Genomic DNA, 70,997 nt, shown 5'->3' with positions numbered 1-70,997 from the left:
CCTTTACTGCAATATTGGAGCACCTCACAATGTTTACTGTATTTATCCTCCCAACATCAGTGGGCAGTAGGGCTATTAATCACATTTTGCAGTTGAGTCACAGAGACTAAGTGACTGGCCCAAAGTCACACAGGGATTCTGTAGCAGGGCAAGGACTTGAACTGAGGTTCCATGAGGCCCCAAACTCACTAGCGTTCGTATGTCTGAGGGGAGCAGATATCGCCTGCTGGGGTGCTGGTTGTGCCGTGTGGACACCTGTCCCTTTGGGGATATACCGAGACCCACCAACCTCATTTCGCATAGGCCACTAAACCTGTAGAGTCAAACTGAGTTGCAATTCCCTGATGGGCCAGGAGGTGGCACAGAAAGAAACTGAAGCTGTTCGGTAACGAGACTGTTAGAGCAAAGTCTGACGTGGCTGTTAAAAGTGTCACAGAGGAAACCTGTGGAACCGACCCCAGCTCTCCCAAGTCAGCCACACCCTGACCACTGGACCACCCTTCCTCTCCTTAGGCCTCCTCATGGCTGCCCATCGGCCTGCCCATAATTAGCCATTTTCTTGTGAGCACCGTGAAATCAGTGGGTCTGAGATCGGAGGCAAGCGAGTAGCTTTGTGGATCAGCTCGAGGAGGATGTTGCCAGCATAGTGGGCTGCGTGGGAGGTGGTGGTGGTAAGAGACCTGTGGGAGAAGCAGACCGTTGAGGGATCAAGGTGCGCACAGTCAGGGTTAGTGATGTCCCCATTCAACCTCCCGTTCTCGTTGCACCCCTGAAGTGTATCTGATCCACGGGAGAGGGAGAGACACAGGGGCATGAAGGAAAGAGTTAAAGGAGTGTAACAGACTAGCCATCTCCTATGCTGATGTTTAGATGTAAGACTATTGGGCCTGATTCTCAGTTACTCCATTCCTGCCCTTGGGGCAGGAGCATGTGGGAGGTTGCGTGTTAAGGTGCCTTGAATCATGGACTCAGGACTGGGAGGGACCTCCGGAGGTCATCAAGTCCAGTCCCCTGCACTCCTGGCAGGACTAAGAATGATCTGAACCATCCCTGACAGGGGTTTGTCTAACATTCTCTTAAAAAATCTCCAATGACAGAGATTCCACAACCTCCCTAGGCAATTTATTCCAGTGTTTAACCACCCCAACAGGAAGTTTTTCCTAATGTCCAACATAACCGCCCTTGCTGCAATTTAAGCCCATTGCTTCTTGTCCCATCCTCAGAGGTTAAGGAGAACAATTTTTCCTCCCTCCTTGTAACAACCTTTTATGTACTTGAAAACTGTTCTCATGTCCCCTCTCAGTCTTCTCTTCTCCAGACTAAACAAACCCAATTTTTTCAATTTTCCCGCACAGGTCATGTTTTCTAGACCTTTATTTACTTTTGTTGCTCTTCTCTGGACTCTGTCCAATTTGTCCACATGTTTCCTGAAACATGGTGCCCAGAACTGGACACAATACTCCAGTTGAGGCCTAATCAGCGCAGAGTAGAGCTGAAGAATTACTCCTGCTTCGCTTACGACACTCCTGCTAATACATCCCCAAACTGCACTCAACTTCTTCTGGGCCTGCCCAGTCCTGATGTAAGTCAGAGCAATCCTGCAGCTGCTCTAACTTACACTCCACTACCCTGGGAAGCAGAACTTAGCCACAGTGCATTGAGCTCTGGCTACGGCACAGTTCACTCCCTTCACCGGAGGCTAGTGCAGGACTCTTGTGCTGGCTCCACACAGGCTGGGGAGGCCCCCTGTGTTGGGGAAGGATTCTCAGGGGGGCTGTTTCCATCGTCTTTTAGGCTTCGTTACGTGGCATATACAGCAGAAAGATTTTTACAGTGGAAATTCTGACGCCCTCAATTGCAGCAGTGCCCAGCGTAAAACAGCTACAGTTTTGGAAAATCTGCAATGCCTCCTTGTTTTTCGTCCAAACAGACATGCCTCCAGGCGCTTTGGATGGCAAAGATTCGGAATTTCCCTGTTTTTTCGCTCCCTTTTGTTTAGCCATCTTCATTTCATTGGCTCCCATTAGTAACGCCTAGCGAGGGCATGGCAGATGATGGGCGGGACAGTAGGTCATGGGCCGGCTGTGGTTATGCTGCATTCAGATCCTAATTGTGATTTCCAATGTCCATGCTGCAGCAGGCTGTGTGTTTTTCTGGTGGTGCCTTTCCACCTCTCCAACACCAGTGTAAAGAGTTTGCCGAGCTCCTAACTGTGAGAAAATCAAAATCTTTCTCTTTCCAGCAAAACCAAGAAAAAGAACAGTGAGCCGTAGCTGCTCCTTTGCTAAGGAAATTTGGACTCAGGAGCAGGGTTGGTAAACAACCTGCCCCCAGCTAAGAAAACAACAGCTCAGCCATGCTATCAGGGCGCTGACTGATTTGTAACACCAGGGCTGCTTTTGACCTTTGCAACTCACAAGTTGCAGATCACGATTTGAATTACTATAGCAACACAGACACATAGGGAGAGACAATTCCTGTCCCAAAGAGCTCACAGTCTGAGACAAAGGGCAGGAGGGGAAATGAAGGGCCAGATCCTGAAAGGTACTTACATGCCAAACTCCCATTGAAATCAGTGGGGGTCTGGCACTTAAATACCTTTGTGGATCTGGGTTCAAGTGGCTCACCCAAGGCCACAGGAGAAGCATAGCTAAGATTTTTTTTCAATGCCAAGTCCAGAGCCTTAGCAATCAGATCTCCAAGGAGTGGGTATGGGGCATCCAGGCCAATTTAGGAGGAGAAAATATTTGTCACGAGACAATGAGATAAATGGGGATTTCATTGGAAAGATTTATTTCCAGCGATGCAATAGTGCAAAGCTGTCAGGCTTGGCTGCTCTCTGCTCCTACATAGGGTTGCCAACCCCCAGGATTGGCCTGGAGTCTCCTGGAATCGCCATCGATCTCCCAATGACTACTGAAAGCAATCCAGGAAATTTTAATAGGATATTTTAAGAAAAGGACAGTATGTCATGTTGGGGGGGGGGAAATCTCCTGGAATAGCTTCTGTCAGAGTGGGTAACCCTACTCCTAAAGCACCCGACATTAGTCTAAACTCTGCCCCTTCATCTTTAATGGGAACAGCATTAGAACAATACTGAGGGTATGTCTACACTACAGTGGCACAGCTGTGCCACTTTAACGCTGTAGTGTAGACGCGTCTTACATTGCCGCAAGGGGTTTTTCCATCAGTGGAGGTAATCCATCTCTCTGGGAGGTAGTAGTCTTCTGTTGACCTACGTGCATCTACAGTAGGGGTTAGCTCAACTTAACTAGGTCGCACAGGGAAATTTTTCACAGCCCAGTGATGTAGCTAGGTTGTCCTAAGTTTTAGATGTAGACGAGGCCTGAGTGCTTTCGACAACATGGTCTGTAGTTTTTTGAATGCCTTCTAGTGGCAGTTCTCATTACAGTGCTGCTCAGTACAAGAAATGCCTTGTAGATACCATTATTCAGAATGCCTCGTGGGAAGCTGGAAGAGTCTGTGGTTGGAGAATGGAAAGTAGAGCATAGCGGAGTGTTAACAGCAAGCTTTAAAGCTGTGTCTTTCCTTATTTAAAAACATCCTAATGTGACTGTATGGACGCGGCACACCTGCACAAGGCGCACATGCAAGCAAGGAAGGAAGGACTTTGCTTTTACGCCCGGCATTCTGTAGCTAAAGATGATTGAGTCTTTATTATAGATTCTTTCTACATCTTTCAAGTATAATTATATACTGGCTTATAACTGGCTTGTTAAAGCCAAACAAATTCAAATGAGGAATAAGGTGCAAAATTGATTAATCACTGGGACAAACTCCCAAGGGAAGTGGTGGATTCTCCGTCTCTTAATGTCTTCAGATCAAGTCTGGGTGTCTTTCGGAAAGAGATGTTTAGCCAAACACAAGTTATTGCTTTCAGTACAGAAGTTCTCTGGCCTGTTCCACAAGGGGTCAGACCAGATGATCTAATGGTCCCTTCTGCCCTTAAAGTCTATGGATCTTTTATGTAGGTACAAGGTTCTCTGCTAGAGTACACGTACATTATTAGTTTCATATAGGTACAGATGTAATTTACTGCCTAATGCATTCATGATAACGATTGTGCATTTCTGTGATATCAGAGTATGTGATTGTAGTGGGGCGCCTGCCCCACTCAAGGAGAGCAGGGGTTAAAAGCAGCCCTTGGAGAGGGCTGTGGCTGGGACCAATTAGAAAAGGGATTAAGAGCAGTTGAGGAAGGCTGGCTGGCTAGCTGGCTCCAGGTGTGGCTAGCTCAATCAGGGCACAGCTGGCCCTGATAAAAGGGCAGTGAGACAGGCAACAGAGTGTTTCTCCCCAGCCTTGGAGTGGGAAGGACCTGGCTGCCTGGGAGCCCAGGGTACTGAAGCAGGGTAGTGTTAGGGGAGGGCAAGGGGAGCTGGGGAGCGTCAGCCTGGCAGTTCCCCAGGCTGAGGCCTTGTTAAGGCCTAGGGAGGTACTGGGGCTGCAGAGGTGGAACCCGGGGATAGGCAGAGGCTGCTGGTCCAACCCCCTTGCCAGTGATGAGTGGCCATTACAGACTGCAGTCTGTCCCAGAGAAATGGGGCTAGATGATGACTGGCAGTAGCCACTGAGGCAAAGTAGACAGGGGTTGGGGATTCCCCTGGGAGGGGAGACCCAGAGTGTGGGGGCACTGCTGTGGGCAGAACCCTAAGGTAAAGGGCACTGGGGTCTGGGAGGGACCCTGGCCAGCAGGAGGTGCTCTGAGTGCTGGAATTGAGCTAATTCCCGGATGACTAGCAGGAGGCGCCACGGCGGTGAGTGCTCAACCTTGCTACAGTGATTTAACAAGAACAGGGCGTGAGTCATCTCCGTCTGGCAGCAGCTATGCAAATAAAAGGTTTTTTTTTAAGCCACTTTCCATACCAGAATGATTTTTTTTTTTTAAACCATTCATTATACACCTCTCCCTCCACAAAACAGACTGAACATTCACTGCACAATCTTAGCTCTTGCCTACACTGGAAAAGGTTTGCCAATGTATCCAAACTCATCAAGCTAGACCATCAAACCCTCTGAGTGGAGACAGCTTATGCAGGCAAAAACAGTTTGTTTCCTGCTGTATCTTATACCAGGTCCCTGAACAAAATTAGCTGGGCTGCCAAAAGTCATGGTTTGACAGAATAACTGTCTACGCTAGGGATGTTGGCAGGACAGCTGTGTCATTTGGGCTTTGATTTTTTTTTTTTTTTTCACAAAATTGTCGGAAAACTTTTAAGTGTAGACCAGACCTTAGTAATTTTGGCTGCTGGTGAAATGTGTTGCTATTTGTGTATTAATTCTGAGCAGTGCTCTAAGTGACACTGTTTTAGTTTGGCACTGAACAGCCAGTTCTTTTAGAGATTCTTTACTGTAGGCCCCCGAATTTAGGCTGAATACATAGGTGCTGTGCTGGAAGTAGGAGTGCAGTGCGTGCTGCAGCACCCCCTCACTTGAAGTGGTTTCCATTACATACAGGGTTTACAGTTTGGTTCAATGGCTCTCAGCAACCCCACTATAAAATGGTTCCAGCATCGCTGGTTGAATAAGACAAAGAATAGCCCTCATTTTGTTTTAACTTCTATTCTGAACACAGAAGTTCTATTTTCTATTTATTAAACAATGTGGTGAAAACACACAAAGTCATCAAAATCTTCCCCTTTAGTGCTAGAAACAGAAATGCAGCAGCTTCTGGCTAGCCAGAAAGTGAAACTGACTAGAAACAGAAAGTGAAACTAAGTAGCCTCCTTCCATTGTCCAATGTGCAAAAAAAGTGTAAACAGCGTTGGTGGTGAAAAGTCAATAGCATTTTAAAAATTCGTAACCATCCATATGTCATTTGCAAGAGAGAGGGGTGTGTACAGCTAGATTACATCACATGCACTATATATCATTTGAGCACAATTATAGACACACGTGAAATAGCATGTAAAGAAACAGAATCCACAGAAAGGTACACACTGTATAAAGATTTTTCTAAGTGTAATATAACATTGGCGACCCATTACCTTCACACATGTCTGGATTTTATTGACCTCTGGACATTCCTTACCTACCCCAAAGGATCTTTCAATAGCTCCCATCTTCTGCCCCGTGGTGCGACACTTTCATTACCCTAGGCAGTCTGGCTGGGGCTGTGACTTGCTTGCTCTCCCTGACTCCTTGCTGTGTTTGCTGCTACAGAAGCTTCATAAATACTTCAGAAATGTGACAGCATTGGGTTTCAGGCACTCCCAGTAATGAGAACAAAATGATCCCTCACAGATGAAATTATAGCCCAGGTCATCAAGAAAATATTTCCACAGTTGTCTTTCAACAGCGTGATGAAAACTGTGCTGGGCACAGAGCACGTGGCTCAGCGGGAGAGGCACCCTTTCAAACCAGATTCTCACTAGCCAATGGGTATCTTAACGGATTGGTCAGTAAGAGGCGCTATCATATTATATCCCCCACCAAGGACCTGACCCTTCATTCCAAACACAGCCATGTTTACTTCCACCGTGCCTGGGAATAACTGTTTGCTGGATTGGGCTTTAAGGCCTGGATCCTGGGAGGTGCTGAGAGCCCCCCACTCCCACTGATCTCAACAGGAGCGGAAGGTGCTCACTGCCTTGCAGGATTGGTGTGTGTGTGTCAGAATTATTGCAGTACTTGCTCAGTTGAATTAAAGGTGGTTTAGCACAAGGCATACACATCACTTAAGTCTCACTTAGATGATCGAAACAAGACTTAAGGGTACCTGAGCCCTGGGTTTGCCCTCCGCGTGGGGCATATTTCACCCTTAGGCCCTAATCATGCAGCCACTTATGTACGTGCTTCATTTTAAGTTAGCAATCTCAGATGGGCTAGTCGCCCAGGTACAAGCCCGTGCTGCCATGTCTTGACTACTATAGTGACCCGTGCATTAGAGAAAAAATAATTTTAAAACAATAAAGCAAACAATTACTTGCATATTTACTCTCATCTAATTCAGAACTGGGAAAAGTTTTTTCACACCTGTGATTAGACTGTGGAACTCTCTGCAACAGGAAGTCATTGGGGCTAAACCCTTCACAGGATTCAGCAAGGGATTGGACATTTATATGGATAACAAGAACAGCCAGAGTTACAATTTATGCTGACATACATTTTGGAGGAGATATTACACTTCATGTTTCATGCCTTAAGAATGTGGTCTACTGAAAACTAGGGTAAAATTACAAGCTATCACTAACCCATAAGGGTTTTCCTGGGTTTGGTGACATGCTAACGGGCTCAATAGAGAAGCGGAAGATCAGAGTCTGTCTGCAGCCAGGTAGCTTCCTTAGAGTAAGGCGGGTTGAGTTGTTGCTCTTGGTTTTTTGGGTCCTTGTGTGTTATCATTCTGAAATCTAAGATGTAAGGAATGTTACGTTGCAACCTTCCAGCAAGAGGAGTTCTTTATGTGTTTCTTTAACTTCTGTGTGCATCTGCCGGGGTGGCCAACCTGTGGCTCCGGAGCCTCATGCAGCTCTTCAGAAGTTAATATGCAGTTCCTTGTCTAGGCACTGACTCCGGGGCTGGAGCTTCAGGCTCCAACTTTCCAATGGGCCGGGGGGGTGCTTGCTGCTCAACCCCTGGCTCTGCTCCCACTCCACCCCTTCCCGCCCCCTCCCCTGAGGCTGCCATGCCCTTGCTCCTCCCCCGCAGAGCCTCCTGCACACCACGAAACAGCTGATTGGGAGGTGTGAGGAGGGAGGGGGTGGTGCTGATCGGCGGGGCTGCTGGAGGGCAGGAGGCGCTGGGAGCGTGGGGGGAGGGAAGTAGGGAGCTGATGGGGGGTTGCTGACGTATTACTGTGGCTCTTTTGCAATGTACATTGGTAAATTGTGGCTCCTTCTCAGGCTCAGGTTGGCCACCCCTGGCATATGCCATGAACGTAACAAAGACAATCTCTAGCCACTAGGGATCAGGAAATTTCTTGCACCTTTCCGTGAAGCAGCTGGTTCTGGCCACTGTCAGAGACAGGCTGCTGGGCGAGATGAGTCTGGCGACTCTAGAATACAGTGTTTCATTTCCCCCTTTGCCATGTGGTAACTTTATCAAAGTGGAGGGAGTCTGAACAAGTTACAGAGTGGTGAAAAAAAAGTTTGTGAGGGGCAGGGGTGTATGGGGAAAACCCTTGACATCCGTCGTTCTGTGGCACTGTGTAGCTGAAAAAGGAAAAGGGGGGAGGGGGACAAAAATTCCCATTTTGAACACTTTTTGGAAACTCAAATGAAATTTGCCATCAAAAATGTCCTTTTCCAGTGAAAAAAATCATTTTTGATTAAATCCATTTTTCAGTGGGACTTTTTTTGGGGGCGGTAAAAACATGTTGACCATTTCTAGTTTATCAGGGGGGAAAACGGGGACATGGTGCTTATGGGAATAAGAATGGCAGCTGGAGTGACAACAGCTAGGATGAAAATGACAAGGCAGTCTCATGCTCCAGGCCATAATTTGATCTCTAGCTGAGCTGCCAGGAAGAAATGCCCTTTGTCCCACACACCCCAGTCATGGGACATCATTTTTAAAGTTTTGCACCAGGAGCCGTGGGAAAGGTGGCTTTAGCACCAGCTTCGGAACAGATTCCCATGAGCCTCCTCTTTCCTGATCCAGATGCAAAAAGGATTTAGGGGCCGATGGCTGCGAGGTGAGGAGCCCCTTTGTTGAGAGCACTGAGACCCTTCCCAGAGGGGATCAGAACCCTTGCAAGACCAAGTCCTATCTAGGCAAGGCCATTTTTATCACATCCATTTGGGAGAAGTCTCCAGTGTAATCCAGGGTCAAGCCAGGTCCCCAATGAGGGATCTGATTATATGAACTCTGCTAGATAAGCGGATTACATAAACCTTACTGGATAAGCAGAAGCAAAGGTCACTTTATCAACAGGGACAAACACCCTCTTGAGTGGCTGGGAAATTGTCACTTGCTCCTCAGAAGCATTCAGAGCATGGGTAAAGCCAACTCTAGGGGAGCTGAGCTCGCTGTTCATTGTGCTGGCATGGGCAGAACAAGAACAGCTCCCCAGCTTTCTCTGCTCTGACTTGCCATGTTTAATCGAGCACCATTCAGAGAGCAGAAAAAAGCAGCGGCAAGAAAATCCCAGGATTATTCGGAAGCACTTGGAGGCCGCACCCAAGATTGGAGCTCCATTGTGTCACGCACTGGCATATCCTCATGGTGAGAGGTGAGACAGGGCCTGCCCCAAAGAGTTTATAGCCTGAATGGACAAAGGAGAGGAAGAGAACCAGAAGTGCCTTGCTCAAGGTCACACAGCAGAGCTGGGATTAGAATCCAGGCCTCCCAAATTGGTGCTTTAACCACTGGACCACAGCAGATTAAACAGCCACAGCCGATCCTGATGCCCTATGTAGGAACTGCCGCATCAGATCAGACCAATTGCCCACCTCAGCCTGTGTCCTACCTCCAACAATGGCCAGTACCAGCTGCTTCATAGGAAGGTGCAAGAATCCTCCTACAATGGACAATTACTGGGCCTAATCTAGCACTCACTGATGTCCATACAAAGACTCCCATTGACCTGAATGGGCACTGGATCTGGCCCAGAGAGACTGAGCCCTAAATATCTTGGTCCTGGTCCTGCATCCCTTGAAGTCAACGGGGGTTTTGGTGTGGACTTTTCTGGAGCAGGGCTGGCTCCATTATGTAGAGAGGTAAGGACATCACACCAGAACAGATGATAGGTCTGTCTGATCTGATGATATGACAATACCCAATGTTTTGGAGGAAGGCAAACAAAACCTGAATGAGGCACCTAACCAGCTGGGCAAGTCTTTACTTTGGTGAGAGGGATATTTTCATGGCCATGACTGGAAATCAGCATGGGTCTGCTTGTCACCTTGAGAGCACCTAGAAAGGACCCTCTGTGCATGGATCTCCCCTCTTCTCTGGGGAAGAGAGGTCAGCCACCTGCAAGGCACTCTCCCACTGTCCCTGGGTCCCACTCAGCCTCTGCACATGGGAAGTGTTGGAGGGAAGGTGGAGAAAGGCAGAGGGAAGGTGAGGGGGAGTTGATGCTTCAGTGCCCCAGGCTACTGGCAGTATATCTGCGGAAAATGTAAATGCCACCTGAATGAGGTACCAGGGCATTGGTGTATGCAGAAAGCCTTGAAGCCATGCTGTCTGTGAGCTGGAAAGATCATAAGCCCTGGAGCTGATGCACTGCATAGACAGGTCTGGCCTTCTGGGATCTGCAGGTTTGTGCGTCTGATTGCATGTGTCTGGGTGCCTATGTTCTTGCACATCACTGCAAAGACCTGTGTTTGCTGCGAGTGTCTCATCCCTCTCGCACTTGCCTTCTTTTGTGTCTCAAAGATTTTAATCTTCCTGTGGGGGTGAATACCTGCTTAAGGACTTTTCCGGGTCAGGCCAGAGGGCTGAGCACTTTGCAGGGTTGAGGCCCTAGCCCGTACAGTGCTTTGGGAGTGCAGAAGACGCTGCAGAAATGGAAGGGTTATTTCTTTTGTAGTAACCAAAGGCGGAGTTAAAAATAACCTCCCGCACAAAAGCCCAGGGGGAGCCAGTTTCCCCTCCTCCCCCTGCCCCAGGCTCACATAATTTATGTTAAAAGAAAAGGAGTACTTGTGGCACCTTAGAGACTAACCAATTTATTTGAGCATCAGCTTTCGTGAGCTACAGCTCACTTCATTGGATGCATGCTCAAATAAATTGGTTAGTCTCTAAGGTGCCACAAGTCCTCCTTTTCTTTTTGTGAATACAGACTAACACGGCTGTTACTCTGAAACCTATAATTTATGTTAATGATTTATGGGGAGCTTATTGCCAAGGCAGCTAAGGGTTTATTTACAAAATTAAAAACACCCCTCCATCACGGAAGGTCTCCCCCCCCCCATGCTGCCTCCCTCAAACGCATCATTGCAGCAGCTACCACCAGCAATAGTAGTGGCCTCGCTGTCAGGGGAAAAACCTGACACAAGAACGAAGACAAATCCCTCCAAAGCTAAACCAAAGAAATGTGCCTGAGCAGATGACAAACTCAGGCACCAGCAGCCGCCTCACCAAGGGCTGAGAACTCCCATGCTGGAGCCCTCCACTGAGAGCAGCCTGCTACCACTGCTGGGGTGGGTGCAAAGGTTGTCACATGAATCCTTGCCTGGGACGGCTCGGTCCCTAGTTGGTGTCTGTGTGTGTGCGTGTGCGTGCACTGAGCCCCACATTGTCGGAGGGGAAGCACTCGAAGCGGGGGAAGGAAGGGCCTGGCCCCAGGTGTGCGGGAAGCACACCATGGGGGGGAAGGGCCCGGCCACAGGTGTGGGGGAAACACACCATGGGAGGGAAGGGCCAGGCCCCGGGTGTGGGGGAAACACACCATGGGGGGGAAGGGCCCAGCCCCAGGTGTGGGGGGAAGCACACCATGGGGGGGGGGGAAGGGCCCGGTCCCAGGTGTGGGGGAAGCACACCATGGGGGGGGGGAAGGGCCCGGCCCCAGGTGTGGGGGAAGCACACCATGGGGGGGGAAGGGCCCGGCCCCAGGTGTGGGGGAAGCACACCATGGGGGGGGAAGGGCCCGGCCCCAGGTGTGGGGGAAGCACGCCATGGGGGGGAAGGGCCCGGCCCCGGGTGTGGGGGAAGCACGCCATGGGGGGGAAGGGCCGGCCCCGGGTGTGGGGGAAGCACGCCATGGGGGGGAAGGGCCGGCCCCGGGTGTGGGGGGAAGCACATGATCCACAGGTGGGGGCCGTGAAGAGCGCAACCCCGGGTGGAAGGGGGGGGCTCAGCCCCAGCCTTGCGCACAGGACCCCCCCACCCCCGAGGGGGAGGGTAAAACCCGGCTCCTGGCCCTTTAAACCCTGCCTTACGCCATCCAAGTGACGTCACCCAACACACACCCTCACAACAAACGCGCCCTTTAAGTCTTTCCCAGCAGAACGCCCCTCTCTGGCCACGCCCCCGTATGTAAGAGGGGGCGGAGCGTGCGGAGACAGCCTAACCTATGCTCCAGGTGGCCGCGCCCCTTTCCCCTCTTTGCCCAATGGGGAAGGGTCAGAGAGCGGCTCCTGTCCCCGCTGCCCGCCCTCCCTCTGATGCTGAGCGGGCAAGCTCAGTTGCGCCGCAACGGGGCGGGTTTTCCTGCCCCGCCATCTTGGAGGTGGCGGTGGGACTGAGCGAGCGGGCTGGGGGGGGCGGTCCCGGGCCCATGGCAGCCGCCGCCGCCGCCGCCAACCCGGGTGAGTGCAGGGCCCGCCCGCGCGTGGCAAGGGGGCCGGGGACTCTACGGGGGCCGGGGCAGGGGGATGAGAGAGGGGCCTGGCGGAGGGGGGGGTGACTGATGAGGGACCTAATGGACAAGTCTTGGGAGAGGAGTGGAAGGGGTGACCGGGGGAGCTTGGGGGGGGGGGGGAAGGGGTGACCGGGGGGGGAAGGGGCGGGCTGGGTGCCAGGGATGTTTGTGCTGAACTCAAGGTAGTGGAGTTTAGAAACTCTAGGTCTGAGGTTTGGGGTGGGTCTCCCCTCATATTTAAACTTGTGGGGGGAAGGCTTAACTGGGGCCTTTAATGGGGAATACATGAGGTGGGGCTGAACCTACTACTCTTCCCCCCCCCCCCGTGCCGCCCCCTTCCCCCCCCCCATGAATCCTCCCCTATATTTTCCTTCTGCACTTCAGTTTTGTGCACTGGGTTGGGTTGCTGGCTAGCATGTGCCAAAGCATACCCCGCTTCCCTTCAAGGTCCACATGTGCATACAGCCCAAGCTGTATGCTCCTATGTCTCTCTTTACTCTTTATTTGTAAAATGATTGCTGGTTGGCGTGCTGTAGGTGCACTCCAGAGAATTCTAATTTTTTATTTGTGGTTTTTTTAACGGCTAATATTGGGGTGTTATTTCCAGATCTTTTATTTTGTATGTTGACTTGTTTTTGCCCTGGCAAGGCACAAAATCTACTGTTGCTAATTGCTCATAATGTAAGGACTTTGTAATTCATAGCAATAAAAACAATATCCCATTTCATCATTTCTAAACTGATTGGCAAAACTAACAGCACACAAGAGCGTGAGTGGAGTGTGTACTCTGCTTCTAGCTTTCTCTCTTTGTAAACCCTGATTTACAACAGGAGCTCTTTTTGCCTGGGTGTAGGGGGAAATCTGGTACTTCTGATACTTGCCGATTTAAAATGGAATCTTTCACACCTCATTGTAGATTTCTGGCTAAAATCTTCTCTCATTTGTATTGTTGTATATCTGCCATAATTCCTTGATGTCAGTGAAGTTATTGTTGATTTACAGTGTTGTAACTGAGATCAGAATTTTGGCCTCTGCTTGTGTTCCTTTGTGGTGTGTTCTGTATATTCTCATTTGTGGCTTGAGGCTGATTAGGGGTCTTGGGTTGAGAGAGTTCAGGTTCATTAGTACTGTTCCATAGAATTTTGAAGGATGAAATTTTCATTCTAACTAAACATAATTTGCATATAGTAACCTTTTGTGGCTTTCAAGATCAAGAAAGCATCTTTAGCTTGTGGTGAGCTTGAGGCGAGGGCGCAACACTGACGTCTAGAAATACGTGGTTGTGGTTTCACATATAAAGAACTGAAATTTTACAACAACCTTAAGCTAGAGTTGCCCATAATTGAGTCATTGATGCTTGTGTTGCCATTCAGTCAGAATATGGCAACTGAGATTGAAATTGAGACCCCGATCATGCAAATACTTACATATGTGCTTAACTAATCAATGAGACTCCTCAAAGTAGTAAAAAGTTAAGCATGTACATGTTTGCAGGGTTGGGGCCTTATTAAAGATATTGTTCCTTTCTTGTCTGCTTGGACTATTGTTGTATTTTAGTGTTGAATTTTGTTTTCTCTTGCAATTTCATGAGCAAAAGAGGTGTAGTTAAATCCACGGCAATAATTGCTTGGTGCAGTAAAGCTAGAGAAAAAACATTTTGTAAACCAGACTTTGTAGCACAATAACATTTGTTTGAACTACAAAGGAAATACTCAAATGAGTGTTTTGTATTGTTCACACATGACACAATGTTTATGCAACTTCATCCTGCTGAGTTGCATGATATTTAGCATTATAGAGGCACTCTTTAAACATTGCTAAATTCACATGTCAGGAGCAAGTTTTCCATCTGTGGTTAATGTTTATAACTGCATGGCTGCAGTGTGACAAGCAGAGCAATAATAGCTTGGTTCTCTAAACAGGAAAAATTATTTACTCTCTGCGTAAGCATTCATTGTATACACAAGGATAATGTTTGTAAGATAAATTATTTGTCAGCAGCTGTCCTTGCAAGCTTTGATCCCTTTTTTCCCCTTTGGTCTTAAAAAGTGGACTACAAAGTTCAGGTGAGTCAGTGCATATTTCTGGGCTTAACTCAATGTCCTCCTATTAAGGAGGCTGTGAGAGTGGTGATGGGTAAAACTGGTAACAAAATATGTTGCAATTTACAACTTGTTAAAAGCACAGCAGTTTCAACGTTAGGGCCCAGATCCTTAAGTTCTGCACAGGAAGACCACTGTGCCCTTGTGGACCCTCACTGACTTCACTGGAGTTCTGCAGGTGCAGGGTGTGTTTGTGCCAAACCACTTGCAGAATCAAGTCCCAAGCCTGTTTAGTGGAAGCATTCAGTGCACGTTTCTGGGTTTAAGTCAATTTTCACATTAGCCTTGCTGTTCATAAGTTCTTATGTTTCAACCTAAGCAGCAAGCAATAACATATTGCTGAGTGGACTACCTCTTTTCATTTAAAAAGAAGTACTTCTCACATTTTAAATTTCTCCTTAAAGCACCATATCTTTCCACCAGTCAGTCCCCTAGCAGTTAATCTATGGCTCCCCCATAGTTTAAGGTTTCATTGCAATTCTCTTCAGTCATTTAAATCCTTCTTTCATTAAGCATAGTATCTTAAGGATAATTTTTAATGACATTTTGGTTGTTGGTAAGATTTTTGATTGGAATAGTGAAATAACATCCCAAGAATAAAAGGGAATAGTGAAAGGAAACAATGCCTTTCAGATGGAAGTATACAGTGAGAACTGCTTTACTCAAATCAGTCTACAAGCTTAATACTTTTTTGGATTATGGGAACACTGTTAAGGTCGATAGGACAAATATTTGACCTTCTAGTTTTGTTATGAACCTCCGTTCGCTGTTGTGCATATCTGCTTTTTTAGTCTTGGCAGTAAAGTGAAAGCTACAAGGTTTTTGTTGTTGGATTCTTGTTAATGTCACCTTCTTTTCCTAAGAGCCTTGGTAAAGCATGGGGGTGTGAACTGTGCCCTGACTCATAATAAATGCACAGCTCTTTTTTCTTTATTTTTTTAGAATATGCTCTGTTTTTTAAAAATACCTGAGATACTAAAGGTGACCAAGACATTTGGAAAACATGTCACTTTTAAGGGTAATCGGGTTTTTTTTGATTGACTTATGTTCGGGTTTGCTGTGATTTCTTTCCTACCCTCCCTAAACTGGAGAGACCTATTAACATGGGCTTTATTTAAATGAAACAACACCAGTATGCAATTCCCTTCTTAAGCATAGTTATGCAAACCAGTAAAGTCAGGGACACTGTCCAAACAGTAAAGCTTGCAGTTCTGTGAGTGAAAGAGAAGAATGCAATAATCAAGTCTTCTAACTAGCTAGGCCTACCGCTCTGTTGTAGCTACTCTCAGATACTGATCAGCTTTTCTGTAAACTTCCTTGCTGTTTCCATATCTAGCCTATTATCAAGTTTTAGTCAAATAAGTCTTGTGCTAAAATATGCAAAACTGATACTGAACTGGCTGAATTGGCAAGTGCAAAGCTCTTAAAGTACACAATTCTGAATTCAGCCATTCTGTCTTTCAAGTTTTTACTTCTGTGATATTCCACCATTTTCATGCCACCAGTTGAGGCAGCCTCCTTCACAAACAGAATTGATGTGCAAATCTGGATATTCAGTTTTAAATGCTAGAAGAGAAGGAAGGAACTGAAGGTCATGTTCCATCAGTTATGTTTCAGTCTCTTCCTGTTCTGGACTGAAGCTATGGTGTTTTGCATTTGCAGTCAGTCATATTGGTTAGAAATGCAGAAGATTCATAGCTTCTCTGCATTTTGTGTGTTTTTGTTCTTTTGTGGTCCTGGTTTTGTGGTGGTCATTTGGTACGATGGGTGCTGAAGGCAAACATGTATTGCTTCTGGATGGAGCTGATGTTGAAGAGCTGCTGGAAAGGCTTGGAAGAAAGACTTACATCTTATCATTTTGACTATGTTTCTCTGATGACGATAATGTAAAACAGATCCTGTTTGCAGGGTCATGGAAGATCTGCTCTTCCACTTTGGCAGACAAAAGTTTCTCTCAGTGACGCATTTGATCTTGCAGAAAGTTGGTTTCTTCACACTTAAGAACATGACTCTTTCCTGTCTTGCTGCTTAACTCCTGACAGTGTTTACAATTTACTTCAATAGAATAATGCTATCACTGCTTCAGTTGATCCGTTACTTCAGACTATTCAAATGCTTGTTTCCTACCACTTCATCTGTAGGCAGCTTTAGTCAAAACTTCATACGCTGACACTTGATGATCACTATTTTTTAGTTTCCTGTATTGGTCAGCAGCTTCCAAGTTTAATACAGTGAGAATAAGAAACTGCTTAATGAAGTCGAAGTCAGTGCTGAGGACTGAAAAGGATGAAGAAGCCAGTGGCATGCCCAACCTTCATTTCAGACATTTCTAGGTTAGCAACATTCTGAACAGTTCATAACTCCACCGTTTTCCTCTTGTGACCATTGATTCCACCCACTAGCCATGTCCTTCTTTTCAGTCTCTCCACCCGTTTCCCTTCACCTCTAGGCTCTTGGGTAGTTTTATAACTTTAATGTTCCCTAAGGCACCACAAGCCTTGATCTCATCCCTTCCCTTCTAATTTCAGTATAAAATTTATATTCAGACTAAGGTTGGAAAAAAGACCAGAGCTTGATGTTTAACATTTGAAAGGGATTTATGTTCATATAAATATTTCCAAATGACAAAAGTTCTCATATTTTTAACACACAATTTTGAAAGAGGGTTTTTTCCCCCCAGGTGAAGGGAACAAAAATGGATTTTCCACAACGCTTTTTTTTATCCCTTTAACACTTAAATATGGGACTTGTCCTTCTGTAACACTTTCTACCCTCTGATCTCAAGGCACTCTACAGACTTGGTTTTCTTAAGCCTCACAGCCATCCTCTGAAGTAGGCAAGTGTGCAGTGCGGTTTCAGTTTTTACAGATAGGGAACAGGCAAGGGGTAAAGTGACTTGCCCAAATTCATATGGTGCAGCCGTGTGGAAGAAAACAACAACAAAAAAACCCCCCTGAAGCCCTGTTCTTTTAGCTCTCTGTCCTGGCAGTGGCCCTTGGAAATGTAGTGAACGTTCAGACAGACCAGAAAGGAGCTTTGTTTAAAAAATAATAATTAAAAAAAAAATTGCTGTTTTGCTCGTAAATCAGTCTTAAAAATATACCGTCATTTCCTTCCTCCGTCTTTAACCGGAAGTTCCTCCCACCTTAATAGAACAGTGACATACAGTGTCAGTTTCAGGAACTCCAGAAATGCAAATATCATGGTTTAAATAGGAAAAAATTACATGCACCATAAAGCCAACAGCTCCTTGAGCAGCCACATGTGCACAAGTTTAGACAAAAAGCAAACTCCTCCTTCGAGATTTCTTCTAAACCACTTAAATTACCCTCAAACCGAGGATTAGGTTTTACTAAACAAATGAAGCAACATCAATACCATATCGCTGAGTACTATATGCTTTAGATCTCAAGAGACAGGAGAAGCTATGTATTTAAAACAAACAAACAAACCAGATTCAAAACTATTGTGTTCCCCAAACTTTTAGGCAATCAAAACATTTAAGAGCCTTATGCGGCAATAGGTGGTCTAGTCACCAGAAAGGAAGGAGGGAAAGGATGTTTTTTACTAAAACGTAGGTCTTTCCAGACACACCGGGAACTCATCACTTTATGGGGAAAATTCTTTGAATAGGTTTTATTTTTTAAATATCCATAAAAGTTTGACAGGGAACATAGGTAAGAACCTAACTGTCCTTTGCCCTTAATCTCCTTTGCCATATTGAATTCACCTGCAGAATGGGTTTTTCATGATAAAGTTTTGGGGCTTTTAGTAAGCCGTCATTTAAAAAAAAAAAAAAAGATGAAGTACCCTCTTCTGTTGCTATAGTTCGGTATTTATATCTAGAATTCCCATGCTATTGATAAGGCTGAGAATAATAACTCTGCGAATTGCCAGGCTCAATAGTTATTTATTCCACAGAGCAGTCACCCTTGGTAAATTCTACAAATTGGCATAGCCTTGCTGTGATGATATGCAGCGGTATGAACCAAACTCAGGTTGGAGGTGCAAAAGAAACTAATGCAGGCTAGCAGTGTATTTTGGTGAAATGTTTCGGGAGACCTGCATGTACTGTTTAAAAATGCTTTGGAGTATTAAGCTCTAATCTCTTTGAAATCAGATCACTTGAATTCTTACACAAATGCATAGCAAAAAATGTTTCCGACTATTAACAATGACAGTTGTTAGCGTATATCTTTTTGCTGTGTGGGGAGTGATTTTTCTCACAGAATGACTTTAAAAATCCCCCAAAGCTAGTCTAGTCATGGAATAGATAATGCATATTTCATGCCCAAAATATCTAACATAAGTGTCTTGATTGATTTGTGGCTGTGTGCTGTTCATTTTACTCCAAATGGATGGATTTTGTTATGGTTCATGACCAGATGTCTTGATTACAGTACTCTTGGCTAGCTAATGAAATTATTGTAATAATCTACTGTGATATGAAAACTTATATAGTGTGTTGTATGCTGTGTAGTATAATTGCAGCAAGAGAACAAAAAAATATGCTGACTGCAGTGTCTGGAGTACTGGAAGCTGCCAGAGGCTCACTACTTTATTTGTAAAAAGAAAAGGAGGACTTGTGACACCTTAGAGGCTAACAAATTTATTTGAGCATATGCTTTCGTGAGTTACAGCTCACTTCATCGGATGCGGATACAGACTAACACGGCTGCTACTCTGAAACCTACTTTATTTGTATTGCAGTAGCACATAGAGGCTCTAATTGAGATCAAGGTCCCATTGTGCTAGGCGCTGTACAAGCTTCTAGTAAGACAGGAGCCCCAAAGAGCCTACAGCCTAAATAGGCAAGAGAGAGTGGGAAGGGAAATGGAGTACTTGTGGCACCTTAGAGACTAACCAATTTATTTGAGCATAAGCTTTCGTGAGCTACAGCTCACTTCATCGGATGCACAGAGAGGATGCTTGAGAGCCAGGAATTGGTCCTGGAATTAAATCCTGGCCCCATTGACTTCAGTGACAAAACTCCCATTGATTTCAGCTGGGCCAGGACTTCAGCTAGGTCTCTTGTGAGTTCCAGTCCAGTGTTCTATCCACGTGACTGTCCAGCCTCTGTCTCCCCTATCCCAGCTGGTCTGATGAGGCAGAAGTGTGTTTTCACCTTCAGGGCATGCTGCAAGGCTCTGTTTGCCAAGGCTGTAGTTGGAGAGTCAGACGGGATTCTTTAGTTGGAGCGAAGAGCTACTTTGGTTGCTTTCAGAGTAGCAGCCGTGTTAGTCTGTATCCGGATGAAGTGAGCTGTAGCTCACGAAAGCTTATTCTCAAATTTGTTAGTCTCTAAGGTGCCACAAGTCCTCCTGTTCTTTTTTTTTTTTTTTTTTTTTTTGGGTTGCTTTGTCTAACACTGGGTTAACAGTTCAGTGAGGTTGGTTGTAAGTGAGCCTAGAGGTTGATGACACATTATAGAAATGTGAAAGATAAATACCTACCTAGTGCCCTATGTACACTACAATTCAAACCATGGTAACTAGAACGGTATTCCAACACTTTTCTTGCTAGCCGTGCACTTGTATAATTTCTGTGTAGAGCAGGCCAATCTGAACAGTGATATTAGCCATTTGACAAAGCATACTATGTGCTCCATAAATAGGCTTGGCAGAATTAGATTTGATTTTTTTAAATAATTTCAGTGAATATCATCCATGGGTTTTTAAAGCATTTTTTTTTTTCAATTTAAGTTTTCACTGTTGCAGGAAATTGTCAGGGGAGTCGTACAATAACTATTTAGTGATGGTAGACTTAGATTCAAAAAGTTAGTTTTATAACCATTACATTATAAATTGTCAATATCATATGTCAAAATACACAAACTAAATAGCTGAAATCAAACACTAAAGTTCTCAAGCAGCATTTTTCTTATTCTGCCTATCTGTACATTTTAATGGAAATATTTTTTGGTGGTTTGCATGTGTACAGTGAAATTGACATTTACCGATTAAAAACATAATCCTTCTGAGCCCATCTATAAAATAGCTTAGGGCACAGAGCAATCCTCTTTGAGGGCCAGAAAAATCCTGCTTAGTGCCAGTGCACAGACTGCTCTCAAACCCAGTCCCTGAGCTTGCAAGTAACTGAGAACCCTCCACTCTTATGAGAGTTGAAAGTTGTTGACGTATAATAGGCTTGGCCCCATAGTTTGAACTGTGAATGAAGAACTTGAAAGCTTTTTGCTGATACATTTTAGATTGTTTTCAGGTAAGAAATTGTTGTATTCATGTCTTAAATCTTTCACAGTACTATTTAAGCATCTTGTATTTCAGGCGTGGAACCCTTTATAGAACTTTATTTCAATATAAAGTACCACAAACTCTGAAGACCATGACCATTTTCTCCCACAGGTCTTCTCTTTCCTCTGGTTCCCTTCTGTGTTATAACCTCCTGTAACTTATCCCAGTTAAATAACATGCAAAAGATTTTTAGCTCCAAAAATGGTCCTAGTTAGGAGGAGTAACTTATGCCTTGTTTAGCCAAAGAACTGTTTCTAGGTGAGGTTTGTGTGATTTGCATCTTACCATAAAGTTTTCAGTCTTTCAGTTTAAAAACGAAAACACAAACCAATCCCATGCTGAACTTTTATTCAGTAATCCTTCAAATGGGTGGGCAGTAGGCAGGTTGGGTCCTTTGTTGCAATGGTTAGATGCTTTTCCCATTATGCTATTACTGTGAATGTCCTTCTCTCTCAAAACCACAAACTTAGGGGAGATTTGATTTGCCCAAGATCTTGGTTTTTCCCTCTGGTTTATTTTATTGAAACTTTATACCATGCAGGCAGCTTAGTTCCTGGCTTTTTAAAAGCCAGTAATGTAATCAACATATTCATTTGGAGGTTTATATGCTTAGACACAATTCTTACTAGGGGAATGAACCATGAATATGTTAGAATGGGGCAGGAAACATCTCATTAAATTTAATTAACTCAGCTCTGTACAAAATGTGAATAATTCATCTGGCTTTGAATTCTAACATGCATATTTTAAATCTGGCTCGTTTCTTGTGCTCAGAAGTTGCTCCAGGTTAGAATTTTTACTTCGGCTGGGAGGGTTTGCAACAAAAACCTTAGTCTTCCCTTAATAAGAACTTACTTATACTATGCGCTTCTTTCGGTAAAAGGAAATCGCTTCTCTGGCACCAAAGAAGTGTGGCACCAAAAATGGGGGCAATACTGTTATGTCAAGTATGCTTCCTCCTCAATTGTTATGCCATTCGATGGAGGCACATCGTTAATATATTTGTGTTCAGATGGAGTCAGTGCTGTTTAGCTTTGTGTTTCAGCATAAGTACTCAGTGTGAAGTTATATTGGAACTGTAGAAGCAAGCAGGGATTATTAGATAGCTTCGTAAAGGACAGACAGATCTTTCTGATTTGATCACCAGTTTGAATCCAGCCCAGATTGGTAGTGATCATAGCTGCTGCTGTTCCATGTTTGGCCTATTTTGGAAATGAGTCGCTGACTGGTGTTAAAATTGGCAATCCCACTAGTGAGGCTGAGGATTGAATGGTTTCAGGATGTCTCCCTGGTCCAATTCAGCACAGTTATTTACATAATAAAACTCCACTCTTCTACCATGTTTCAACTGTAGATTTCAAAGTGTTCTGCAAACATTAGTTTAACTGCCCAACACCCTTATGAAGTAGTGTCCATAAGAAAAATGGATGAAAATGTACTTCCTAGTGCCAGCTCTAACATGAGTTTGATTCTTTCCCCAATTGTATTAATCATTTTAGTAGCTCACAGCTTTCTTTCCCTCTCCCTTCTGCATACCAGAGTGGGGCCAACTAGCATTTGAAGTCAGTCTCTGCTTCCATCCATGACCACACCAAGCTCCTCCTCCTCCTCCTCAAAAGGAGCACATCTTTTAGTTTGACGATCTGAGCTTTTGATCTTATGAAAACAGCATGTGCTTAGAGCTTGAAATGTACCCTTAATACAGGCTTTGGAGAGGAGAGCTAGATTAGAATCCAACTTGCACGTTGTATAAAGTCTACCCATTTAAATAGATTATGGATTTAACTGCATTGGGGCTTTGATTTAATCACTTCTAATGGATGACACGCTTCAAAATCTGAAACATAGCGGGACTTGGCATCATTGCTTTTTCTCTCCTGCTCAGAAATGGCATCGGATGTTCCCTCTTTGGGTGCAGCAGTTGCTTCTGGGAACCCTGGACCTGGTACGCAGGCTGGAGTAGCCATTGTCCAGAGAACAAACAAGAGACGACCAGGGTAAGTTGTAATAACTAAAAACCCAGTAAGCTCCTTGAGACAGTGTGTGCTCCTTTGCAGAGCAATTTGTGTAACGTAGCAAGGAGTGGTCAGCCTTGTAATGAGGAAACTTCCTTTCCTTTGAAAGGATTTAACTATGCTGGAGCCGGGACGACACAGCCACGTTAAAGTGCTGCCATGGCAGAGCTTTAACGTCGGTTGTGTAGACATACCCTTAGTCGGTTTATCTTGTTGTCTTTTATGCAAACCATATCCCCAAATGCCCTAAGTTAACATGATTCGAGTTAAAGGGTACGGTCAAAAGAAGATGAGTTTCACGACAAAAGAGAAAAGATGTCTACAGTCAAGGCTGGGAATGACATGGGGGTCACTGAAGCACAGATATAAGGAGTCTGCTCCAAAATACGGTAGCTGCAAAGGAGAAAACACTTCTGCTGGTGCAGAGGCTGAGGCTGTGGGAAGGAATGGGGAATGCCAGTGGATCACTAATGCTCCTGCAACGCCTTTCTGCTGAGACTCTGTAGGGAGAGGTTTATTGTAGAGGTAGTGCTTGCACTGCAGTTTTGTTTTGCTAAAATACCTTTGCAAGTTCCAGGGACAGGGAAAGAACACTTGAATAGTTTCTCTTAAAATGCCCGTTGCTGGTAAAATCCTCTTATTTTCAAGCTGACTAAAACGTTCCCCTACCAGCTTTGCTCTACGGCTCCAGCACAGGTCCCTCCCACTCTGCCTCCTACTTGTTCCTTGCATTTTATTTACAGACTCGTATGCAGCTGAGCTGGTTCTAATATACTAGGTTCCAACTTGAAACGAAGCAAAGTGACAACTCTTTTCCCCCTCCTATGCACACAAAAAGTGGTTACAGTAAAAATGTTGGCCCGCGTCTAACGCAGTGATACCGTCTAATATCACTAAGAATACGAACTGTACAGTTCAGACTTCACTAACTCGTTTTGTTTTCCTTTTTTAAACTAAAGGAAACATGACTATTTATTTTAAAGTTGCAAAAAACAAATTCTCCAGTTGGAGACTGCCACTTGGATCAGATCAGGTGCCTGGTGTGGGGGGTGCCGGGAGCGATCTGCTTTATCAGATCGCTCACTGTTCTGAATCACCCACAATACTTGGAAACCAAGGTTAACACATAGAATCATAGAATATCAGGGTTGGAAGGGACCTCAGGAGGTCATCTAGTCCAACCCCCTGCTCAAAGCAGGACCAATCCCCAACTAAATCATCCCAGCCAGGGCTTTGTCAAGCTGGGCCTTAAAAACTTCTAAGGAAGGAGGTTCCACCACCTTCCTAGGTAACGCATTCCAGTGTTTCACCACCCTCCTAGTGAAAACGTTTTTCCTAATATCCAACCTAAACCTCCCCCACTGCAACTTGAGACCATTACTCCTCGTTCTGTCATCTGCTACCACTGAGAACAGTCTAGATCCCTCCTCTCTGGAACCCCCTTTCAGGTAGTTGAAAGCAGCTATCAAATCCCCCCTCATTCTTCTCTTCCGCAGACTAAATAATCCCAGTTCCCTCAGCCTCTCCTTATAAAGCATGTGTTCCAGTCCCCTAATCATTTTTGTTGCCCTCTGCTGGACGTTTTCCAATTTTTCCACATCCTTCTTGTAGTGTGGGGCCCAAAACTGGACACAGTACTCCAGATGAGGCCTCATCAATGTCGAATAGAGGGGAACGATCCCGTCCCTCTGTCTGCTGGCAATGCCCCTACTTACACATCCCAAAATGCCATTGGCCTTCTTGGCAACAAGGGCACACTGTTGACTCATATCCAGCTTCTCGTCCACTGTAACCCCTAGGTCCTTTTCTGCAGAACTGCTGCCTCGCCATTCGGTCCCTAGTCTGTAACGGTGCATGGGATTCTTCCATCCTAAGTGCAGGACTCTGCACTTGTCCTTGTTGCATGGAGAAGGTGATCTCATGCCAAATGGCCTTCCGCACCATTGCACGCTCCATTTCTGACAAGTGCATATGGGAAGCCCCTTGTCCGAATTTCCTGGCTCTTCTCAGTGGTTACAGTAATTTCGGGTTGTTTTTAATATCAGTTTCAAACAAATTCTGCATCTTTCCAAGGTGCAGGTTGCAGGGCTGACACTGGATAACCAGCCTGAAAGGAGAAACCATCTCTGATAATGGTTGATCTTCTCCTGCTTCTGTTTTTCAGGCTTGATTTTGATGATGATGATGATGACGATGAAGGGAACAATAAATTCCTCAGGTGAGGCTGCTCTTTCCATTCATACGCTCGTTAAAATATACAAAACTTATGGTAAAACATGAGGTGAAAACACTTTGCACGGGATGCAAGCATGGGATGGCTTCCCTCCCAGCACTGGTGGGAGTGGGGTTGACCCTCTTTGGAGGAAGGCACAGCAGCCCTCCTTGGGCAGGGGGATGATCTGCAGTAACACAAGGTCTGTTGGATGGGGGTGGGGAGAACACAAATGGTCAGCATCTAGGGTAAGCTAATCAAAGCAAGGAGACTCAGATAAAATGGTTTCTCTTCACACATCCCTGGTGTGCTAAAGCACTAGAGATCTCAGAACAGTATCTGTCCTCCTGCATCCTGGTATGGTATCATATCGAAACCCACTGGAGTGAGCCAAAGAGACAGCGTTAACTGTCTGGAAACTGGACTGGTGTATTCATTCACGCCATGCAGTGGTATTTGGGTAGCTTTCAGACAAGCAGACCAGATAGTGTCCTGTCATATGTTTGGTTGCTGTCCTCTGTGTTCGGGTATTCCTGCTAGAATGCCTAAAACAAAAATGTCTGCTAGGAGCGATTCTTGATGAGCCACGACAACACTGTTACTAGCTGTACAGTAATACATCACTTGGTTATTTCAGTTGATAAGATTAAGTATGGAACTGCAGAAACTTCCCTGCTGGTGTAACGAAGTGGCTAATGGGGGAAAGCAAATGTGATTTAACTCCTTTTAGATCTTTCAAAGGCGAGTTAAGCAGCTGTTCAGTGTTTCCTTTGGGAATACAAGTCCAGCCTAATAGCATGTTTCTCCTATAACAAGGTCAAACCCTTTCGCTAATGAGCAGAGTTTCCATTACTACCCTAGCAATTTGCCATTCAATCTATTGTACGGATGCTCTAGGTTAGCTTACAGCAGCCCCCTACTGCTGAGAACTCCCAGTGGCTGCAAACGTCCCTGTTTATCATAATCCATATGGAAGATTGGGAAGCCATGAAGATCTCATGTAATTAATCTGTAGTCCAGTTACATGGATTAGTTTTTTGGTTTAGACAACTCTAATGCAATTCTAGGATGCATTAGACGGGGTATTTCCAGTAGATATGGGGAAGCGTTATTGCCAGCATACAAGGCACTGGTGAGACCTCTTCTGGAACACTGTGCTATTCTGGTCTCCCATGTTTTAGGAACATGAATTAGAACTGGAACCTGTAGCCCTTCTCTGCATGATCAGAGGAATGGAGAACTACCTGATGAACGGAGACTTAAGGAACTTTGCTTGTTTAGCCTAACAAAATGAAGGGTGGGGGAAGGTATGATTGCTCTCTATAAATACATCTGAGGGGTAAACACCAGGGAGGGAGAGGAGTTATTTAAGTTAAGGGCCAATGTTGGCACAAGAAGAAATGGATATAAACTGGCCATCAGTAACTTTAGGCTTGACATTAGATCAAGGTTTCTAACCATTAGAGGAGTGAAGTTCTGGAGCTGTCTTCCAAGGGGAGACGTGGGGTAAAAAACCCTAACTTGTTTTAAGACTGAGGGGTGCCTACAATGTCATATGGCCCATCCACGACTGCTGTTAGCAAGTATCTTCAACGGCCAGAGATGGGACACTAGAAGGCGAGGGCTCTGAGTTACTACAGAGAATTCTTTCCCAAATGTACGTCTGGTGGGTCTTGCCCACATGGTCAGGGTCTAAATGACTGCCATGTTCGGGGCCGGGAAGGAATTTCCCCCCAAGATTGGCAGAGACCCTGGGGGATTTTTTTCATCTTCCTTTGCTGCATGGGTCACGGGTCGCTTGCTGATTTGGGTAAAAGGTGGATTCTCTGTAATTTTAAGTCTTTTAAATTAAGATCTGAGGTCTTCAGTAACTCCAGCTAGAGGTTGTGGGCCTACCACAGGAGTGGGTGGGTGAGTTTCTGTGGCTTGCAATGTGCAGGAGATCAGACTAGATGATTGTGATGTTTCCTTTTGGCCTTAGAGTCTGAGTCTAATGAAGCTCAATATCCATATGTCAACTTTTCAATTTTTCCCAGGTTGTGTGGCATTTTGCTATGCAGTTTAATGCCATTTAGGCTTTGGAATGGCTAACAAGCATGACAATGGTTCCGGCTTCTTTATTTTTGTAGTGTATGTAGGATTTATCTACTGAATTCTAAGTCATTGACCTGATGAGGCTATGGGAGAAACTGCATCTTCAGAGCATAATTTAAGCCATTTTACTTACGACTTTCAGGCAGTGAGAGGTGGGTGATCTTGGTATGAGCTCACTCTTCTGCGTCACATGGAAGAAATGTAACTAATAGGCTTATTAATCTCTAAGTACTTGGCAATGGGAAACAAAGCTCTGACTTCACTATGTCGGGTTGTAACTTGTATTCTACGTAACTGGAATATTTTTGTTTCAGCGTCTGGCTCTCCCACACAATTTAATCAGCTTGTTACTTTATTTTTGAAAAGGAATGACATGTAAGTATTTTAAAACATTTTTTCCTTTTCCCCCCTCCTAGATGTGATGATGATCAGATGCCAAATGATAAAGAGAGATTTGCCAGGTAAGAATTCACAGTACTGTGGTCGATAAAACCCACAAGGTGCTTGTATCTAGGGCACCTCACCTACCTGTTAGTGCATGTAGGTGCACCCTTCTCTTTTTTTGTGTTTTTCTGAGGAAAGTCTACATCTTGCACCAGGGAAGCTAGAAATCCTGCAAAATTGCTTTAGAGCAGTTTGATTGTAAAGGTATCAAACTAATTCAGTGTCTCTCTTTTTTTGCGAATCTTCTCCTTGTTCAGCTGTCGATTAGGAGCCCCCAAATCTTGTAGAATCACAGAATATCAGGGTTGGAAGGGATCGCAGGAGATCATCTAGTCCAATCCCCTGCTCAAAGCAGGACCAATCCCCAGTTTTTGCCCCCGATCCCTAAATGGCCCCCTCAAGGACTGAACTCACAACCCTGGGTTTAGCAGGCCAGTGCTCAAACCACTGAGCTATCCTTCCCCCCTAAAAATTGTATTTATAAAAATACAAGTGTGCAGCATGTTTGTAACAAACTGTACTTGTACAGTGTTTCCTTTTCTGCCTGTACTTCCTGGGTGTTGCCTACTTGTATATTTTGTAAAGGAATTCTGCCAAAGTGGTGTGGATAAATGGGTTGGGTTGTTTTAGAGACCAGATAGTACAATAGCATTATTAGAGAACTCTTTGACCTTGAAGTTTGAGGGAAGTGTCCGGTAGTGTTGGTGCCGTAGCACTCTTTCCTCGACTACAGCTGAAGTCAGTGGGAGCTGAGGGTGTTGAACGTCTTGCAGGAAGCTCTCTGCACCATCTAGAATTGGGCGTTGGCTCTGTTGTATTTCTCCGGTTGCTGTGGACGCATTGAAGGGGCACCGCAGGCCTAGAATGAAGCTAATTTAAGCTGATTTGAAATGTTTAGTTTAAATGTTTTTTTAATGTGACTTTGTAATGTTGCTAAATGTTTGAGTTTTATGTATGTTCTGAATGCTGTCTCCAGTCCACATCTTCATTGTGAGAGTCCATTTTGTCTTCTGATTTTGCTAAACTCTTAGCCAAAATAAGCAACTCTAGAGCATTAGCATCAGTACATGCAATGACTTGTATTAAGCAACTAAATCATTCAGCTAGAGGTGGACCTGAACCAATGAATGCCCTAGATCTAAACGCTCCTGAACTTGGAGTTAAAATACAAACTTCAGGGCGTGGGGCTCGTCTCTGGGTACAAATTATGGCCATTACTCAGTGTCAGAACTGCTTGTATTCCTCAGGAGCGAAAGCAAAGGATGTTACTTGTGTTTATAAAGAATTTCCGTTCACCAAAATCGCTGTGGGCGAAGGGCCTTGCAGTGTGGTGGGTCGTGGATCTTGAGATTCGGGGGTGCAGAGGAGGCAGGAATGGTACTGAACCTTCCATAGGAAGCCCTTCTCAGGCAGAAGGACTATGTGTGTGCCAGTGTTGGGCCTCTGAAAGGGAAAAAGATTAAAAATGGTGTGCATGGGAGTGAGGCTTTGGCCCCTCACCCCTATTCAACTTCCTTGGGGAAGCGACAGTATTCCGGCACTGGAGGTCTGTTGTCGCAGCAGCTCTGCATTCCCAGGTTTCTTTCCTAACTCCTTATTTCTGTGCGTTTACACTGGAGCGTCTTAATAACAAAAGTCTCAGCCCGGAGAGCGAACACTCAACACCAGCCTCTTCAGGTCTGTAATGGGCAGATTAAGATAATGCTATGGGCTCAACCTCACTGGGCTTTTGTACTTTGAGTTAATTGCCAGTTCCCTTCAGTCAATATTAACCAACCTGCACTGGCTAACCTGTGTTAAAAAGACCTCTTTCCCTAATGTAAACCTGGCCTTGGTGGCTTTCGAAGAATCTTAAATATAATAAAAAAAAAGGCAGAGTCTTTAAGCATTATTGATGCATAATGTAGCACAGGGTCTCTTGGTATCATGTGTTGTGATATCCTAGGATTGCTCTACAGGGTCAGAACATTAGCGCTCGAGTTGTATATACTATTTCAGTCCCTGACCCTTCCCAGGAGTTGAGTTAACTCTATAATACTCCAAGCCAGTGGTGCAGTGTTGCACATGGGGTTGTCTGGAAATTCATCTTGACCCTCTGCATGTGATCAGCTTACGCCCTGAAGTATGAGATCAGGTTCTCCTTATCTTGGCATACCTAGCTACAAATGTTAGCAGCGATGGACCTTCTAATTACCCAGGTTAAACCAAGCAGCTACCTTCTTTAACCTCCACTCTTGTGGTTAAAAAATTAAACAAATAAAACAGTGGAGGCATTGAGGTTTAAAAGCGGCTAATGTGCAGGACCACTGTATCCAACATCATTCTGCATATCTTCAGCACTTAGTGTCTGTTCATTATTGATGTGTAAATAGATCCATTCTTTCCTGTACATGTTGACTATCAGGCAGCCAGCAAGATAGCAAGTTACTTCAAGTGTAAAATAGGAGTTCTGCAAATACCTGGGTGTTACATTGATAAAGAGTAATCACACAGCAGCAATCTGTGTAGAATTGGAAACTCTTTCACTACTGGTGGAATGAAGAATGCAGTAAAGATTGAGGCTGGATAAAATATATGTTTATACCACACATTTGATTGTGATACCCAGGGACTAAAGTCCTTTGTATCCGTGGAATTAACTTGCACCTATTTTGCCCATTAATCCATCTCTACTAGGACCTCTGAGCAGCTTTCATATGGTCACCATTTACCAGCAGAGAGTCTCTTCCCCACCCCTTCTTCCTCAAAGTATGTACTGAGTGAACCAGGGCTCGAAAGTCAAACATCAGCTGTTCAGTACAGGACTAATAACAGGTTTAAGGTCCAGTATATCACAGTTGGCCAGAAACTTAGAACCACTCCAGGAACCCTAGCTATGTTTGGAAGAGCATGCTTTTTTAATGCCTGGCAAGCAGTGGGAGATGAAACATAAGATTGTAGCTCCCTGACTTATGGAGAACATTTAGTATCTGAAAACTTACAAATGTAGCTTTTGACTCATTATGTGGTACCTAAAGCAACATGGTCTGAAGGACAGAGAGGGTTGGAAAAAATACCGGCAAACTTTTCAAAGTGTTCCCCCCTCTGCCCCCCTGACCTGCTTTTCTCTAACAATGCTGTACAGGCATACATGTTGCTGTGATTATAAGGTTTCTGTAGGCCCCTTGTTTAGATGACTTGCACAGTACCTTTGTGGTTTCACTGCTCGTGCATAATGTGGTCGTCCCGAATGTCCCATCTCATCACACGGTGTCTGTATCTAACAGTGTTATAAAGGGCATTTGTGTCTTGGTCTCTGACTCTCTTGGCATTTGTGGGTGTCCTTGTATGCAAAGTCTGAGTGTCTTTTGTCTAGCTCACCAGTATGTTAACACTACGAATCAACAGGCTGCGTGTATTGATTAAAAATACCTTCTTTCTCATTACTTAGGGAGGTAAGTGTATTTTAATGTGACTGAGAGTCAGGACTTCTGAGGGCTCTTCCCAGCTCTGCTGCTGATCTTCTGGGACCTTGGGCAAAATTATTTCTGTGCACCCCAGTTTACCCATCTGTAAAAATGAGTATAACACTTGCCTACCTTATAGGCTTGCTTGATGTTTTCAGAGTGCTTTGAGACACTTTGATAGAAGGTGCTAGATGAGTGTATAAAGCAATCCATTTAATGACCTCCTTGTTTTGTGATCTGTTTTTATTACAGAACAGATGTATCTATAGGTTGGGTTTCCTAATACATCTTCCCATTTTTTCATTTCTTTAAACTTTTTTCCATTTTTAGCTTAGTTCACTAATTTTATTTTTAGGTCTGATGATGAGCAGAGTTCAGCGGATAAGGAAAGACTTGCCAGGTAGGTAGGAGAATGAAGTTTTCAAGCATGGCAAAGCAGAGTACTTCCTCTCCTTGATGTTTCTGCGGGCATCCCCACTTTGTTTTTTCCTTATCTGCTGCAATAAAGGACTTGAAACTGGACAGACTTCTGGAAATCTGTGCAAAAGTGAAACTTCAAGCTGTATTCTCCTTGTGAGAACATCTTGCAATACCCTCAAAAGAATTTGTTTGCATCCAAACCCAGGCAGCATGAAGACTGCAGGGCAGAACGTGGGTGGGCCAGTGCTTTCACAGATTACTGTAGCTCTGCTAACTTCAGCCTTGGCAAGTAAAACCTCTCCTGCTGGACTGAGAGATGCTAGGTGCAAGAATACTCAGTTTGTAAGCTCCTGCCATGTTGCGATGGTGCCTTTTACCACTGTATAAATAGATATCATAATTGCATTGGCCAGACTTCTTCTAAACGCAGTACCATGCCAAATACTGGTTTGGTATATGGCAAAACAGAACGGGCACTGTGCTGTAAAAGAGTTAAGATTTTTTTTTTTAAAATCTATGTTCTTGAGTAATCACTTCTCTTAAGTAATACACAGAATCATTACATGGGTTTGCATGTTTAGAGTTTGTCAAGGTTCTGGTTGGCTTATTACATGCTGTCTAAGAAGCAGAGACACCTTCTGGAAGTGCAGCATTTCATAGTTGAAATATTTCTGACCAGATAAGAGAGATGTTCAGTGGCTTAAAGGAGGACCCCTAAGTGTGTCTGTGGCGAAAGAGGGGCTCTTTAGCTGCTTGTGTAGACAGTAGAATGCAGTACTTCCAGGAGTCCTTGTTCATCTTTAATTAAACAGTGACCCCACAATCTCTCGTTACGGCTGTCTTGCAAAATCCTTCTTGTTGGGAAGAGGCTTTTGCAATGGGGCAAGTAAAATATCATTGGTTGGTTTTTTCTTCCCCCCCCCCCCCCCCCCATTATCCTAATACAAAGGGTAGGTGAGTAACACATGTCTGGGCAGGTAAATTTTCGTTGCAGCTATGGAAGGCTGAATTAAAGGTGAATGGGATATTCAAAGCACTGTGCCGAACGCTATTCCCCTTTCATCAAAAGGCAAATCCCTATTAAACAGCTGCATAAGCCTACGGTGACACTCCATTTTTAAAATTTTTTTCCCTTTTTCGTCTATTGTATTTAGTTCGTTTTTACTGTTTCTTCCACTTGCTGTCATCCATCCAGTTTCATCTCCCATCGTGTGATTCCTTGCATCTCATCCACTCTCTTTGCACCGCTAACCAATCTTTCCTATAGGAAACCTGGCATTATGTTCTGGTTTGAAAAATCCACCTTCATAACCCAACTAAATTACACTTGGTCCATAAATGCAACATGAAGTGAACACATGCTAGCCTCTACCCTGGGGGGGCCAATAGGGAATGTCCCCCAGGAGCAGACGGATTCCTGAGAGAGGCATGTTAAATCCACTAGTGGGATCAAATCAAGGAGCGTTAGTTGTAATGCATCTCTAGGAATCTGTACCGCTGCATTGGCGCTAATGTGGTGGGACACGAGGTACAGGTATGTGTGTCACAGGTAAGGACGGTGGGCCGCTTGTAGAGTTTTATACTAGAGATGAAATTGCCTCTCAAAAAAATTAGCAAGCCATAGTGCCTAATGGTCATATATCTGAAACTCCAGCAGTAGACAGAAATTACATTTACAACCACTCTACGGCCTCTTTATGTGTCCAACATGGTGAAAAAGGTGCCTTAGTGTAACTGAGAATCAGGCCTGTAGAGTTTACTTATTTCAAAGGAGCATCACCACAGTAACTGTGTGGAAACCTATATTACCATTGTGGGTTACTGGTTTTCTGCAGAGCTGTGCTCTTGAACAGCTGTAGAGAGCTTCCCGTGTTGAAGTAGCTTAGCCCTAACTTACTGTCCTTTGCAAGACTTCTTGAATAAATATAATTTAGAGCAAGGTGCTCTTGTGTTTGGCAAAGATGTCCTGGCTCTAGCTTCTCTCCCTTGCACTTGTTTTTCCCGTGTTCTTTCATGCATGCCCAGCATGGGAGGCTTTTGCAGCCCTTCTAACTTCTGAAGACCCTGGCGCATCTTTCAGTTTTTCGCTCCGGCCTGGCGGGAACCCAGGAAGGGTTGACATGGCAAAAGAGCTGAGCCGTTTGGCTCTTTTAACCTCTCCCCATCTGCTTTCCCAGGGAGAATCACAGCGAGATAGAGCGCAGGCGTAGGAACAAGATGACCGCCTACATCACGGAGCTGTCAGACATGGTACCCACCTGCAGCGCCCTGGCTCGCAAGCCTGACAAGCTGACTATCTTGCGTATGGCTGTGTCTCACATGAAGTCCTTGCGGGGCACTGGCAACACCTCCACCGATGGCACCTACAAACCCTCCTTTCTCACTGATCAGGTCTCTGCTTTTTTTGCTTCTAAGGAAAGATTGAAAGAGCTCAATGTGTAACTCAGCCAGAGGGCGATTAATGTTGGGGAGACCTAAGAGCTTAAAGGTAGCTGGTGGGTGATGACTGTCTCGCCACTGGGTTAAGAACGTGTCTGTTCTGTATGCAGGAACTCAAACACTTGATTCTAGAAGCAGCCGATGGCTTTCTGTTCATAGTGTCTTGTGAGACCGGAAGGGTGGTATATGTCTCGGACTCGGTGACTCCCGTCCTGAACCAGCCGCAGTCCGAATGGTTCAGCAGCACCCTGTATGACCAAGTTCATCCTGATGACGTGGACAAACTGAGGGAGCAGCTCTCCACTTCGGAGAATGCTCTGACAGGTAAAGCAGCCTGCTGTGGAAACTCTGCCATGCTGACAATTCCCAGAATTTGTAGTGCGCCCATTGGCCTGGCGTGTGGGTGATCCTGCGAGGCTAGAACTGGGTCATTAACATTCCTGATAAGAGGAACAGACCACCCTGGGCCTCTAACAAAGATCCTGAGGATGCATCAGAAGATGCATATAGGCTGAATTTCCATTGTTCTCCTTGTTCATGGTGCCAAATCTGTTACCAGGAGGGGCATGCTACTACTCCCCTGTTAAAGCATTGAATCCCTCACTCCATCCTCAAATATGCATGAACATGTGACAGACACTACCTTTCTATCTGAGAAGTGGATGGGATGCCAAGGAACTCTTGAACAATGTGCCTTGATCTGCTCAAGCCGTTTGAGTGATGAGGCCTTTCCTTTTACCCCTCAAGCATCAGGGCTGACCATAATGCTGTCAGCTTCTGGAGCAGGGGACCAGCTTCTGCAGGAAGATGCAGGTCAAGAACCAGTCTTTAGTTTCAATGTCACGTGGGAATTATCCACTGCTGTGTCCTATTTTAAAGCTGGTTAAGTAATAGCTGCTGCTTAGGAAATTACGTGGCGCCTGGTGCGCTGTCTGGTGTATCCTGGTGATACTGAGTGATGATCCCAGAAGTTGTCCTGCAAAACAGCGTCACTTTGCTTGTCTTTTTTCCCCCTCAGGTCGAATCCTTGATCTAAAGACTGGGACAGTCAAGAAGGAAGGCCAGCAATCCATGAGAATGTGCATGGGCTCAAGGAGATCTTTCATATGTCGAATGAGGTAATACGGGGAATCCGATAGGAGATCTGGTTGCATGAGCCCCTGGCTAAACCTGCGAACTGGCTGCTTAACAAATATCGGAGCAGTTAAGCTTTTCTTTGGCTCTTTCAGCCTTCTCAGGTTCGATGAGATGGAAGGTGGCTGTGTAAAACCTGATTTCCGAATGGGGTTCAGCTCTAAAACAGACTCTTACTTTTCCCACCCTGTGTTAAGGGGATTGTACAGCTCTCCGAGATATAACCACAGGCAGCTCAGGAACTCCAGGCTCTGTTTGAGCTCTGCCATTGACTTGCTCTGACCTTGGGCAGGTCACCTAGCCCTCTGCTTCAGTAAAGTAGGGCTAGTTACCCACAAGGGGCGGTAGCGATGTCCGCTTCTCCTGCCGATGTAGCACTGGCTACACCGAAAATTCAGCCGGTGTCATGGGTGTGACATGGCTCAGGGGTGTGGATTTTTCACACTCCCGAGTGACATTGTTATACTGACGTAAGTTTGTAGTGTAGACCAGGACTCAATTCATGTTTATAAAGCATTGTGGAATCTTGAATAAAAGGGCAAAGTGTCTTATTTACAGTCTTTATCGTTGGGGTTTAAACTTTTTCCCCCCTCTTGACTGGTCCAGGTGTGGCAACAGCTCAGTGGATCCAGTCTCCATGAATAGGCTCAGCTTCATGAGGAACCGATGCAGGTAAACTGCAGTGATCACATTTAAAGATGATATGTATGAGTCTCACACCACACTGAGTAACAAAGTGTGTAAAAAAAAAAAAACAAACAAACAAACAAACAAAAAAAAACCTTAGAGCGGTGTGGGATGCGTGGTCCATAACGCATATGTGAGATGGTATAGTACAGCCTATTTGAGTGCTTCAGTACGTACGCTGTCAGAGAGACCTTAGCAATGCCACTTTCCACAAGACCCTGTTAATGTGCAGAGTCAAGCTTCAAACCATAATTCTATGCAGTGTATAGATTAAAGCTCCAGCGGTAGAGCACAGGTTGAGATTCTGTTCCCTTAGGCTTTAATATATTTTATATTTTGAAGACCATACTTTTAAAGGACGTTAAGGCAGCCTCAGATGTCTTCAGTCCCTGGAAGTTACAGCACATGAAATAGCTCATTGAGCATGCATCTGACCTTAAGAACATAATAAGACTGACCATACTGGGTCAGACCAGTGGTCTGTCTAGCCCAGAGTCCTGTCTTCTGACAGTGGCTGGAGCCAGATGCTCCAGAGAGAATGAATAGGACAGGGCAGATCTTCAGTGATCTATCCCCTGGCATCCAGTCCCAGCTTCCGGCAGTCAGAGTCTTAGGCTTGGTCTGCACTACAGAGTTACAGAGTAGCAGCCGTGTTTGTCTGTATTCGCAAAAAGAAAAGGAGTACTAGTGGCACCTTAGAGACTAACCAATTTATCTCAGCATAAGCTTTCGTGAGCTACAGCTCTCTTCATTGGATGAACATCCGATGAAGTGAGCTGTAGCTCACGAAAGCTTATGCTCAGATAAATTGGTTAGTCTCTAAGGTGCCACTAGTACTCCTTTTCTTCTTACTACAGAGTTAGGTCAACATAAGGCAGTTTAGGTTGACCTAACTCTGTGTCTATACTACGACATCACTCCCGCCGATGTAAGTCACCCACTACCCCAATCTAATACCTCCACCTCCATAAGAGGCATAGCACTTAGGGTGATGTAGTTAGGGCAGTGCAGTGTCTGTGTAGACACTGCATTATGTACATCACCTTTTGGCAGTCAGCCCCATGTGTGGCTCACAGCTCGGAACCCCTCGCCCCCCCCCCCCCACGCCCTGGGGCTGACAGCCCGAGCTGTTTGGGACACCCAGCGAATGGGGTTGCGTCCCTGACCATCTTGGCTAACAGCCATCGATGGATCTAAATTAGGTGTCATTGGGCATGTAGGCTCAGGGACTGCACTCCCTTCCTGTAGACCCTTCATTTCAGTTATTTAAAGAATCCAAAATGAGTTGAGCCTCTTAAACATGTAAAGAATAATCTTAATTGTTTTGTCTTCTCTAGGAGTGGCTTGGGTGCAGTGAAAGATGGGGAGCCCCATTACGTGGTGGTGCACTGCACTGGGTATATAAAAGCCTGGCCCCCAGCGGGTAAGGAATTATGCCAGCTCCTTGAAATATTCAAGTTACCAAATCTGCTCTTAAGCCAGTGTGTGTTACTAGCATGTTCTTGTGTCCCTTCTGTGCATGCACCTTGCTTTCAGACCACCCATGTCTCTAAGCAGGGATGTTTGGAGACACATTTCAAAATCCATAGAAAACTAAAAAGGGTGCCGAACTCTGCTGAATCAGTTCCTATAGGTCTGGGGGTTTATAGAAGGATGGGACGTTCCTGGTGGTCGGGCGAGCAGGTCTCGCTTTCAGAACACAGTCCGCTAGAGAATCTGGGGCTGAAACTAGACTCCTTTCCTTTGACTTTCATATAACACTTCGAGTAAGTTGAAAACTGCACAGGCATTGAACATATTTTTAACCTGTCAGTCCCTTTTGACTAAGAGAAAGTGATTGGCAACAACATAACAGTAAGGTGTGAAATATTGAAATCAGAGCTGCTTCTCTTGCTGCTTCCTCTATGGAACTAGGGGCTTCTGGTTCGCTTGTCATGCTGTAATTTCTTAAACATTCTCTCGTCTTTTGTCTCAGGTGTCTCATTGCCAGACGATGACCCAGATGCTGGCCAAGGGAGCAAATTTTGTCTTGTGGCCATTGGCAGACTACAGGTGAGTAGAAACTTTGTCATTCAGTGGGAATGTGGTGATGCTGAGAATTAAACCACTTTCCTACTTTCTCTCCAAGGTCCTTGACCAGTATATTCTCTCCATACAACCTGTCTGTGTTCCTTCCCGCCCAACCGTGTCATCTGTGGGTCTAGATAAAGCAAACACAAAAAATCTCTGGAGAATAAAACTGTCCACAGCTTTGGTTTGCAAAGCCTACAGAAACTTAACTGTGGATTTCCCACAAGCCCAGCACAGCACTCTGAAACCTGCCAGGTGCATTTTGGGGACTGACATGCCAGCAAGTGCACTGAATGCCCCATCTGGCTTCACAATTCCTACTCTCTATCTCATGCTGGCATCTCAACTCATGGGGATGTTGTGAGCGTCACTGCCCTTTGGAAATGTGCAAATGGCTGTATAAATATTTAATTAGCCTTTGAATTGGGTATGGATTTACCTGGGCTCAGATGCAGCTTTATTCCACCTTTCTGACATACCTTATTAAATAGGAATGTCTCTATCTGCCACCTGTACCTCTCTAAGCAGCGATGCCTGCTTCATGGTTCAGTGGGAGAAAATTCTGTTCAACCAGGCTAAGCACCTATTGTATATGTTGGCTAGGAGGGCACGCTTGCACTTCTGAGTGGCTTTCTGTAAACCTGAAACCGAATCTAAAGGTGCAAAATCTGTCTTGCTTTTCAGGTCACTAGCTCACCCAACTGCACAGACCTGAACAGCATTTGTCAGCCAACTGAGTTCATCTCCCGACACAACACCGAAGGCATTTTCACCTTCGTAGATCACCGCTGCGTGGGTACAGTTGGCTACCAACCACAGGTGAGAAACGGTAGACGCTTCCCAATGTAGAGTGCTGCAATTCAAACCGGCTTCCCCTCCTCCTCGCTCCACATGTCATGGCTTCGGTTGTCTGATAGAACTGAGCTAAAACAAATTAGTGCTTAAGTATTGACCCAGCCATCAATTTCAGCTCCACTAGTTGCTTAGAAAACAGATGAAAGGTGACAAATCTGAGGAGCTGTCCCAAATTGAGGTGTCAATAGAGGAAGTTTTGAAATGCATCAATACATTAAACAGTAATAAGTCACCAGGTGGTATTCACCCAAGCATTCTAAAGGAGCTAAAATATGAAATTGCAGAACTACTGACTGTGGTATGTCCCCTATCACTTAAATCAATTTCAGTACCAAACGACTGGAGGATCGCTAATGTGACACCAATTTTTAAAAAAGGCTCCAGGGTGATCCTGCCAGTTACAGGCCGGTAAGACTAATTTCAATACCAGGCAAATTGGCTGAAACTATAGTAAAGAACAGAATTATCAAACCCCTAGATAAACACGATTTGTTGGGGAAGAGTCAACACAGCTCTTCTAAAGGGAAATCATGCCTCGCCAGTCTACTGGAATTTCTTTGAGGGTGTCAACAAAGACGTGGACAAGGGTGATCCAGTGGGTATAATGTACTTGGACTTTCAGAAAGTCTTTGACAAGGTCCCTTACCAAAGGCTCGTAAGCAAAGTACGCAGTCATGGGATAAGAGGGAAGGTCCTCTCATGGATCAGTAACAGGTTAAAAGACAGGAAACAATGGTTAGGAATAAATGGTCAGTTTTCAGATTGGAGAGAGGTAAATAGCGGTGTCCCCCAGGAATCTGTACTGCGATCAGTGGTGGTCAACATGTTCATAAATGATCTGGAAAAAGGGGTAAACAGGGAGGTGGCAAAGTTTGCAGATGATACAAATTTACTCAAGATAGTTAAGTCCAAAGCAGACTGTGAAGAGTTACAAAGGATCTTACAAAACTGGGTGACCGGGCAACAGAATAGTAGATGAAATTCAGTGTTGATAAATGCAAAATAGTGCATATTGGAAAACATAATCCAACTGTACATACAAAATGGAGTCTAAATTAGCTGTTACCACTCGAGATCTTGGAGTTGTGGATAGTTCTCTGAAAACATCCGCTTTGTGTGCAGCGTCAGTTAAAAAAGTGAACAATGTCGGGAACCATTAGGAGAGGGATAGATAATAAGACAGTAAATATCATAATGCCACTCTATAAATCCCTGGTGTCATAAATATAAAGGGAAGGGTAACCACCTTTCTGTATACAGTGCTATAAAATCCCTCCTGGCCAGAGGCAACATCCTGTTACCTGTAAAGGGTTAAGAAGCTCAACTAACCTGGCTGGCACCTGACCCAAAGGACCAATAAGGGGATAAAATACTTTCAAATCTTGAGGGGGGGGGAAAGGTTTTTGTCTGTGCTCTTTGTTTACGTGGTGTTCTCTCTTGGGACTGAGAGAAGCCAGACAGAAATCCATCTTCTCCAACCCATCCTAATCCAAGTCTCCAATATTGCAACCAGCATAGGTAAGCCAGGCAAGGCGGATTAGTTTATCTTTTGTTTTATGTGAATTTCCCCTGTGTTAAGAGGGAGGTTTATTCCTGTTTTCTGTAACTTTAAGGTTTTGCCCAGAGGGGGATCCTCTGTGTTTTGAATCTGAATACCCTGTAAAGTATTTTCCATCCTGATTTTACAGAGATGATTTTTACCTTTCTTTTTTTTAATAAAACCCTTCTTTTAAGAACCTGAGTGATTTTTCCATTGTTCCAAGATCCAGGGGTTTGGATCTTCGATGATTTTGTAACCAATTGGTTAGGATATTATTCTCAAGCCTCCCCAGGAAAGGGGGTGTGTAGGGCTTGGGGGGATATTTTGGCGGGAAGACGTCTCCAAGTGGGCTCTTTCCCTGTTTTTTGTTTAAAACACTTGGTGGTGGCAGCATACTGTTCAAGGACAAGGCAAAGTTTGTACCTTGGGGAAGTTTTTAACCTAAGCTGGTAAGAATAAGCTTAGGGGGTCTTTCATGCGGGTCCCCACATCTGTACCCTAGAGTTCAGAGTGGGGAAGGAACCCTGACACATGATATGCCCACACCTTGAATGCTGAGTGCAGTTCTGGTCATCCCATCTCAAAAAATATATATTAGAAACGGGAAAACTACAGAGAAGGGCAACAAAAATGATGCCAGGGTGTGGAACAGCTTCTGTATGAGGCGGGATTAAAAAGACTGGGACTGTTCATCTTGAAAAAGAGGCGACCAAAGCGGGATAGGACGGAGGTCTGTAAAATCATGACCGGTGTGGAGAAAGTGAAGAAAGAAGTGTTATTGACCTCTTCGTGTAACACAAGAACTGGGGTCACCCGATGAAATTAATAGGCAGCAGATTTAAAACAAAGGAAGTATTTCTTCACACAAGGCGCAGTCAACCTGTGGAACTCATTGCCAGGGGATGTTGTGAAGGCCAAAACTATAACTGAATTCAAAAGAAGAATTAGGAGGATAGGTCCATCAATGGTTATTAGCCAAGACGGTCAAGGATGCAATCCCATGCTCTGGGTGTCCCTAAGCCTCTGACTGCTAGAGTCTGAGACTACCAGGAGATGGATTCCTCAGTAATCTGTTCTGTTCATTCCCTTTGAAGCATTTGGCATTGGCTATTGTCAGAAGACAGGACTCTGGGCTAGATGGAGCATTGGGATGACCCAGCGTGGCCATTCTGATGTTCTTGTGTAACACAGATCAGTGGAGGGAGGTGGATCTGGCATATATTTAGAGCAAATTTGATTAAGGCAAGGTCTTTGACTCCACTTTTGAGTTACAAATTAAACATCAGGGTCAACTGCTGTGGTGCTGTGTTTTGTAAAAGTGCATCAATTCCTAAAATAGGTGGGTGTCCTGATGTTTTTGTCCCAGAGAGTTGTATGTGGGAGTTGTAAGCATTAGTCCAAATGGAGCTATTCGAGCAGGCCGAAAGCAGGAAGTTCGCTTATTAAGTGGAGACTTTTTTTTTCCTTTCCTCTTCAAAATTAGGAACTCTTGGGGAAAGACATTGTGGATTTCTGCCACCCGGAAGACCAGCAGCTTTTGCGAGACAGCTTTCAGCAGGTAATATATTTAGCCACCGTGGCTGCTTACAACTTGATATGCATCCAGGTTGTAAACCAATATTCCTATTGGCCGTCTGCTGTGCAGTGGAACTAAACTGGTTTAGATTTTTATCAAGGCAGGAATCACACCTCACTGGCCTTAAATTTCTCAGTTACTGAGTAGCATACATTTGAATAGATTATTAAACACAGGAGAACTTGCTAACATGCAAAATGAAACTAGGTGGGTTTGTGTGTCTAATTTATTTTTGAATTCCTCCTTTTGCTGCTAGTTGTCTGAGACCAGAGATGTGAGTACAAAGTCTTGACATTAAGGCCATGCTTCAGTTGCTGTGTTCTAACACCAGTTCATCTGCCTTGCCATGCGTAAGGTGTCCGAACTTTAAATGGATGTGGCTTGCTGGCCCTCTTGATGTTGTTACTCTCTCCTCTGAGGGCGCTTGACTTGACAGGGCAGGAAAGACTCCACTACTGATGATTCTGAAAAGCGGCTCCTCATTCATTTGACCCAATAGTAAGAATTATAAACAGCGGACAATCTTTGGTTGCTGGAGAAATTAACTTTTTTGTTGTTGTTTTCATATATTCCATTGCTGCAAAAAGCATTAATTGAAGGCATAAGAAAATGATACATTCCACTCCCATATCATCATCCTGGGAAGTCAGACCATTGGAGGAATATTAAGAGTTTAAAAGAATAGAGTAGTTGTATTGTGACTGGGAAGCAAGGTACGATATTATAGCCTTTTGACAAAGAATGCCAAAGTCAGCTGCTAGCAGGGTGGGTGTTTGCTTATAAACACTGTTCTCAAACGTCTTTTTATCAGGTATTACTGATGGCGTTAAATTTTTCTAGGTGGTGAAGTTAAAAGGCCAGGTTCTGTCAGTCATGTTCCGATTCCGGTCCAAAAACCGTGAATGGCTCTGGATGAGAACCAGCTCCTTTACCTTCCAGAACCCCTACTCAGATGAGATTGAGTACATCATCTGTACCAACACCAACGTTAAGTATGTACATGGCAATGGCTTTCAATCCATGAGCACTTTCAGCGATAGCATATGCACTTTGCCTGATCTAGTGCCTCCCAGTATGACCAGCTACACAGACCGGATGCTTTACGAGCTCGGGTTCTTCCACCATCACCCCCTCTTTCTCCCCCCTCCCCCCCCCAAGCTTCTGTGCTTTCTTAAAAAAAATCACTAACTACACTGGGCAGCATCCTGACAGTGGTGTAGTGCGTGCTATGAAATGCTTTTAATATGCATAACATGGAATTTTTTTGGATGCTCAGTTGGGAGTTTAGGGAGCTGTCAAAATTCAGTTGTTTAACTCCTTAACTTGCTGGTGGTGCACGGACTCTTCAGGCTGTTCATCTGCATTTGGAGTGTTAATACTAGGACGGTGTATTTTAATGTAGCACTTGGCTTCCATGGCAGCAGGACGAGGCATGGATAGTTTGGGGCCCGGATTTGCTTGAATGTGAGCAGGAAAATCCTCAGCTGACACTAGAAAGTAAATATTGACTTTGGTGTTGTCTGCTTGCTTCAGTAGCTCATCCTAGAGTCAGGAAAGAATCTCCCCTAATTGTGACACTGCAGTAAAAATTGTGCTCTCTCTGTTACTATCTTCACAACCCACCACCCGTTCCCTTCTTGGCCATCATGATGGCATGGCAGTACTGTGCCATAGTTGGCTCTCCATTGTGGGTAGTGAAGGGATGCTGCCTCTTCCTAGGGGGAGCACGAGGCTCTTTATACAGGCCTGGCACTTGATATCCTGAGAGGGAACGTTCGAGTCTGGCAGGCATGTATCTTGTAGTTGCAGAGCTAGTATTAGCCTTAAAGGACATCTGCCCAGCTGGACAAGAGGCAGCCAGGCCAGCTGAGTTGGATGTTCAGGGTCTTTTCTGGACCTTTCTCAATCACGCTGTACAGTCAGCAGTACACCTTATCCACGCACCAGTAGGAGAAACCCAGTCTAATCGGACTCCCTTAAAAAGATTCAGAGCAATATTAATCCGGTCCCTCTAGGGGCTTCCCTTTGGTTCTAGACCACCATGGTATGAGCACAGGGTAAGGATCCAAGAATCTGTATTCTAATCACGCCTCTGATGTGCACTTAGCTTTTCCTGGCATTAGAGGCATCTCTTTGACTGTATTCTCTCCTCCTCTTATTTAGTCCACATAAATCCATTCCCATTTCCATACTCCAGCTTCCAAATATACCACGCAAGTTCAGACCAGAAAAGCACAGCTGTGCATCAGATAGCATATGGTGCACTCCAGCTGCCTGGCTCTTCACTAAGTGCACTGTGCTTAGTTTTATTTTTCACAGACCCAAGTACTCTCTGCTGGGCAGAAGCAACAGCGTTTAAAACACATGTTGAGAGATACCAGATTTTTCTACCTTACGGGAAAGCTTGTTAAAGTTGAGTTACATTCCCCTGTACAGACTTCACGACTAGACAGAAGCGGAGCCCAGAGGCTATTTCTAGGGTTTATATTAGGGTTAACAGTGGCCCCTTACTGAGAGCATCCTGCTCGATCCATGATTTATTTACTGACTCAAATGGTAAGTCATGTATGCTTTAGGCCAGACAATCTTGGGAGTGCTGATTATTTGAGATGTATTTAAGACTGGTGAGGCTTCCAGTGTACACAAATTTGATAGCTTTTCTTCCTGTTGCGTATCTTGGGGGGACTAGTGCCCTTTGGATCATAGATGTGTATCCCATTAGATGTCTGATCTAAAGGCCGTTGAAGTTAGAGGATCATTCCATTGACTTCATTGGGCTTGTGCAAAGACGAGGCTCTTGGACCCACGACTGAACCAAAAAAGGCAAATTTTAAAGGACAGTAACTGACATGTGCACCGTTCCTTTTCTCTCTCCCTTTTTTTTAAACAACACTAAGGAACTCAAGTCAGGAGTCTCGGCCTGCTGTGTCTAACTCGATGCAGCGGCCACAGCAAGGACAGAATGTCAGCCTTCCCCTGGACATGGGCACAGCTCAGCTGGCGTCAAGGTGAGTGGATTCTACTGTGCCTTTAACTTTGATCATCTCCCTTCTCTTCCCTTACCTGGCCACCTTATTTTTGTAGGCCTGTCAGTTCTCTCTTCTCACCCCTACTTTGCTCTTTGCCAGAGGAGCAGACACTCTAGGGTTAAATGTCTGAGTCAAGAGCTCCAAAATATTTATTACAGCAATCAGCTGACCTAGTTAAGTAGCAAAGCTAATGCTGAACTGGCAATTAATTTTTAAATGAGCGGAAAAGAAGAATAGCTGATCTGCTGGAGTCCAGTGGGCCAGGCAGGAGATTGATTGCTTACAAGAGAATTGAATGGTTGATGTTGTGAGCCTCTGTTGCAGAAACTTCCTTTTGCAGGGTGGCGTCTTAATCGGGTCATGCTGGAAAATATTGGGTTTTGATGGGGGTTGAGCATAGGCAGAATCTCCAGTAGCTCTGTAGCAGTCCTGCTTGCTTGTGTAGAGACACTCCAATTCCTGGCTGCCGGTGGGTCAGGGCTTAGTTAGCTCGGTTGTTTTTAGCAGACCCAGTTCTTATTACATTTACGTTCTATTTTAGGCAGCAGCAGCCACAACAGACTGAGATGGAAGTGGTCCCAGGAAGAGAGAGTCTGTCTGGTTACGACCACTCGCAGGTAAATCAGCAGGGATCTTGATGGTCTTTGTTCTGTGTGTTGTGATCTGTCCCTGACTGTAGATGAAAACTGGCCCATATAGCAGTAACTTGAGAGCACCGCGTGGGAGTCTGAGTTGCTGGGTTTCACTGGAGCCCATGTTGTGACTTTCTGAGAAGAGAGAGTTGGGCCTGCCACCTGCCCTGCATGAGTAGTGCCCTCATCTCTCCATCAGGTGTGCTGGCACAGCCTCTCCTGCAGGGCAGGGCAAAGCTGCTTCCAGAATTCTGAGCCCACTGGTGCTCAGTCCCTCTGCTTGGGGTGCCCATGTCCCCCAAGAACTGCCTCGTGCACCCCCCCCATTCTTGAGCTGTTGTCAATACACTCAGCACCATCAGTCTGGAACAATTCAAGTGGATATTGAGACTGCGCTAAAGCACCTTGCAGACCAAGGTGTATGTAAAAAGCCAGGCAACAAATGCCGTCTGCTCTTTATCATAGACAGTGGGTTCCTAAGTGGTTTCCACTGTAACCTCAGAGACATCTCTGTTTTGCCTACTGGTTGCTTGTGCTTATATCTCCCTCCTGTGATCCAGGTTGCTGTCCAGCCTGTGACTGCTGCTGGCCCAGAACGCAGCAAACCACTGGAAAAAGCGGAGGCTCTGTTTAGTCAGGAGAGGGACCCACGGTTCAGTGAAATCTACTCCAATATCAATACAGGTAGGGACTGTGCTGCGCAGAGGCTGCTGAGTTAGCCTGGACGTTCAGTTGACTCTGTTCCTCGATCTCAGTCCTGGCTCAGTATCATCACTTGTTCTGTTTAAATTAATCTAGTGCTAGGGACAGGTGCTGAAGTGGCAGTGGAGAGGGAAGTCCCTTCTGTTGCAGAACAGGAATGTCTCAGGCACCCCACTCACCCACCAGTCTGCCTCTAAGCTTTTCCCCCTGATTGCTGCCTTCCCACCAGTGCCTGCCTGACTGCAGTCAGCATCTTGGCAATGCTTCGGGGGAGGGCGGCAAGGGCAGTCTTTTGACCTACACCTTGGACCAAGTTTCCCAGGTGTGGGATCGCCTCATAACCCCTTCTGCCTATCCCCAGAGAGCAGATTTGTTTTCTGTGACTCAGAACAGACAACCGTGAATGTCCTAAGCCCCAAAAAGATCTTAAGGCAAAGCTTATTAGAAAATTGAGAGGAAATCAAATTAAATAAGCTGTTATGGAACCATCTGCAGTCTGAGTCTGGGTAATGTCTGTAACAAGACTGTCCCTTATCTAGCCAAGCTGTTTAAGCCAAAGAATCAAACTTGACGTGGAGAGCTCAGGTGTTTAGCTCCCTTGCTAACAGCCTTTGTCTTGGCCTCCCTCCATCAGCATTGCCTTGTCACAGGCTCTAACCTGTTTGCCTTTCTTTCACAGATCAGAGCAAAGCCATTCCTGCCAGCACAGTGTCGGCCAATCAGCCACTCTTCCCCCAGGGAAACTCTTTCACTCCTACGCGGCCCGCCGAAAGTTTCAGGTGAAGTTGGTGCGCTGGATGGGGTCGGGTTGCTGTGAATTGTGTCTTTCTCTTTGTATTCTGTCTATCCAGGCTTAGTTTTCTGGAGGGGCAACAGAAGAAACGAAGGGTGACAGTGCTTTGTGGTGTCTTGCCACTCCTGAAAGATAAGTGGACCATAATAACCATCCAGAATGAACACACTCTGTTGCCCTAAAGGGGACTCTCCCATGCACCAGAATTGACTGTTTGTTGCAAGCGCTGGATCATATCACAATGAAATATGCCTGCCGTTCTTAAAATGCAAGTTTAAACCAAACCCCTAGGAAATATTTGCATGTGCCAGGGTGTCCCTAGTACTCAGACACCATTGTCTTTTCGTTCATTGAAACCATTTGGTTCTGCATGTTTGCTTATATTAATTGCCTGCCAGACAGTAGCTAGACGCTGGTGGAAATATTACTATAAATGGACAGACAGCAGAGGCAGAAGTGCATGCTCTGTCACATCCTCTCCAAGTTTAGGCTAGCCTCTTGTTTTGTAATTGAGGTATCTAAGTTGTGTGGGGACGGTAGATTATCTCCAGATGCGTAGTACCTGTCTGCCTATGCTTGTAATGCCTCGTAAGGCACATCTAGTGATAATGGTTAAATGGTTAAATCTGGGCTAACTCTTTAATGGTTAAATCTGGGCTAACTCTTTAAAGCATGTTTTCTTCTATTCTAGGAGCAGTAGCATGGTACCCCCTGTCAACATCATCCAGCAGCAGCCTGCTTCAGCAGGCCAGATTTTAGCTCAGATTTCTCGCCACTCCAGCACCACTCCAGTCACTGCAACCAACTGGGTGTCGGTGACACGACCGTCCTTCACGGCACGGGTAATATTTCCTAGAAGGCCCAGGAGCCTTCTCCCAAGGGATACACACGCGCCCCTCGTTGTCCTGAGAATTGCTCGTTCGTTAGCTGCGTGTAGCAATAAAGTGCTCCGATGGGGTTGCCTTCTGAATAGCAGAGTGATGGAGAAATTTCTCTGGCAAGTGGAGTAGGTCGTATTGGATGCATTCAACAACTCCAGTTTGACAGCGATTGCTGTCTCTTAATACAGGAACTCCCCGCTTAACGTGGTCGTTCTGTTCCTGAAAAATGCGACTTTAAGCGAAACGATGTTAAGCGAATCCAGTTTCCCCATAAGACTTAACGTAAATGGGGGGGGGTTAGGTTCCAGGGAAATTTTTTTCACCAGACAAAAGACTATATATATTTTAAACAAACAATTTAATACTGTACACAGTGATGATGATTGTGAAGCTTGGTTGAGGTGGAGGAGTCAGAGGGTGGGATATTTCCCAGGGAATGCCTTACTGCTAAATGACGAACTAGCAATTGGCTGAGCCCTCAAGGGTTAACTCTCACGCTCTACAAGGCAGCAGGAAAGGAGGGAGGGCAGACAGTGACACACACCCTGTGTGTGTTTGAGAGATGGAGATGTGCATTTCCCCTTTAAGTATGAAGAGGGGTTGGAAGTACACTGCCTTGTTAATTGACTACAGCTGCTGCCTAAGGCAGCAGCTCCCTTGGTCAGTGTGTCCACCCTGCTCTATGGAAGATGGGGTAAGTGGGGTGCAGGAGCAGAGGGGAGGGGGGACACCCTGACATTAGCCCCCCTCTTTTTCCCCTCCCCCCCCCCCACAGCAAGCAGGAGTCTCGGGGAGCAGCTCCAAGGCAGAGGGCAGGAGCAGCACATGGCGGGGGGGGAGCGACAGCTGAACTGCTGGCAATTGATAGCCTGCTGAGCAGCTGCTGCACAGGGAACTTAGGGGAGTGGGGAGCTGATGGGGGGCTGCCGGTCCACCCTGGTTCCAACCACCCACCAGCTAGCTCCACCGGGCTGCTCTTCCTGCAAGCAGTGGACAAAGCAGGAGGCTGCCAAATGATGTTAGAAGGGAGCATTGCACAACTTTAAGTGAGCATGTTCCCTAACTGATCAGAAACGTAACAGTGTTAACCGGGACGACTTTAAGTGAGGGGTTCCTGTAGCTGAAATCCCAGCAGCTGCTTGTGTGAATTGGTCCAGATCCATTTCTAAGGAGTCAAGTGTTCGACCTCCACCCTGAAAAGAATTGCTCCATCATTGCACCGAACTGGGGCCCCTCTGGCACAATCAGCAGTAAGAGTAAAGCTCGTCTGAGCAGGAGACAGAACTTCATCGGGGCTGGTCCCAGACGGGAATGAACGCCCCCGAGGAACGAAGGTCCATCCTAAACCTCCCCCTCATTTTCTGCTCCAAGGGCAAGGTGCTCTTCTCTGACCTGGCCTTTCCTGTTAGATAAATGCATAGCGACAGGTATATTTATAAAAACCAGAAGAAACCCGCTATTAAACCAAGGCACTTCACTGTACATCCTTCTCCCTTTGGGGAGAGAACAAATATGTGACAGGTGTGTAGTCCTGTTTAATGCACGGCTGGAAGGCGCTCAGCTACTAGAGAGAGTTCCTGCAGGTGCAGGGCTGGGGCAGATTGGCAGGGAGAAGCTTGCAATGCACATGCTGTACCTTCTTCATAGACAGGGAACATCGGTCACCAGAGCTGGGTCAGTCCAGCACTCTCCACCGTTTTCAGATTAGGAGCAGAGTAAATACAGCGTTTACTTCTCTCTTGTTGCTGTTCTAGCAAGTGGCTTCCCAGACCGCAAAGACTCGGTCTCCTTCATTTGGAATGGGGAGTTTCCAAGGCACCCCTTCCTCTTTCAGCCCAATGTCAACACCTGGTTCCACGGCTTCCCCGGGTGGGGCTGCTTATCCGCCCCTCGCCAACCGCAGCACTGGCTTTGGTAAGTGTCGTTCGCGTCACATAGGGAATATAGGTAGGATCTTGCTGGGGAGGTGGGACCAGGGTAAAAATCTCCTTTAAGAAGAGGCTTGTTTGGATTTGTGCTTCAGGATGGGGTAGGGCCAAATTTGGGCCAGGTGTGGGCAGATGCAGCTCCCCAGGGCCTTGGTCTGGTTTTTGTAAAGATGTCATGGATGCTCTACTGGTGTTACTTCTAAACCTGAATTCCAGCCTCTCCTCTCCCCCAGCTGCCCGACTGAGCAAGGGATGACTCAACCCAGAGACGCTCCCTACAGTTGCCGCATTGGGGTGGGGGCAGATAGAAGGGACTCCTAAAAATTCACAGGTTGGTTAGAGTTGGAAGGCACCTCTCGAATCCCATTGTCCTGACCTTGCCAGAAATTCAGTTCAGAGCTGGTTGGACAATATCGGGGATGGATCCTTCATATTATTGCAGGATCAGATTACCCTTGCTGCTACGTGGCTGGGCACTGGAAGCCCTCCCCACGTTGTTTGCCATACTAAGTTGTCCGCCTGAAGCAATGCCATTGACCAGCCAGGTCTTGTATTTACTGACCCTTTAAAGGCTCTTGGGTAGAGACTCTTCTGTGGACGCCACTCGCTGACCTTGTTCCTCTGTTGAACAGCCACTGAAACCGGGCAGACCCCAGCCCAGTTCCAGACACGGACAGCGGAAGGAGTTGGCATGTGGCCTCAGTGGCCAGGACAACACCTTGGGCGAAGTTCTGGGGAGCAGCACGTCCAGCAGCAGCCGAGCCAGCCTGAGGTCTTCCCAGTAAGATGGCATTTTCGTAACCCATTGAGGGAGGGCTGTAAATCCTGCGGGAACGTATGGGTTTACAAAAGCGCAGGAAGTTGGCTAGAGTGCAAGCGCCTTGGCCAGCATGATGTGAACGCCGTAATAAGCTCACATGGGGCTGGATTGCCGGGGAGGAACTGGTCAAGGGATCTGGAGCTGTTCACTTCTATTAGATAACTGGTTTGAATCTGGCTGAGTTTGGGATCCCAGCGGGGCCTGTCTTGTTCCAGTGGACAGGAGTCCACTTCACCCAGCACCACCAGAATTGGCTTGAATCATCAGTCTCGGAGGTACAAAAGTGGCCGCAGACTGACTTCCCCTCTGAGGCGTTTTGTCCATAAGTGGGCTAAGGCCTCCTGGCGGGGCGCTGTGCAGAGCTTGTGCTGCTGCCTGGGCTGGGCCTGCTGTGTGGAGAGAGGGAACAGCTGGGTTTTCAAAACAAAATACAGCCCCATAATGACTGTTCTGCAGGATTCCTCTCATCGTGCCCTCCACAGGGTCCAGGTGTCAGCTTCAGCCCCTAGGGGCGTGTGGCTACAGTTAGTCACTGATCGTATGAGAAATACAGCTGGTATCTAGACTCTGAAAGGCAGTTGGAATGTGTCTGCAGGAATCTTTAGCTTGTAAGCTCTTTGGGGAAGGGAGTATCTGTTCTGTTTTTGTACAGCTCCTAGCACAATGGGGCCTTAGTCCATGATGGGGGCTCCAGCTCCTACATGTGACTACAGGACAGATACAAAACTTATTTGTTCTCACAGGACATGCTGTCGATGCTGGGAGACCAGGGAACCAACTACAACAATGAAGAATTCCCAGACTTAAATATGTTCCCTACCTTTTCAGAATAAAAACAAAACAAAACTGAAACCCCCTCACAAATTTTATATAAATATCTATGTGTAAAGGAAAAAGCACCTACGTCTCTTTTCTCAGACTCCTGAACTTTCTAAACACTTCCTACTTTCTGGAGGTGGAAACTTCCAACCAAGAATCCAGAATGGACAGCTTGTCCCGAAGGAGGAGGCAGGGTCTTTGCAGTGCTGCCAGCCCTGCGTGGAAGATGCATGGGATTGTTCATCAGACGGCTTCAGGACTCATGAAGCATTGGAGAGTGTAGGAGAGAAACTCCCACAGACTGCGGGATGCATGCAAGAGGCTTACTCTGTGCACTGGGTTGGGAGGAGAGGCTCCTGGCTCCTTCAGCAAGCACCTCCCAAAGTTCATGAGGTGCTTTTTAAAAGTTTCAGTCTTCTATCCTGTGACCTTTTTAAAGACTTGTTGTAACTGTGCTGAAATGTTGGAACCTTTTCTCAAATGTTACCCTAGGATCGAGTTATAAAGGGTTAACACATGCTGGGGATTACAAATCCTTCTTGGTTTACCCAGCCTTTCTCATTGGGACTGCAGGTCACCTCAGCAAGGAAGGTTTTGTCTCATCTCTGGAGAGGAAGGAGTAAGGTTATTACTGGCTCCCCGGCTTGTGATCGGGTTGTGTTTGGTGAGAAGCTTCCATGTTCACAGGAGCTTAGCTTTGGAAGAACGTGTTTGTTTGAAATCCCATCTCTCTTCCATAAACAGTGCAATTAATATGGGTATTTTAGATAGCATGACCTATAAACTTGGATTTTTCATTCACTTAAAGATGGGAAAATAATGAGCCATAAAGTGTTAAATAATCATATGTAGCTTTTCTTTCTAGATGCACCGGTCCACAACTGATGGCTTCAGTGCTGCCATAAACCAGTGTTAAACGGGTTTTCAGTGAGTGTCTCTATTAAGAATAACATGGCGCTTTTAGTGCAACTTTTACCATTTTTATCTCCTTTCCCACAACCTCCATTTCTGAGTTGTAGGCCCAGCTCCTGTTGGAAACAGACTCTTCTGCCTGTCTAGCTTCTGGGTAAGGGATCTGGTAAATAGCCAAGAGTTGGGCCCTTCACTCTGCTATCAGAGTGGCAATCTCCAGTCTGATGTTCACTGATCCCTTAAAGAACTTCTTACTGCCAGGTGCTGATCTATTGCCAAAATACAAAATGGAGGAAAGCGAGAACTGTATTTAACTTAAAGATTCAAGCCTTGTGTTTGAATTTTCTGGCACCTTCCCTGGAAAATTTGTGGCAAACTTCACACTCCCTCCTGGCCCTGTTTTTGAAAAAGTGATGATGAATCCAGTACCCATGTCAAGAGTTTGCTGCTTGGATTCAGTAGGTGGGTCGGTCTGTTGTTGGGTTCAACGCTTGGAAACCAACTCTCCAATGCTGTGGTAGAAAAACAGAATCTTTCCTGAAAAGGGAAATCTGTTTTTCTTCTGGATTAAATCTGTTGGAAGCTAGTCTTGTTGCTTTAAAGCATGTACGCTTCGCCATGTTAAGTGAGATTAGGGATGCTGACCTCCTGGGGTGACCATCCTTCAGCCAGTAAGGTCAGAGCTCGACAAATAATGGAATTTGCACTGGTTGGCAATTTTGCAAAAGTAAAGAAGAAATTTGGCTGGGTTAAATTTATGATTTCATTTTGATTGTGAGCATTTCCAAGCTGCTGGGTTTTTTAAAAAAACATCAAAGGAAATTTTGAAACAAAGTTCTTTCAAACAAATATTTCAACGTTTTACATAAAATCAAGTAAGACTGAGTTTTGTTATAAACAAAACAGAACTGAACACAAATTCAGAGTGTTTCATTGGTGCAGGATCTGCGTTTTTCCACACTTTTGTGCAAAAAATTTTGCCTAGCTCTAATGGCAAGATTGTCAAAAGGAAGGGTGTGGTCTTTGTCTGGACTAGTAGATCTTGGAGCAGGTAGGGGTGGAGCAGTGTTGAGGAGGACCCTTTGCCAGCTCTCATATACCCTTCAAAGAGCAGATTTCCCAGATTTGTAGGACATGTGACCTCCGTCTGTGGAAGTATTGGGGCAAAACACATTTGTGTGAATAACTGTTGTAAAGTGTGATGAGACGTTTCAATATTTTCTGAACCCTGCCAGAGATGATATTGACACTAGGATTAGAAGAACCAAACCTATACTGTATTCTCATGCTTTCATTGTTAAAACGAGTGTTTGGACACTAGTGACCTTGGTCAAATCTTCAAAAACTCTGAAGTCCCGTCTCAAAAGTGATTCAAACGATCGCTTTTAAAAATGGGACTTGAGCTCCTAAATCACTTATGAGCTTTTGAAAATTTTACCCATATACTTAATCTGCTCTCTGCTGGGTGGATTATCAGGGTGTTGAGCTGAGCTAACAGCAGTAACTGCATTTGGCTCTTCTCTTCAGCTCTGGCCGTTCACCATGTTCCAAATAATGTTATCACTAGCTCTTTGGCTGTTGAGCCATGGGGTTTTCTCAGGCTTAGAGCAAATCTGTTTTGTAAAGTTGTAATGTGTTAATGCTCCCAGGTATTTGTACTCAGTATGGCAGTGTCTGCTTGTGAGTTAACTTGTATTAACAGGATGGCAGAAGCATGCGTGTGAGAATGACTAGAACTCTGTGACGTCTCCCGAATGGTAGCGCTGTATTCACTTTACCAGTCTCAAAAGGAGAAGGCAGCTCTGGCCTTGAAAACAGAACGAACCTGTTGTGACAAATGCTCTGAAACTATGTGGCCATAAGGGAAACCCCTGTTTCTACAGAAACCATGTACTGTATGCACACTATTGTAATGTGACATTGAATAGAAACGCAACCTTTTTCATTCTACTGCTCAAATCTTTCCTGGGGCTTGCAGGGGTGGGGGGAGAGACCACGTAATAAGGTCAGTAGCTTGGCTTTGTTTCTGCAGTCAGTCCTCTCTCGTGGTGCTCTGATTTTCCATCTCTATAGCAGAGAACAGGGCACGTGCATGGTCAGATGAGCTCCTGCTAGCTGGGTAATGACCTTCTCCACCATCACATTCGTAACTCCTAGGTGCTCATATTTGTTTCTTTCTTAGCTGGGCTGCTACCAGCAAGGGGGAGAACTTGGCTCTTAAACCGAGATGATGGCCCTTGCCAAGGAAAACTTGCCACCGTGATGGCTTGAGCTCCACCAGCCCTGACCTGGGGGGGACCATTTCCCCCAAGAGGTAGAGTTGGGGCCCCCCCCGTTGCTCAGTTGTAGGATGCGCATTGTCTGCAGGGGAAAAAGGGCACACTTCACTGACTCAGTGCTGTTGTGTGGGACAAGAGTCCTAGAACCTACCCCTGGCTCTGAGCTCACCTCACCTTAATGCAGTGGGATTCAGGCAGCCTCCTTGCCACCCACTGGACCGGAGGTTCCTAAACTTTTCTTACTGGCTACCCTCTTCCAGATCTACCAGCTGCCTGTAAACCCCTACCCTTCTCAACACTGATGATTTGTTCTTAACACTACCTGCCTTGAGCCATCTGTCTATATTTCACTGTTTTATGTACAGATATAATGCAAAGTATACAACCGAAACCCCCCCCCCCCCCAAATTCTGAGCTCAGTTAAATTGGACAATTGCTGAGCAACTGAACCCGCACTGTACCGTGATTGGAGGTGAGGGCTCTGTACGTCAGTGTGTCTGTGTTCTCACTGGTACATCTTGAAGTTAAATTAACTACTGTATTTTATATAACAAATTCTCAGAGTTTTAAAGCTTCATCTGAGTAGCCTGGTATGAAAATGCAATAAATAAAATCCACCGTTACACAATTTCTCCCACGTACCCCCAGAGATGTCTTACGTACTCCCAGAGGTACGTGTAACACACGTGGGGAACCCCTGCTCCTGACAAACTTTGGTGGTGGGCTTAATTAGGTGTTCCAATACTCCAGTACTGGGGTCCATATAAATACTTTATAGTCTGTAAACCCCAGATTTAAAGGACCCAGTAGGGAGGATTCAGGAGCTCTGGTGGGGCGGCCAGCCATAACTGGTGGGAAGCCCCTCTCCTCTTAGTGCTCAGACTTCATGGGGTTTGACCCTGCATTCCTTGGAATTAAATCAGTGCAGGGATGAGGCTTTTAAAAGCCTGATCCTGTGAAATCTTACATCCCATGGGAGTGGCTGGTTGTGCTCACCCTCCTGTGGAATGACACTGTGACCCTACACCTGTAGTACACCCCACGTGCCTGCAGATTACACCACGACCTAACTGAAGTGTCACCTGCTAGCTCAGCTTAGAAACCAAAAAACAGCTCTGGTTTTGCCATGCAGGTGAAAAGGGCTTGCATGAAATTATCGTTGGTTCTTTTCCTTCCCTGCTGCTCTGGATGCAAAGGAGGCAGAAAGTCTTATGAAAACAAAAAGTCCGGTAACCGAACTGAGAAAGGTTGACGTTCATTCAAGTCCCGTTTTTGATAATCAAATATGTTTGAATGTGAGTATTTTACTGAACAGTTTGGTTGGGGAGGGGCGGGGGACGGGAGACGCTAAACGTTCGTTCTTTTTTAAATGTTCTGTACTGAAGGCTTTGTGTTGTGACAGAGGTTGCAAATAATTATATGTAGCAGAGATTTTACAAGAAGATATTTTTTTTTCCTTTTTAAAAGTGCCGTCTCTCTTTTCTGTTGGGTGTCTTTTTACAAGCGTTCCACTGGCCTGACTAAACCCATTAGGCGTGCAAGACCTCCCTTGGGTGTGCTAATGGCCCTGGGTCTAATTGTGCCCTGCAGTCTGATGAGCCTCCAACCCAACTTTTTCTTTTTTCTTCCCAGTCCTTCTCCCTAGCTGTTGTGTGGGGAGATTAGCAGCGTGGTTCTCTTGAGTGGCCTAACGGGGAGAGATTTTGAAAGGCTCAAATGGGGCAGTTTCATGCCCAGCTCCCGTTGAAAGGGAGCGGGAGTTGGTGCCAGATTCCTCTAAATTGGAATTGTTGGAGAGACCTAAGGGAAAAAGTTTTGAAAGTGCCTCAGGCTCCTGAGTGCCTAAGTCAACTTAGAAAAGAGGGACTTCAGGCTCCTAAGTCATTTAAATGCTCTTGAAAAATTCACCCTAAATCCCTACCCCTGTGTTCTTGCTCAGGAGATTCAACTCCCCCATGTGTTAAAGCCCTCCAGATCCCAGTGGTGACTAGCTGTCTGCTATCCTGCATTGGTTTGGGGAGCAGAATAGCCCCCCGCCCCAAACTGTGGCTAGCTAAACAAGTGCTGCTTTTGTGTGTGCCAGTCTGAGTGTTTCTAGCCATCTCATTGAGCACCTTGGGGGTGTGCCCTGTGCCTTGTTCCGGAGATGTTCAGAAATGATCTGACCAGTGTTCTTGGTCTGAGGAGATAAGTAGTAGTGCTGTGTTTCCCGCTGCCCAGAATCTTGATATTCCATAATCTCTGGCTTCAATCAACAGTTGAACATCCCAGTTCTTTTTCAAATGTGCACCCCCCTCGTCTTCTCCCTGCTGTCATAGCTTGAATCAAAGCCAGGCTTTTTATCAGTGACCAGCAAGTTCATTCCAATCTCCGATCCCTCCTAGCCAGCACTGTCTCTTCCTGCTGGGGCGGATTAAGAAGCAGAGCGGGCCCACTACTCAAGCGTCGGCAGGGCTGTTGCAGGTAACCTATCATTGGCACCGATACTAACACAGAGCTGAACTCCCGCCATCTTGACCCACCCCACCAGCATCTCCTGACCTCCCTAGTGATGCTGTGGAAGCTAAGAACAACTTCATGGGTGGAGGAGGAAGTCTTCTGCATAACAGATGGTGTAACATTGCTCTGTTTGGGCAACTTGGCCTCATCCAGTACAATCAAGAAAGATAATTTGGGGTGTTGGAGGGATTCCTTTAGACTGTTCTAGCAGCATAGTAAGGAAGAAGGGGTCATGCCCAAGGTCTAAGAGCCCTGCCTTCCCAGCCAGCCAAAGAGTGGTGGTGGAGGGGGGAAGGTGGTTCTAGGTGTTGAAGCCTCGATCACGTGTGGCCCGCCTAGACCTGGGAAGAGGAGTCGAGCGTGGGAAGGAACAGGGAAATTGCTGCTCGGGAGTCGAACCCTCCTCCCAGCAGACCCAACAATCCTGCGCCCCATTCCTTGTGCGGGTGGCCGGAGAAAGTTGTGTCCTCTGCAACGTGCAGGAAAGGAGGAGGAGAAGGGCCCAGGTGGAGGGAGAGACCTGCCTGGGAAATGATGCTCTGCCTGCTGGCTCGGTAACGTGACTGAGCCGCACGCCTCTTGCTCGGGCAGCAGGCAGGCGTGTTGCTTTCAGAGGCTCACGCTGCATTAACGTGTTTTACGGAACTTTTCAGCAGCTGCTCCAGCTTTTCGCTGTTCCTAGCAACCGAGATTGTACTGGCTGGACAGCTCGGGGGTTTGCTGCTGAGCATGAAAAAGGAGCCTTTCACCTCCAGGCAAGCTGGATCCAACACCTGTTTAGCCTCCGCCTGTGGCTCCTGGCACATGCTCTGGTGGCCAGTTGTCCATCACAAATGGTGCCTCTTCTCCACATCTTACTCAGAGAAGGCAGCGAGACTGAGCTCCATGCTGACCTGAGGAGGGTGCAGGGGGCCCTTCCAGCACATGCTTTGGGAGAGTGACGCTTGCAAAGCCACCTTGTATACAATTTCCGGAACCCATCTAGTCCTGAAACTCGCTGCACTGCTCTGAGCATCTTCCTGAAACGCCCCTTCAGCAGCAGTCTGCTCTGAGGAGGAGCCTCCTGTGGGCGCCGAATTGGGGTAAGTACAGGGCAGCCTGAGGAACACAAGAACAGCACTGAGGAGTCGACCGTGCGGATGTGGAACACAAAGGGCTCTCTTGGGAGCTGAGCGCACACGATGCGCTATCCATAGTCACATAGTGAGAAGGGACCACAAGGGTCATCCAGGCTAACCCCCTGCCAAGATGCAGGGTTTGTCGTGTCTAAAGGATCCAAGACAGATGGCTCCAGCCTCCTTTTGAAAACCTCCAGTGAAGGAGCTTCCACCACCTCCCTAGGGGTCTGTTCTTACTGTTAGGAAGTTTCTCCTGAGACTTAATCTAAATCTGCTGTAGTTTGTACCCATTGCCTCTTGTCCTGCCCTCCGTGGCAAAAGAGAGAAACTTTTCTCCATCTTTTTTTATAGCAGCCTTTCAATTATCTGAAGACTATCGTATCCCCCCCTTAATCTCCTCTTTTTTCCAAACTAAACATACCCAGTTCCTTCAGCCTTTGCTCAGTTGGCGCTTGCATTCCATCCCTTGGATCATCTTTGTTGCTCGCCTCTGGATCCTTTCCAGTTTCTCTACATCCTTTCTATACATCGGTGACCAAAAGTGGACACAGTCCTCCAGCTGAGGCCTCACCAGCGCCGAGTAGAGCGGCATGGTCACCTCCTGTGACTTGCATGTGATGCCTCTGTTAAAGCAACCTACAACTGCTTCTGTGGCTTTTGCAACAGCATCAGATTGACGACTCGCGTGGCGGATGTGCTCCACCACAACTCCCAGGTCCTTCTCAGCAGTGCTGCTGCCAAGCCAGTTATCCCCCCAGTCTGTATTTGTGCATTTGGTTTTTCTTCCCTAAGAGAAAAGCATCTTATCTTTGTCGAATTTCATTTTGTCGTGTCTAACTGCCCAGTTCTCCAGTTTATCAAGATCCCTTTGCATTGTAGCTCTATCCAAAATATTGGCAGCCTCTCCTAGCTTTGTGTCATCTGCAGATTTGATCGGTCTGCTCTCTACTTCTTCATCCAGGTCGTTGTTAAACACCAGACCCAGAACAGGTCCCTGTGGAACCCCACTTGAGACCTTCCTCCAATCTGACCTTATTCCATTAACTCTTTAACTATCTTGTGCCAGGGGCAAGATTTTCTCCCAGCGCTTGGCTTGGCAACTTGAAATTCACACCAGCTGATCGACTGCTCATGTTCTCCTTCTCAAGGGGTTTGAGGTCTGCATTTCTGGGTGCCCAACCTGAGACACCCGCCTACCTCAAGCTCCTGTTGGCTTCAGTCAGAGGAGCTGGTGCCGAGCGCCCTCTGAAAATCCCAGCCCAGGGGTCTCAAATGGGACATCCAAAAACCAGAGGCCCCTTTTGAAAATGTCCCAAAGGTGCAGGGTGAGGATAGTTCCTCCCCATCCCAACTTGGCCTAAATAAACATGTTATAAATATTTGACCCTAACATGTAGGAAGGCAGGACTAGTGGATAGACCAGCAGACTGGGGTGCAGGAGTGGTTGGGTTCAGCCCCTGGCCTTGGCCACAGCCTTCTAGTGGGACCTGGGGCAGATCACTTAATCTGTTCTGTACCTTCGTTCCCTAGCTGTAAAAGGGGTTAGTATTCCTCTACCTTCCAGGGCTAGTTGCGAGGGTAAAAATCTATGAATGTTTGATGCTCAGGGACTGCGCTCCCAAGGGCTGTAGAATTATCTGAGCCCCACTGAGCTAAGCCCTGTACAGACATGGAGTAAGAGATGGTTCTTACCCCAGGGTCTACAATAGACCAAGACAAAGGAAGGGTCGGTCTCCCCCTTGCACAGGTGGGGAACTGAAGGCCAGAGACACACTCAAGGTCGCATTGTGAATCTGTAGCGGAGCTGGGAATAGAACCCCACTGCAGAGCATTAATCACAAGCCCGACCTTCCCCTACCACACAGCACAGTCCGCGGTTCCTCATCTCCGGGAAAGTGCTCGGGGATTTATGGCTGCAAAGTGCTGTTTCTGGCCAATGCTTGTGACTGTGTTTATAAAAGAGAGGGGAGGTGGGGGGGGGGCAGCTCATCCTTCCTTGCTTGCTCTTGCAAGCAGCAGGCCTAATAGATGCAGCAAAGCAGATGCATCTGGCCATGCCATTAATCCCGTCCGGTGCAGCAGTGGGCGGAGTGCCCTGAAGAAAGATGCCTTTCCTAAGAGGAGAGAGGGGTTGCCAAGCTGGAAAGCATGTGTCTGGCAAGCTAATGATTCCCCAGCCCCTTTCATCTCCTGTTCTTAGTGGTGTTTGAAGTGGTTTGAAAGCCAGAGTCTGAAATAAAAGGGGAACAGGAACGCTCTAAGCCTGGGCTCATTCTTTCCCTTCGAAGTCTCCTCCTCCTCCTCTGATGCGAGGTGGCAGCTTCATTCTGCTGCAGCCTAGAGAAGACCCCACCATCCTGTCTCTCCTGCATCCTGTATTTTCCTTCCCCTTTAACTGCCCTGCTCTGCTGTCTCCAAGGTTTAAATCCTGCTCAATTCTTGAGCGGTGGTGTGGTCCAGTAGGTGCGGTGCTAGGCTGGCACTCAGGAAACCTGGCTTCTAATCCTCTGAGCTGGCTGGCCTTGGGAAAGTCACTTCCCCTCTGTGCCTCAATTCCCCTCCCAGATTGTAAACTGGGGGGCAGGGAGAGTTTCTCACCGTTTTGTCCAGGGCCTACAGCAGCGGGGCACTGATACCCTACTGTAATACCAAATGATCACTGTCCTCTTTCATCTGGGTCAGCTGTTTTGTATCCACCAACCAATCAAAACAATTCCCAGGCCCTGATGTCACTGCCAGGTGTTACCAATTGTAGGTGGCACCTCTTCCAGCCACCAACGCAGCTGACATCTGGCTCATGATCTTCACAAGCGTTTTAAAAGGGCCTGTTGCCTGAGGATCCATCTGCTGCAATGGTTGGAAGAAATGGACCAAGTGGTTGCAGCAGCTTGCTGAGTTAAGTAACAAGCTATTACAATTGACTCTTCAAGGAGCTGCAGGAGCCAACCCCCTGGGGGGATACAAAGTGACCAACTTTTCCACAGACGGTGGGAGATGGCGGCAATTCGGGCGTATTGAAAAAGGTGAAGTGTGCAATTCTTTATGCAGAATGATGAGCTCTTTCCCGCTGCAGCTCTTGGATGGTGTGGTAAAGGCGCACGCCTCTCATGCTCTTTGCAGATGGGGAACTGAGTCACACGGGCCAAGACTTGGCTATAGTCACCCAGTGAGGCAGCAGCTACCTATGATGTAATGCAGGCCTCGTGCAGCTCAGCCTCCCACTCAACCATATTCCCTCCCCGGCTTGGGAATAGACTCCAGGAGTCCTGACTTGATGCCTGTAGCCACTAGGCCACACTTCCTTTTCAGTGGTGCAGGAGTTGAATAAACAGACCTCAAAGGGCTAAAACTCCCCCTCTTGCCACCCAGCTTCAGAAACCAAATCGACCAAGTCTCAGCTCTTTCCAGTTGTGGCCACTGATCAAAGCGAGGTCCTCCATTCTGCCCCGCTCTCTAGTGGGTGACACTCCCAGTACCCTGGCTCATTCACCGCATGGCCATTGTTCTGCAGCGGTGTCAGCGTGAGCAGACGGGCAGCTGTCCAAGTGATCTCATACGAAACCACCCGCTGCAGGGTTTAAGCCGATTTCTAGCTAGCAGAGACCTAATGCCGGGAGCAGATTATCCCCTGGTTGTCCATGGTGGGGGTTCTCTAACACCTTCCTCTGCAGCATCGAGTGCTGGCCACCTCCAGAGACACGGCACTGGGCTACATGGGCCTCGGGTCTGATCCAGTCTGGCAATTCCTCCTCCAGCGTACGCTTTGCTCCCGGCTAAAGACCGCGTGCTTGGAACCCAGCTGCTGGGCTCTGCCCGCCGCGCGTGCCGGAATGCGCTCCAGCTCACGCTCTTAGCTGGGTCGCCCCCTGCAGGAGTTAGAGTTGGCCTCTCAGCTTCCAGCGCTGCCCCTGTGTGGGAGAGGAGTGGCAGCTGCAGAGGGAGCTGAGAGCCCTACTCCTGTGTAGCCCAGCCCAGCCCCCTCCCCATGGAATGGAAGCCCAGGCTGATGTGGGGGATTGGAGCTAGTCACAGATGGTGCAGAAATAATTTTACCATCAGCATTAACCGCTGGGCAGCCTGTCAGTAACCGGCGTGAGCTCATGTCCGAAGCCGCTGGTTCCTGGAGCATTATTTCACAACCCCTCCCCCCCCTCCAGTGCAGCAATCAGGGCCTGATGGCCCCCCAGGCCCTGCTGTGCTGGGGATTGGGGGGTCAGCACCTGAGCAAACAGAGTAGTGCAGGCGGCTGGAGCTGGGGACCGGGAGGATATTCTTTATCGACAGGCAGCACCAGCTACGTCCAGGCGCTGCCCCGACAAGTCCCTGTCCCAAGTAGCTCCCAGGCTGAATAGAGACAGAGTTGGGAAAAGGAGGGATTGTTCTCCCCATATTACAGAGGGGAAACCCAAGGCTTCACCCAAGAGATCAAGTGACATGACCAGGGTCACCCAGGACTGAATCCAGAGTTCTAGGCCAGAGCTCTCATCGCAAGCCCTTTCCTCCTGGGTATGATGCCAGCTCCCGCCACTCGCTCTCTTGGGGTAGAGCTGCTGGCAGGAATCCTGTGTGGTCGGCTGACATCCATGCTCCAGGACTGGGAGTCATTGTGGGGGGGTTGCCAGCAGTGTCTTTCTGCTGTCTTGTTGTCAGTATTCCCGTAAATCAGGATTTCTTCCCGGCTGGCTGCTCCCTCCCCTCCTGCTGCTTAATTGTTTGCAGAATCCTTAGAGCTGGGTCTGGATGTCATTAAACTGGGAACTTTGTGATCATGAGTTATTTCTGTTTACATCCTTTCTAAAATATCGCATCCTCCCCCGATGTGGCAAGAACTCCCCAGGCAGGAGTTGGGGGGGTGGGGAAGAAAGGGGGGGGGGATGCAGGCAGAGACACTCATCCTCCGCTTCAGAGAGTCTGTCTAAAATCCGTTCCCCTTGCAGGGGGTGCGTTCGTCAGTCACAGCCCTGACAGTAAAATACAGGAGTCCTGACTCCCAGTCCCCTGCTCTGGCCACTAGACCTCAGTCCCCACTCCCAGAGCTGGGAATGGAACCCAGGAGTTCTGGCTTCTGGTGTTTCCCTGCTCTAATCACTGAGCCACATTCCTATGAAAAGCATTAGGGGGAAATTTACCTTCCTTGGTATGAAATACTCCCCTGTTTTCAGCATGACGATACCAGGAAAATGGGATTTTACCTACCTGTCAAAATGTGAAACCACGTGGCGTAGCGGATAGAGCACGACTGGCACTCAGGAGACCTGGGTTCTATTCCTGGCTCTGTCCCTGACCTACTGGGTGACCTTGGGCAAGTCATGTCACTGCACTGTGCCTGTTTCCCCATCTGTAAAATGGGGGATAATGAACTTTAGAAAGCACTTTGAGATCTAGGGATGACAAGTGCTGTATAAGAGTTAGGGAATGTTCCCACCCCCAATCATTCAGGAGTTAAGGCCCCCACATATCATGAAATTGGCTTAAAAATCACAAGATTTTTAAAATAAAATTTGAGTTCTTTAAGTTGCCCTTTTGCCTTTATGGGTCACACTTGCAAGCTTTTCACTGCAACCACAAGGGCTGGAAACCTGCTTTAAAAATAACACCCCCTGCCCCGAGATTCCCATAAAACATCAGGACTCCAGGAGCTGGGGCTTTAAGAAAAATGCCAGCTATTGCGGGGCTTGTGATAAAATTATGTGACTTGGCAATGCTAATGATCTTGGATTCAGGAGCATGTAGGATGACCTCAGGGGCTGACCTGGTTGGAGAATTCTTAATTCTTTGATGTATTTTCTCTTGGCTCCATATCTGTGCTTCTCTCTGCCTAGCTTGTTCCCAATAGGATGCTGCCTGCACCTTTTGCTTTGTTCATCATGGGGCTTGTCCCTTACCACGTTGGAGGCTCTGCTTCGGACGAGAGATGCCCAGAGGTTTTAGCATCTCCTGGGTCACCGTCTGGAATAAATGCTACAGAGTAGAGACGACCTGCAATCCTGCCTGGCTCGGAAGTGACCTCTAGTGACCCCTGGTACATACTGCAGCTTGTTCTTTGTCATTTTCAGCGTCTGTGCCTTTATTGCACTGGTATTAATTATTTGTAATACTGGAGAACTTTGGAGCCTCAGTCACAGACCAGGACCCCCCAGTGCAAGGCGCTGAACAAACAGCATAAAAAGCCGGTCCCTGCCCCAAAGAGCTTGCGACAGAACAAGAGATGGATGGATCAGACGGACAAAACCACCGAGACAATATTGCTCAACATGAGGGGATGACAAGTGGCCGTGTAACCCTTGTCAAGACATTTTGGTCTGGGGCATGGCCAAGGGGTGTTTTGAAGAGGCATTGGAAAGAGGATCATGAGGCCATTTTGTGGATGTTTAGAGAAGGGGGAGCCAGCTGTGGGATGTGAGGCGCTGGGTGATGTGGTCAGAGCGATGGGCTAGGAAAACCATCTTTGCGGCACCATTCGGAAGAGATCTGAGCGGGGCCAGACTGCCGTTGTCCAGGCCAGAGAGACAGATGTTGCTGCAGTCGAGGAGCAAGATGCCAGCCTGGACAAGAGTTTTAGCTGCGTGGGTGACTAGGAAAGGCTGTAGCTTGGAGCAGTTACGTGGAGAGAAGCAGCAAGGTTTAAAGGCAGCCAGGATCTGAGGACCCAGAGAGAGGTCTGAGTCAAAAATGCCCCTCAGGTTGTTGGCCTGCGTGACCAGCAGAATGCTGGGGTTGTCCACCGTGAATAAGACAGGAGGTAGTGGGCAGGGCTGGGGAAGGGATTAAGAGCTCCGTTTTAGCCATGTTGAGCTGGAGCTCGGGCTAGACATCCCGGAGGAGACATCAGAGGGATGGACCATGCTTTTTTGGGGGCAGAGAGCTAGATCTGAGCATGCCCAACAGAGAAGGAGCCCTAGGGCAGAGACCCATGGAACCCCTGCAGAAAGCTGGGGTAGGGGAGGATCCTCCACAGGACACGAGAAAGGAGCGATTAGAGAAATAGGAGGTAAGCCAGGAGAGAACAGTGTCACTGAAGCTGAGGGAAGGGAGATTTCCAGAAGACGAGCGCGCAGACAATGGTGTGACAGGCCCGGGTGCAGAAATGGTGGTTTTTTTGCACGTTCCGCATCGCACGCTAGAATGCTGCAGCCTGCAATCCTGGCTGGCTCGGAAGTGACCTCTAGGGGCGTGAGGGGAGAGCGGGAGATGGGACGGGGTCCCTGGGGCAAATGCAGGGGTTAGAGGAGGTGAGCAGAGGAGAAACTTCTGTAGCTGTGACTGGAGAAGGAGGCAAGAGTTGGGGGCGGTGGGGGGGAGGGAAGGGCACCTGGTGTGGTGTTGTCAGACTGGTGCAGAGGGGGAAGTGGAAGCAGGCCGGGGGAGGAGCGGGTGCGGAGGGAAGGGTTTGAGGAATGAGTCAAAGCTGGCTGATGGTGGTGTTGTGGGGTTTAGTTCAGTGGGAGAAGTAGGAAGTGGTTATTTAGGAAGGAGGAGAGCAGGGGGATAGGCAGTGGCGGGAATCCGCCTGCGGCTTGGAGCAGCTCCCCTGCTAAGCAGCTCCCCTTGCTCATCAGGGTTGTTTTGATCCCTTCAGCCCCAAGCCCCTGGCCGGGGCAGTGCAGAGCTCTGCCTCCCTGATGTGCCATTCCCATCCGCTGTCTCCCCACGTGCATTGATTGAATGTGTCATGCTCCCTCCTAGCCCCAGGACCCAGCCAGCTCCCCTCTGATTCCTATTCCTGCTGCAGACTGAAGGAGGCCTGGGCTTGCCATGAGCCAGGTGTAGGGATCAGGTGGGGGGGAGGGGCGCAGAGCTCCCAGGATTGGGCCCGGTGTCAGAGGTGGGGGCGCAGAGCTCCCAGGATTGGGCCCGGTGTCAGAGGTGGGGGGGGGGCACAGAGCTCCCAGGATCAGGCCCGGTGTCAGAGGTGGGGAGGGGAGGCACCCAGACTGCGGAGAGCAGGAGGCAGAGCCCAGGGGAGAGAATCAGCCAGCCTCTCACTGGCCCGTCCAACGTGGCTGGCAGGGAAGTGGCTCGTGGGGTGAACGAGAGGAACCCCCTTGGGGTGGGGGAGCCGGGGAAGCAGCAGCCGAAAGCCAGACCCTGAAGAGGCGGGAATGAAGCAGAGCCTCATGACTGCTGGCCTGGTGCTGAGCCAGCTCAAACGCCTGGCACCAGGAATGCAGCTCTTCATCTGAGTCTCTTACACTGTGGTGAGCCTCCGTCAGGGCATGTTACAGAGGGAGGGAGGGCAGGAGCTTCCGGAACAACCCCAGCTCCTTGTGTGGCTTCAGGTTCCTTCCATGCCTCTGTGCCTCAGTTTCCCCACCTGTAAGGTGGGCACCACAGCGAGCAGCCTCTGGTGCAGATGCTGAGGCCTGGCTGGGAAACCCCAGGGATCTGGGTCCAGTCGCAAGAGGCTCTAGCTGGGGTCTATAGGAGTAAAGACCCCAATTTCCAGGAGTTTAGTGTCCAGCTCCCTTAGGCCGGGATTTCCCCGGCAGCCAAAGATCCTGCAAGCTGACACCGCGTTCCAGTTTGCTGGCAAAGGCCAGATGGTGCTGAGAGTGTCAGGGCCAAGGCGCTGCCACCCTAAGGGGTTGATAAAATGGGCAGTGCAGCAGCACCCTCCATTCTGCTTTGGGCTTCTGGGGGCCGTTTTTGGTCTGGCCCAGAGCTGGATAAACAGCTCCTGCTCCTACAGGAGTCAGGCCCCCGTGACTCGGTCACAAGCTGCTAGCTCACCCGCGACGGCTCTCTGGGGAGTCGTGCGCGTCGGGGCCGCGGCCCTTGGCAGAGATGACTCTGCATTTGCAGTGACCCCTCTACTCGGGCTGATTCATGCTGCTTCCATGCAGCTCTTTCCTAGCCTCTGCATGAGCGCCAGGAATGTTCCTCCTGGCAGCTAGACACAAACAGCCCCATCCAGCGACGACGGGAGGGGAGAGCTGGTCACGGGATCTGCCATCACATGAGTCTCTGCTCTCCATGGGAATAGCTGTGACCTACGAACTGGAATCAGAGAAAGTGATCCCCACACACACACTCTCTCTCTCTCTCTCTCTCTCTCTCTCAAGACCCCAGCTGAGATCAGTGCCGGGAGCTTCCCAGACACAGCAAGAGACAGACCCTGCCCCAAGGAGCTCCCCATGAAAAAATGGCTGTTGCCATACCAACTGTCTGGTAGGGCAACACCTGGTTTTTCATGTTCTCTGTGTATATTTTCCACTGCATACATCTGATGAAGTGGGTTCTAGCCCACGGAAGCTGATGCCCAAATAAATTTGTTAGTCTCTAAGGTGCCCCAAGGACTCCTTGTTCTTTGTTTTGCTGATACAGACTAACACGGGACTACCACTCTGAAACCTCTTCCCGTTTTAGACACACTCATAGTCTCCAAGGCCAGAGGAGCCCATTAGATCACCTACTCTGATCTCCTGTATAACCCCGGCTGGATAATTCTCCCCCGTTTCCCCTGTAATGCACCGGCTAATTTGTGTGTGGTGAAACCATCACTCTGATGGGGAGCTGAGGGCCAGAGAGAGGACGTGACTTGCCTTTTTTCTCTTTCATTTTAACTTCTTTCCACACAGGCCCCGTATCAAAGTGAGCCCCTGTCTGCTGGAGAAGGGCTGAACGTGACTCTCTCCTGCAATGATGAATGTCACCGCGCTGCTGGCCAGACAGGTTTGCTAGAGAGGGATGAGACGTGATCCCAGAGCCACTTAGTCTGGGGAACAAGACTGAGGCTTGTCCTGGGTTTGTATCTTTGAGGGGATGGCACATTCAGCTGTCCCTAGTTAAATGGGCAGAGGGATGTTAACGGATCTTCATACTTTGTTCTTTATCCTCCCTGGGCCATAAGAGACACTGTCTCTTTACACTTTCTAAAATGTCCATACTGGGACTCGAGGGTCTCTGTGTCCAGAGCTGGGAATTGAACCCAGGCGTCTGGAGGCCCACCACAGGGCTGCCCTAGAGGTGAAAGGTGCAGGCAAGGCCATGCCCCGCCGAGCTCAGGACTCGGGTTTCACTCTGCGAGCCAGGCTGTTGGTTTCATTTCCCTTTTTGGTTTGATTTCAATGCTACTTTCAAAATTCACCATTCCTTTTCAGTGGTAGCAGCTGGACTTCTTGTCTTGCGCGTTATTGGAAACATGAGCCTTTCACCCTGTGTGGAACGGTTTTATAGTAAAAGGTGGACTGCCCTTGTAGTGGAAAAGCTTTCGCCCCAAGCACGTACACGAGAGAAGTGCCGAAGAGAAGACAGGTGCTCAGAAATTTGGGTACCCTGTTTAGTACTCAGAGGAAGGCTCCCCACCCAGCAAGCCAGAATCTTGAGCCAAATTCTCTATTAACTCGATCCCGAATAAGTACTGAGTAATGTAACTGTGTAACTTTGCCTTATGAAAAGTTTGTGTGGGTTTTTTAAAACCACCTGTACAAAGCTCTGGGTGCCCTGGCCTACAATCCCCGGAACAAGCCAGCAGCATTCAACTATTGATTTGAGTATTATTGCTAGAGGGCTGGCCACGGTGGCGTTTATGTGAAACACAAAAATCCAGGACAAGCGCCTTTAGACAAGATGGCGTTGCTTTGTTGGCTGGGCTGGGCGCAGAAGCTCAGGAGTTCTCGTTCGGACACCGATTGGTATTGTGGTCAATGGAGATTTGGCTAATGACTGAGATGGGCCCCTTCTCCATGCCTCAGATTCTCCCTCTCTAAGATGGGGAGGATGGGGCTTGCTTTAAAGGGCTGCCGTGTGGCTGGATTACCTAATCCAATGCATTGCAGCTCCCTCTGGCAACGTCAACGCTCCCAGCCTCCAATACACGGCTGGGGGGGGCTGTAGGCTGCTGCCAGGAGGGGGGAACCGCTGCTGGGGTGAGGAGCCATGAGGGAGAGGATCGGACGGGACCTCTGTCCATGAACAGCCTCCCCAAAGAGGCACTAAGGGGAGCGCCGGGTGCAGAGAGGAGAATAGAACTAGGGGAGCTGTGCAATATGGTTACTTGTAATAAGCTGTTCAGCCACTAGATGTCTCCATCTGCAGCACAGTGCTCCAGGCAAGTTGTCGGTCCCTGGCAAACCAGGGAGATAAAGTTGGAACGCAAGCTGTGTGGAAACTTGTTTGTGTGCGTGCGTGGTTGCATTCCTTTAAACAATGCCTCCGGGTGAGAGGGACTGAAGTTTCGTATGTGAGGGCAGGGAGATGAAAACGTGTGTGTGTATGGGGGGAATTTAAACCAAAATACCCTGCTTCCTGGCATCTTCCTGTGAAGAGTCCCAGCAGGCCCTATGTTAACTGGAATGGCTAATGCAGGGCTCTTGTTGACTTGTCTCCAAAACATGCCCCGGTCACTGCTCTGTTTTTACAGCGTAAGTCCTTTGGGGCAGGGTCCCAGATCTCCCTGTGTGTCAGTGCCACATCTAGCTTGATTGAGGCCTCTGAGCACTAGCTACACTAGGAATAAATACTGGTTTCAGAGTAGCAGCCGTGTTAGTCTGTATTCGCAAAAAGAAAAGGAGGACTTGTGGTACCTTAGAGACTAACCAATTTATTTGAGCATAAGCTTTCGTGAGCTACAGCTCACTTTGCTGTAGCTCACGAAAGCTTATGCTCAAATAAATTGGTTAGTCTCTAAGGTGCCACTAGTCCTCCTTTTCTTTTTAGGAATAAATAATTAATGTAACCAAACTTGTGGCCTGGTGTGTAAGAACTGGGCTCTGCTTGCAGGCATGGAAGGGGAGAGACAGGAGACAGGCCTGGGGTAGTAAGCCACTCCACTTGCTTTCTCCTTTGACTAGTAGTGCCGAGAACAGCGCCCCTTGGTGGGCTGCAGGAGGCAGCCGTTTTCAGCGCTGTTTCTCCCTACCTGTTTTTTTGTCTAACAGCCAAGGCTGCTTCCTTGTTGCAAGTCACCTGCTTTCCTCCATGCCTTGCCAAGGGCAGGGCTGCTTCATGAACTGCTGACACTGCAGCGCTGCGTGTGCATCAGGCCAGAAGCACCTTTACCCAGAGAGCAGGAGTCAGCCTTTCCGGTCTGCTGAGTGCCGGCCTCCATCCTGAGCTGCTGCTCCAAGCAGGGAGAGGAACCCTTTGTCTGCCGGTGAGCACGTTCCCATACTGCAGGGGCGTTGCTCCTCCACTCCCATGTCCTGGTGGGTGTCACTGGTTTTAATTATTTGTATTATTAAAGCACTTGATTACGACCAGGACTCTGTCGGTGCTGGACAAACACAGACCAAAGACAGTCCCTGCCCCAAAGAGCCTCCAATCTCAATAGCAGGGAATCTGCTCCCCAAGGGGTGGGGTTCTTCCATGGGTCGGGGGAGCCAATGTTGCTCTGGGGATGGAAAAATGAGGCTTGAATGCAGTTAGCTGAGTGTGATTGTAACCCCCGCAACCGCAAAGATCGGTTGAGATGCAGTTATTGAGTGAATTCAAGAGGACGCTCCCAATTAAACACATCCTTCCTCCCTCCCCACCAAAGCATTAAAAACTGGAAATCCACCAATTTAACATTCTAATCCATAACTCTGGCGCACAGACCATTTTGCAGTGATCAGAATCCAAATAACCTTAACTCTGCCCTGGGATTTGTGTTTGGCCTTTAGAGCCCAGTCCAACTCCTCGTCTTTCCTTGGATTTCAGTGGGATTTGGACTGGGCCCCTCCTTGGTTTAACATTCCAAGGGTATGTCTGCATTGCACTGCACTGCACTAGGAGGTATGATGGCTGCTTGGGTTGGCATCCCCATCTAGTTTTCGTCTAGCTAGCAAGGCTAAAGATAGTGGTGAAGATGCAGCGGCAGCTAAGGATGGTGTATTACAACTGTGTCAAAAATTGTAGGCTGTCACTTGAGACTTCAGGGTTTTTCCAGCTGCTGTGGGCAGGTTACGGGGCTCCGTAGGGAAACGTGCAATCTGGGGTCTAGCAGCGGTCAATCCATGCCTGCGTTGCGTCTGGTTTTTGGGGGGTTGTGTGTTCTCGTTCTGAATTCTACACAAGAAAGTCATGTTATGTTGCAACCTTCCAGCAAGAGGAGTT

General features: G+C 47.1%; 1 protein-coding gene across 2 annotated transcripts; it reads left to right on the top strand.

Annotated features, from left to right (window-relative positions):
* The first annotated feature begins 12,097 nt into the window (after positions 1-12,097).
* Positions 12,098-55,781, top strand: ARNT (aryl hydrocarbon receptor nuclear translocator). 2 transcript variants are annotated; one of them, XM_074938964.1, is made up of 22 exons: positions 12,098-12,212; positions 22,504-22,615; positions 24,798-24,851; positions 27,356-27,400; positions 31,185-31,229; positions 33,427-33,640; positions 33,799-34,012; positions 34,707-34,806; positions 35,429-35,494; positions 36,847-36,932; positions 37,485-37,561; positions 38,264-38,398; positions 41,458-41,532; positions 42,391-42,542; positions 44,448-44,558; positions 45,121-45,196; positions 45,772-45,895; positions 46,593-46,692; positions 47,398-47,548; positions 49,342-49,501; positions 50,148-50,296; positions 51,079-55,781. In XM_074938964.1, exons 1-22 carry the CDS (start codon positions 12,182-12,184, stop codon positions 51,166-51,168), a joined length of 2,367 nt encoding a protein of 788 aa, XP_074795065.1. In that variant the 5' UTR covers positions 12,098-12,181; the 3' UTR covers positions 51,169-55,781. The 2 variants fall into 2 exon arrangements, with proteins under 2 accessions (XP_074795065.1, XP_074795066.1); XM_074938965.1 differs by lacking the exon at positions 31,185-31,229.
* The last annotated feature ends 15,216 nt before the right edge of the window (positions 55,782-70,997 follow it).

The sequence above is a fragment of the Natator depressus genome, chromosome 24 (assembly GCF_965152275.1).
Source record: "Natator depressus isolate rNatDep1 chromosome 24, rNatDep2.hap1, whole genome shotgun sequence".
Classification (NCBI taxonomy): Eukaryota; Metazoa; Chordata; order Testudines; family Cheloniidae; genus Natator; species Natator depressus.
This window is presented reverse-complemented; position numbering and strand designations above follow the sequence as displayed.

Bases quoted from the DNA above. Each gene is read 5' to 3' on its own strand.
- ARNT (XM_074938964.1), top strand. From the start codon at position 12,182: ATGGCAGCCGCCGCCGCCGCCGCCAACCCGG. The intron at 22,616-24,797 runs GTAAGTTGTAAT...TCTGTTTTTCAG, and splicing joins ACAAACAAGAGACGACCAGG to GCTTGATTTTGATGATGATG. The intron at 45,896-46,592 runs GTAGGGACTGTG...TTTCTTTCACAG, and splicing joins CTACTCCAATATCAATACAG to ATCAGAGCAAAGCCATTCCT.